General features: G+C 60.5%; 1 protein-coding gene across 1 annotated transcript; it reads left to right on the forward strand.

Moving 5' to 3' along the window:
* The first annotated feature begins 6602 nt into the window (after window positions 1–6602).
* Window positions 6603–60132, forward strand: FAM222A (family with sequence similarity 222 member A). Its single transcript, XM_079762856.1, has 3 exons — window positions 6603–7059; window positions 35045–35171; window positions 58367–60132. The coding sequence occupies exons 2-3, from the start codon at window positions 35090–35092 to the stop codon at window positions 59629–59631; spliced, it is 1347 nt and encodes a 448-aa protein (XP_079618982.1). The 5' UTR covers window positions 6603–7059; window positions 35045–35089; the 3' UTR covers window positions 59632–60132.
* Window positions 60133–63066: the final 2934 nt, after the last annotated feature.

The following is a 63066-nucleotide window of genomic DNA, read 5'->3' on the forward strand; positions in this document are numbered from 1 at the left end:
TTTGCACAACTGAACCGTTTCATGTGCAGAAGAGGGCCTGTTGCCATGAAAACCGGGCGGCACATGACAGCGGGGATGCAGCGGGATCTCTGTTTTATTGGCCTGCGCTGAGTGTATTTTAACCTTGATAAGTCAATAACTTTTTGTACAAAAGGAGATCTGCCAGGCGCGCTCCGGAGGGCTGCTGGCCTTTCCAGGCCAGAGGGAGGCAGGGCGGGCTGGGTTAATCCCCTGGAAACCTCCCTGCCACTCAGAGCCGGGAGGACCAGGCCCCGCTGGCCAGATGCAGAGGCGGCCTCGGGGGGCCGTGGGAACCCCCACCTCCAATCACTGTTTCCTGTTGGTTAAGGCTGACCGCTAAGTCAGAAACTTTCTGTGGCAAAGAGACCCCACCAGGGTTCCGATCGTAGGCACACACCCCCACTCCTCAGGAGCTCCGTGCCGCCTGGGACAAGGCCGTGACCCCAGCACGGGGCCCCCCTGGCTCCCTCATGGGCGGAGGCAGCGTGCAGGGCCTGCATGAGACGCGCCGGGGTGTGGCCTGGCCTGGCCCGTGGTGGGGCCCCACGGGATGGACGCTGTTCTTGTCCTGGTTGCTGTATTTCACAGGAATAACCATTGATTCCGTCTGTAGAGCCCATTAGGCCTTGGGAAAGGTTATACTGTTTTCTCACCACAGCCCTTGAGATAGGCAGGCAGAGGGTGGAGAGTCCCAACTTTCAGATGAGGAAGCTGGTGCCAGGGACGCTGGCTGACTCGTCTGGGGTCACATGCCAGGTGATGGCCCTGACGGAAGGAACGACGCCCTCTGGCTTCAGCCGGGACCTCTTCCTGACCCCCTTCACAGCAAGAGCCCCGTGTTGTTCCCCGGCAGCCAACCCGTGGCGGACGTCACGCCTGACAGCAGCACAGACTCTGTCCCTTCTGAGGCCCGGGGCGGCCTCAGAAGCCCCCGCGACACAGCTGGTGTGGGGATGAGGTTCGTGCGAAGCTGTACCCCCAAAGGGCTCTGGGGTCAAGTCCCAGCTCTGCCACCAACTTGCCACGTGTATTTGGACAAGTGCATCCCCCTCTCTGGACCGCCGGTCCCCAGTGGGGAAACAAGGGGGCATTTAATGGTTCCCAGGTTCTCGGAGGGCTCTCCCAGGAGGAAGGAACCCACCCCTTCCTGATTCCCGTCCCAACAACCAAGGCCCCTTGAACTCCTCCCAACTCTGCTAACAAGATTGACACACAACTGCTCTGTGTCAGTGGCGACGCCAGTGCGGGGACACAGCGGTGAAGGCGACGACAGAGCCCCCTCCTCCCGGCTGACAGTGCAGGCAGGGAGGCGGAAGTGCACGCCAACCCCCGTGCTCCAGGACTGCCGACAGGAATACATTCCGAGAAGGGAAAAGCAAAAGATGGCGCTCCAGGGAGGGTAAGTCCAGGGGGGCAGTCAGAGAGGGCTCCTCTGAGGAGGTGACGTTGGACCTGAGGCCTGCAGCGCGACACTGAGCAGCCGTGCGAAGAGCAGAGGAAGAGGCCGGGCCGGGGACAGCTGTGCAAAGACCTCGAGGAAGGAAACAGTTTGGCACCTTCAAGCAGCCAAAAGGCCAAAGCGGCCAGAGGAGTGTGAGGGCAGATGGGGCCCGGGAGCCTGGCGGGGGCCAGGCCCTGAGACTACCCCAGCCCCCCTTTTGGCCTCCTTGCCCCATCCCCCAGGCCTGCCCCAGAGAGAGGCGGCAGGTGCGGGGGGCAGGGCTGGGGGAATAACAAGGTTACACGTGCCGCTTCCTCTCCCTTTTCTCCGGGAGGAGCATAAAGAGCTCTTTCTTTTCTGCTTATTAATAGCTCTGATTAAATTATCTCTGAAAAATCTACGTGCTGTGCACCAATGGGGCTCGGCTCCCTTCAGGCCCTGGCCTAGATTACAGCAATGAGGGCAGGTGAGGCAGGCACTGGGGGGCTGGGAGAGGCTGGGCCAGGCCTGCTCCGCCACCAGAGTAGAGGCTCGGTGGCTGCCTCCCGCCCCAGCGCCAGCCCAGCCCCTGACCCACCTCCCTCACCGGACGCTAGGCCTTTGCAGTGGCCGTTTCTCTGCCAAGAGCGCTCTTCTCTCCCTTCTCCCCTCAGTCCCCTCCTCGTGTTTCACGGGGCAGCTGATCAGCCTTTCGCCATCACCAGCCCACCTGCTGGGTCAGGGCTGTTCCCCTCCCCGCTGCCCTGGATATAACTGCTAGTTGCCTTCTCTGTCCCCCATGAAGCCAGAGCCTGTGTCTGGGTCACTGTTGAATCCCCAGTGACTGGCACAGGACAGGCCCTTAGGAAATGATGAATGAGTGAATGAATGAATGAATGAATGAGCAGAATTAAAAGAGGAATGATCAGGCCTCGACGAGTGAAGGCATGACTAATCTTACATATGAGGGAGCAAAGTTCCAGGCTTCAGGCTCCTTGAGCAGTGCCTATGTGGCACTTAACCTTGTTTCATAGATGAGGGAAACTGAGGCATAGAGATGAGGCACATGGCTAGTAACCTAGAGTCAGGGTTCATTTCAGTACGTCTGATTCTCCCCCTCCTCCTCTCCCTGCTCTTCCTACCTACAATAAAACAAAGCAAAACTAAATGAACGGGCACATTCCTTCATTGATTCAGAGATTAATTCAACAAATCTTTATTTAGCACTGACTGTATGCCAGGCCTGTGCTAGGGGTAAAACAGGTTGAGTGCAGCCCCCTCCCTCGCAGAGACCCAAGTTTGGTGGGGAAGACTGGCAAATAGGTGGGCCATTATAACAGACTGGGTCCATCTTCAAAGGGGGAAGCACTCTGGCCTGGAGGGTGGCAGTCAGGGAAGACTTCCCAGAGGAGGTGGCACCCTAACTGAAATCTGAAGGCAGAGCAAGAATCAACTACCTGGAGGGAGGGTATTCTAGGTGGAGAGGGACAGCAGGGGCTTGGAGACACGTGGGAGGGTGTGCAGGTGTGTAGCGAGGCTGGTATGTAGGGAGCACACAAGGTCAGTGAGGGAGGAGGTGCCATCTGTCCCCTTGTCCCCGCAGGGCCTCTTGGACCCTTGGCCGGAGCCAGCGTTCAGGGGCTTGACTGCCTGGTGGTTCTGTGGACCATGGCAAATCCACCTTGACTGTCTCCAGTCCCATAATGCAGAGTTACTGCACACAGCCAAGAGCAAGGGAAGGCTGGATCGAGGCTGGAAGTTGCGGGGGGGGGGGGGGGGGGGAGGGCGGGGGCAACAGGGCCAGACCTCAGGGAGGTGAGCAGGTTGGCGGTGGTATGGGTGGTAGGCGCTGTGAGTGTGGGACATAATGAAGGTCCAAGACTGAGCATCTATTGGGGGGATGGAGGCTGGAAGTTGGGGGCGGGGGCAACAGGGCCAGACCTCAGGGAGGTGAGCAGGTTGGCGGTGGTATGGGTGGTAGGTGCTGTGAGTGTGGGACATAGTGAAGGTCCAAGACTGAGCATCTATTGGGGGGATCGAGGCTGCAAGTTGGGGGCGGGGGACGGCAGCATCAGGGCCAGACCTCAGGGAGGTGAGCATGTTGGCGGTGGTATGGGTGGTAGGTGCTGTGAGTGTGGGACATAGTGAAGGTCCAAAACTGAGCATCTATTGGGGGACAGGGGCGGCAGCGTTCACTGCCTGGAGGGGTGTGAGAGACACCTATAAGACACCCCTCCACCTACACAGCTACCTTTGAGCCTACTGTTGCCTGAAATCCCACCTTTAGCACATCCTGGAATCACAGGCTTCAGAGATGGGGTGCCTTTGAGATCTTCTAAACCCCTGCTGTGAACTGTAATCACTGGGGCCTTTGGAAACTGCTGGGCCAGGAGGGGGTGCCAGCTCCAGGGTCTGATTGGTGGGTTAGGTTGTGAGCCTCACCCTCCATTGTCCAGCAGAGGAAACTGAGGTCCAGAGAGGAGGAGAAACTTGCCCTTAAGGTCACAGCCAGTCAATTAGTGGCTGGCACTTCGTGCAATAAATCACGGTCGGGGGGGCTGGTGTTTGGGATCCGGTTCCGTCATTGTGTGACCTCGCACTAGTCACATGGCTTTCCTGGGCTCTAAGATGTGGGCAATCATCAAATAGACGTCACAGGGTTGCTGTGAGGGTGAAAGGAGATAGAAATGTGTGATATAAATAGCAATGAGCACTGCCTGGCCCATAGTTGATGTCAAGTCATGGTCACCACAACGGGAAAAATCCCAAACGTGGGGAGGGCTGTGGTGTGTGTGGCCCCTGCCTGCTTCTCCCCTCCCTGCCCTCTTCTCCCAGGGTTTTGTTGTCACGGTCCCTCGCCCTGCACCTGGCCTGGGTGCGCCACGCAGGCTCCCCACCTGTCCTCACCCCAGTCCACCCAGAACGTTGCCCAGGCAACAGGCCCCAGCGTGGAAGCAGCTGGCCCCGTATCACGTTCCCAGGTAAATCGCCACCCCCACCCCAGCTCCCAGGGGGTGGGGGGGTGGGGCTTCGCGGAGAGCTGAAGAGGAGAAGGCAGCCAGCATGTGAGCCGCGGGGAACTGTGCAGCAGCCTGAAACAGGGCCAGCTCCTGTCCTAGATGAGGCAGTAGGTGGCCTACTTGGGCTGGGCCTGAGCTCCCGGCAGGCGCCTCTCCGAGGTCCTGGGCAGGGGTGGTTGGGCTCCTGAAGTAGGCCAGGGCCGACTAGAATCAGCTCATCCTGCGCGGTCCGTTCCGCAGGGCCTCCAAAGCCCTGGCGTCTGGATAACCACAGCTGGCATTTATTGAGCACTTACTGTGTTCCGAGTCCTTTCCGCCCAGGAACTCACTTTGCCCTCCTAACAACCCTGTACAGTAGGAATGAGGATATAGCGACAAGAGACTGAGGCACGGAGTCATGAAAATAAATGTTAAAGGCCAACAGCTAGCAAAAGCCGGGCTGGAACTCACCCAGGTTCTGTGGGGTTCTAGGGGGTCGCATGGACTTAGTCTGAGGGCGGTGGGAGAGTTCTGGCTCCGGCTTTGCATTTCTGTAGGGATCCTGAGGGCTTTCCTGGAAAGCTGACTCCCCAACTTGCTGAGTGATGGACACATGGCAACTGAGGAAACTGTTCCTCCCAGGACTCACTTTTGCCAGCTGTCAAATGGGACTGTTAACTGTGTCATTCATGGGCTCTCAGAACAAATGAGAACCTATGACGCTGCTTAGAAAGTAAAAAGCAAGGTTCCGTATAGTTTGATGGATTCACAATTTGGAACCAAGGTAGTACTGTGCCTCATTTTCCCCATCTGTTAAGTGGGGCAGTGCCTACCTGCCCTGGATGTGGTGAGGATTCCAGGAGAGAGAGTTTAGAAAGAGCTCACTATGGCGCCTGGTTATATAGTTAGAGATCTAAAATGTGCTACCAAAACTCCATCACTAACGAAATATGCCTCGGGGCAAAGCACTCCAGACAAAATGTCCCGTCACATCTCTTACCTCAATTTCCTCTATAAGTGGGGAGTATAATAATAATACCTACCATATCCGTTTTCTTATTGGTGAAATGGGGGTGGTAACAATACTTAACTCACAGGGTTGTGTGTGAAGATTAGGTAAAGTACTTTGTTACATGTGTTAGCTTCTTTTATTGTTTTCATTATTTTTAACAGATAGCTACCCAATGTGTGCTCAATAATGATACTGGTTTTTCCGCCCTCCTCCTCCCACCTCCCACCCCCTCCCCCGTTCCCGACAAAGGGACTACAAGTACCAACATGCCCTGCACCCCCAGTTGGGGCCCCTCCGCTCGATGCCTGCGCGCTGCATACTGGGAGTTGCAGTCCTTTCGAGGCTGGCCCCGCCTCGCCCCAACTTTGGGGAGGAGGTTGGAGAGCCACCCTGCCGGCCTTTGAATTTTGCCGCGAAAAGCGCGCGTGGCGGCCCCTCGGCCACGCCCCCCGCAGGACGCGGAGCCGCGTCACCCTGGTAACCGCCTCTCGGCTGCCCCTGATTGGGCCTGACCGCGGAGGGCGGGCGGGGAGCGAGACGCCGCGGCTGCTGCGGGCGCTCGCGCCTGTCAGTCGGGCCAGAGCAGAGCAGCGGGCAGGGCAGCCGGGCCGGCGGCTCCGCGAAGAGGCTGCGCTCACCGGCCGGGGAAGGCGAAGAGCCGGGCCCGCCGCCTGCGGGGCCCAAACGCGCGGTCCTCGGACCTGAAGCGGGGCGAGACGCCGGCGCGCGCCAGGCGGCGCGAGGCTGAGGTCCCGGGAGCCCCGGTGCGCCGCCCCAGGCCACGGGCGCGTGAGAGCCTGGTGCGCGCCGCCCCAGCTGCACCTCGCGAGCTCGCAGTCTCGGTGCACCGTCCTTCGGGCCGTCCCCTCGTACTCCCTGCTCCACCCGGACCAGTTATTTCTAGGCGCCGGGGCCCCCTGGGCTGCATCCGAGCCTCCGCCGCCCGCTGCCGCCGCCTCGGCTGCCGCTGCTCTCCGGCTTCCCCTCCCCCCACACCGGGGCTCGGAGCAGGAGGAGGAGGGGCCGGTTCCTTCTCGCCGCCGCTCTTTGCAACCTGCGGAGGCTGGTGCATGCCCGGCGAGGCGCCCGGACCGCTGCAGGTGCGTGCAAGCCGAAGGAGAAGACTCCCCCAGCCCCGGGCGAATCTGGGGGCTACGAGCCGCGGGCGGGCGGTCGAGCCAGAGGAAGCAACAAAGACAGGCTGCAGCTGGGGCCGGCGAGGGGGCCGCGGCCGCCGGGCCCCAGGCGCGGGCTGAGAGGGCGCCCCGGGGAGCGGCGCGGGCTGAGCACCGCCCTGAGCGGGACCCGGAGGGGAGGCGCAGCGCCCCCCGCGGGACGCGGTGAGCACCAGCCCCGGCCAAGATGCGCCGCTTGAGCGCCCGCGCGGCCCGGGCCCCGGGCGGGCGCGACCCCCGCTGAGCGGAGACACCCTCCACCTCCGACTTCGGAAGGCGCGGGCCGGCGCGTGTTTCGGCCTCACCGACAGCGTCCCTTTCCGCCCGGACGGAGGTATCGCCCCCACGGGGGCTCTCTCGGGCCGTTGCTGTCACCTCTGCATGGCTGTCACCCCGCGAGCGGAGAGTCGCCGCTGAGACCTGGCGGATCCGGTGAGTTCCGCGAGGCGGGTTTGCGGGCTGGACTGGGGGCCGCCCGTGTTGGAAATAAAGGGACCCTGGACTGTTGGGGACCCCGAAGCAGCGGTGCCTCTTGACCTCCCCTTTCCTTCCCACACACAACTTGTCTGGACTCGCCAGCCGGCCTGAGTGGAGGTCGGGGACGCGTGAGGCGGACTCTGCTGGGCCCTGGGCCGGGTGTACGTTCGCCAGAGGTCACCCCGTCCCTAAAGCCAGCAGACAAAGTAGCAGGGGTAGCGCTCCTCCGTCTTCCGAAAATTCCCAGGGAACTCTAGCGCCTTGGAGTGTGTGAGGAGGGGGCACCAGGAGGGGACAGCTTGGGGTTCTCCCAGAACCTCTGAGAGCTTCAGGGGGGTATGTGGAGCCTCCCTTACATGCTGGTGGCTGTTCTTGAGGATTGCTCTGAGTGTAGACTGTAACCGGGTCCCCTTACGGCCCGTGTTCCTACAAAAACTCACAGGTACACGGGTGCCCAATGCATCGTGCTGTGACATCACCAACAGGCCCCTGACGTCACTGGGGTTGCAGTAGCCACATGACTTGGCTTGACCCAAGGCCGGCGGGGGCGGGGGCGTGGTGACCAGGGGCCAGGCTGGATGCCTTTGGCAGTGGAGGGTGAAGGCGGGCTCCCCACCCTGACTGCAGTCCTCTGACCTGGTGCGGAGGGGGCGGGGGGCAGCACCAGCTGGCTCTGGTGATGCTCCTCCCCCCAAGGACAGGTGTTCAGCTTCCGGCACACAGCCTGGCAGAGCCTGGGGGCTTAGGACTCCCAAACAGCAACTTTCTGCTTTCAAAAAGGACGTTCCAGAGACCACCCCTGAACCACACACCCAGCAGCAGGCTGGAGGTCCCGGCCCCCAGAGGGCTGTGGGCCGCTGCCCACCAAGGGCTGCTTCTGGTCAGGAAGCCGTGGGCGCCTCGTCCCCAGCCAGGGAAGGCGCGCCGCTTGCTGCTCCTCAAGGCCAGGGGCTCCCCTGCTGTTCACTGCCAAGATGAGGGCCTTGGCCAAGCTTCAACTCCTGACTGCCCACCCCTTCGGTGTTTAGATGATTTTGAAAGCTCCATGTGGTGCTCATTAAGTGAATGAGGGCAAATGAGGCCCAGGGGTGCCAAGGTCTGAGTAAACGTGTCTCTGCCCAGGGGCCAGCTACGATGGGGGTGAGGCCCCGGCCCTCCCCTCCCGCACCCCCAGCACAGCCCTTCCTGTGAAGGCACAGAGGGCCTCAGGCAGCCTCCTGCTGCTGCCTCTGACTCCTCTTCTCGTCCCTTTCTGCAGTCCCTGCCGGGGTCGGGTGTGGGGGAAGCTGCTGTGATCACATTCCTAGGAAAAGGGTAGACAACTGTCATTGCTTCAGTGCGGGGGGTGGGTGAGAGCAGAGGGGAGTGCAGGTGAGGTCATGACGAGAAGCCAGGCCCGTCTCTATGCAGCAAGCATTTATTTCTGCCTGCCCGGCGCTCTCGCTGGATGAACAGGTCAATAAATATCAGTGGAGCTGCTTTGGGGGCTCTGCAGAGAGATGCTTTTCCAGCTGCAGCGGTGAGTTAAACACGGGCTCCAAGGACAGGGGAGCAGGAGCAGACGGGGAGAAGAGGGAGAGCTGGGCAGAGGGCTGTTTGCGCTGCCTCTCGAAGCTTCCCAGTTTAGAAACAAACTCGGTGCGCCCGCCCGCGTGCCACAAACACAGGCAGTTGGAGGTCCTCCACGGAGTGTTTACACTTCCTCAGCCAAGGCGGAGGGGCCGGCTGTCAGGATTGGGCGATTCCTTCTGTTCGCTTCCCTGGGCTTGGCAATAGCACCGGCGACACGCAGGAGGGAGTGCCAGCTTAGCCAGCATCTTCCCGTGTGCCGGGCATTTTATGGGACTGCAGTGACTCATGTGCTGTGGTCCGTTACACAGATGAGGAAACCGAGCCGCAGAGAGAGGAAGTGATGAGCTACAGGTGCTCAGCCAGACACCCTCAGAGGTTCAGCTCTCAGTTGTGCTGACGTAAGAGTTCCCAGGTCTCACCCTCTCCCATGGGTGGAGGGGAGGCACCCCCACCTGTTGGGCAGGGTCCCTCCGAGACCCCGGGGTCACTGGCTGTCGGGGAAGTCCGGCCTCACCCAGGTGCCTGGCCCCCCCGAAGCCCAGGCTGGGACCCTGCCTCCCCGTTGCCTGTAGGACAGACTGAGAGAGGAGCTGCTTCTGCCCTGGCCTGTGGACAGCTGCTCCCCGCACCCGGCACTTCTCCTGCCGGCACTGAGGAAGGCAGGGAGGGCATGAAACTGCCTGCCCGGCAGGGATGGGAGAGCTGGCCCTCGGCTCCTGGCCATCCGCCCCGTGGGCTCCCGGGGTGGGGTGTGAGGCTGCCCCCAGGGACCCTCTGGGAGGCACCCAGCTGACAGGAAGGCAAAGATATATAGATGGGCAAGAGCATCTTTGGTAGCTACGGCTTCCTGGCCCAGCCTGAGGGTGGGGAAGGCCCTGTAGGAGGGAGCCATGTGACTCTCAGGACAAATAGGGGCCGCCAGGCAGAGGAGTGGGCCAAGTGTCTGGGCAGTGGGTGTGGCCGTGTCGCCAGCCTGTGATACGGGGGTGTGCTGACCGAGGTTGAGGGGTGGCCCTGGGGTGTCTGTGTCCCGGAGGCTTAACAGGGGAGAGGATCCAGTTGGGGCTCCCTTGTCAGACACCCTAGCACATCCTTCCGGTCCGGTGGGGAGGGCCTTCTCTGCTCTGGGCTCCTCTTTCTCAAGGTGAACTGTCCGCCCTCCACCCTCAGTAATCCTTCTCCCTTACCTAATCCCCTGTAAGCTTGCCCATCCCCTGTCCCTTCGGAGCCATTAGGTGAGGGTTTAGCACAGATGGTGGCATACAGTAAGCACTCCATAACTGCACGTTCTCCAAATGCGGCCACTGTTCGCCTCAACCTCAGAATGGGGCCTTTGAAAGGCGTTCCCAGTCCCACTTGGTGCCAAGGATCGAAGACCGTGGGCGGATCTGGGACTCCCGCCCTTCCAGTTGCCACTGCCTGGTCTCCTACCCACCTCCCCGGGCACCCCACAGACGTGGCTCCCCATCTGAGCTGCTGGGGCCTGGCCTGGGGCCCTCCCAGCCTCCCTCCTGCCCCCTCCACCTTCCACTCCCTCACCAACCGGAGGAAGCCGGCGGAGCAGCTCATATTCATGAATCGTAATTCAATCCGGCGGCGATTCCTCTGGGCTTGGGGCGGGGTGAGGAGGAGGAGGCGCGCACAAAAGGGCCGCTTTATCACCTCCCGGGCCGGGCCGCTCTCCGGCGGCGGCCGGAGCCGCCTTTATTGTGTTAACCCATTTGCGTGTCAAGAGCCATTGTGCGCTGTCCCCGCGCCGCCGCTGCCTCGGCCGGTGCGGGGCGGGCTGCGGGGGAGGGCGAGCGCCCGGTCACCTCCGCGGGCGCCGCCCACCGCCCTGATTGGTTGCTAAGTGATTTGCATCCAAGGTAATCACTTTTATCTCAGAAGGATGTCGACTGTAATTATAAGCCGCTGACATCTTTTGAAATCTGCCTAATGACTATTTTAGTCCGCGCTGGGCGGGGAGGGGGCTCTGGGGGCTGGGATGTCGGGGTGGGGGAGGAGGGAGGCAGGAAGGTGCTTGTGTTTCTCCGACCTGGACCGTTGGTTCCTTAGTTCAGAAATGTCTGAGTGCCTACTGCGCGCCTCGAACAAAAGACTGTGTGGAGAGGGGTGCTGCACTCCCGTTGGCGGCACCAGTGCCATTTCAGAGATGGGGAAATAGAGGCGCTGGGAGGTGGTGATCCACCTGCCCAGAAGCACACACCCAGTCAGTGGCTGGAAGCTGAGGCTGTCTGATCCCCAAATTCCTGTGTCGGCCAGGAGTGGGGCACAGACAGAAACAATAATGGGGTTCACTCCTGGGCAGAGGTCCCCTGCCTGGTGCCTCCCGGAGTTCAGACTGTAGCCCCAAGAAATGCTGGTGCTGCCCCAGCGAGGAAGCAGGGCTCAGAGACATTAGGCCGTCGCCCAGGATCACACAGCCAGAGAGGGGCAGAGGTGTGAGGCCTGCTGGTGGCCCGCAGTGGGGTTCCAGCACCCCTCATAGTTCCGTTCTGTAAACACCTGTCATCAGCCTGGGCTAGGACCCTGCTGGCCGCGCTCTGAAAGGAAACAGACTCCATGGGGAGTAAGGTGAGTCTGCAGCTAGCTCAGCCTGAGCAGGGCTGGGGGAGAGGCTGGGGGGAGGGGGCACAGCTGGTCACGGAGGGCTTCCTGACAGAGGGCCTTTGCTCTGGACCCTGAAGCCTGGCTGAGCTGCCCAGCAGGGAGTGGATGGGGATGTCACTGGCAGAGGGAGTTTGAGAACCAAGGGGTGATCAGGAAGAGCAGGGACGCTTACAGGCGGGCGGAGGTAAGCGAGGGTGTGCAGGGGCTGGAGTGGATTGAGGGGGAACGCGGCTCTGTCTTCGGACAAGTCACTGGGCCTCACTGGGCCTCAGTTTCCTGGCTGTGCCAGGCGCTCACACAGGCTTTCTCACAGGCTGTGGGGGGAATGGTTTGAGTGTGGGCACCACTCGGGTGAGCTTGACTGAGCCCTTCCGAGCTGGGTGGGCAGGGCTCAGGCCCCAGCCAGTCCTCCCGGCCCCACAGCAAATCAGCGTCCTGGCCACAGCAGCTGCTTGGGGCCCTGGGAGCCCCTGCCATTGTGCCGAGGGCACAGGGGACAAAGGCCTGAGAGGTCAGGGGGTAAGACCGAGGCTGGCTGTGAACAGGCGCCTGGGGATGGGGCTTAATGATGCAAAACTTAATGACCCAGAGTCTGTGGGGAGGGGCCTTCCTTGGAGGAGGAGGGGGGTCCAGCCACCAGCTGTCTGCTCCACAGATTTGCTGCCAAGGCTGGGTCAGCTGCCCCACAGGGTCCAGGTCCGAGCTTGGCACTGGGGAGGCAGAGGTAGCAGGGCCTCCCGGCCGAATTCAGTCCCCAGGCCTGCATTTGGGGCTTGGCCCTCCCCCTGGCATCTGAGTAACCTCAGCCTCATTATCTGTCAGATGAGCCCAGGGTCCACTTTGGAGGGCAGCTGTGAGGCTTGGCAGTAAGGGAGAGCAGTGGGCAGTAAACAGGAACTGCTGTTTTTGCTCTTTATTCATCCGATCATTCAGAGAGATTCAGTGCTTCGTGCCAGGCTCCCTGCCAGGTGCTGGGGATGCAAAGATGAATAAGCCCAGTTGCCTTGAAAGCTGGTAAGGCCTCCAGCACGGCATCACAGTACAGTGAGTCAGTCACCACAATACAGGAATTCACATCTGCAGGCACTGGGCCAGGAATTGGGGGGCAGCAGATATGGCCCTTTGGGGCCCCCGTCTCAGAGTATGCTAGGAAATCAGAGGTGAGAATTATTACTTCCAGCTGAGGTAGCCAGGGAGGGCTCCCTGGAGGTGGAGGCATTTTCAATTGCTGGCTTTGGGGCGTCCGTCTAAACACCTGTGCCTCTTATTGGAAATCACAGGGCACTGGTGACATCGGCTTTGTGCAAGGCTGACCTCTGGCTTTGGCATTTTGTTCTCTCGTGTAATCCGTACATGGTCTGGGGAAGGGCGTTTTCATTCCTGCTGCACAAATGAAGAACCGGAGGCTCAGTGAAATGACGCGACAGCTTGGGGCCGTGCGGCAGGCCAGCAGAATCGCCTTCCTTATCCACTCAAGCCTTTGCCTGTCCTCTGCCTGTGAGGGCACTGGGCTGGGTGGGCTGTCACTCAAGAATCCGTGGGCAGTGGCTGCGAGGACCCAGTTCTGGGCCAGCTGTTGCCTTTATAAGCTACACGACCTTGAGCAGGTCATCCCCCACGCCAGCCAGGCCTCAGCTGCGTCCTCTAAAATGTCAAGGATGGCAAGCCCGTGGCAGGCCTGGCTTGCTTTACAGTGCTGTGCCCTTGGCAGACATCGCCAATCAATTGCTGCCCACTCCCCCTGCTGAGTTCTTCCCCTGACCTTGGGTTCTTTCCAGGGCTCTGGGCAGGCAGCATGAATCAATCAGCAGGGTTCTTTCTAGGGCTCTGGGCAGGCAGCACAAACCTACGAGCTGAAGCCCGCTTGCCGGCCTGGCCTTGAAGAGCTCAGGTTCCCTCTGGCCCTTCTGTGGTTTAGAGGGCCAGGGTTCCAGAGCGAAGGGTACTGGAGGGTCTTCTCTGAGGATCTGGGTTGTTCTTCAGCCACAAGAGCTGTGCAGGTGTGAGAGTCTGTTACCTTTCTCCGTCTCCCAGAGCCCGTGTCCCCTGCATGCAGCCCAGCTCCGGCTCAGCGTGAGTGCTCTGGGCGGACTCCGGGTGCTTTCCGTCTGAATGATACTAACAGCGCTGCCTGAGCTCGTCCGGAGAGCACGGTCCTTCGTGCCCACCCTCTCATTCATCATTCTGCAGAACAACCGCCCCCGTCAGCCCCTCCAGGAAGAATGCTCACCCCGTTTTAGAGATGAGGACGCCGAGGTCAGAGTGGCCAAGAAGAGGAGCCACGCCCTGGCTGAGTGGCGGGGCTGGCATTCGCGCCCAGGTCTCCAGCTGCACAGCCTGGAGCAGGGCTGAGAATGGCAGACGGGGCAGCCTTTCTGGAGAAGGTTTCATTCAGGACTGGCTGACTTCTGGCAGGCAGAGCTGGGCCTTCTGGGAAAAGTAGAGGGACCTACTAGGTGGAGGGAACAGCATGAGAAGCAGCTCGGAGGGAGGCAAGAGTGTTTAGGCTGAGGGACCAGTTGTGGCTGGATGTGGAGAGAACGGCAGAGAGGGAGCCAGGGCTGGTCTTGGCGTTGGGACTGGGCCCTTCTGGAGTAGGGAACTGGCAGCTCTGTGAGCAGATGAACAACCCAGTCTGTCTAAGTGTGTTTATTCCCTGTCTCCATCAACCCGGGGCAAGGTCAGCTGGAAGCTTTAGCCTAGAACCGTGCCTGGTACACAGTAGGCGGGCATCCAAGAGATGTTTGTTGAGTGAAGAAATTAATGCTTGCTGGACTGACATGCGCCTGACCTCCCCGTGGGCCCAGCTGCAGGAAGAGGCCAGCGTCCCTCTTTCCAGGAAAAGTTGAACATCGGGGTGGGGGTGGGGGCTGGAGAAGGGAGCCAGGCAGGTGCCTGGGGCAGGGGCTTCCCTCCCAGCACTCCCGTCCCTGCTGCCGGTCCCCAAGACCCCTCCTAGACTCTCCGAGGAGTGCCCCCGCCTTGCTGCCGCGCCTGGCAGGCAGCCGGGACCCAGTGCTTTGGGGGATAAAAGATGAAGGTTCATGACCATTTTTTAACTCAATAAAGGGAGAGACAAGCTGCAGGCTGCAGGCTGGAGATATAATTAGTTCGTAGCAGTGGCGCTTTCTTGATTTAGCTTCTGAGAGAACAAGACAAGGATGTTATCCCCAATTAGCAGTAACATCCAGTCGGAGCCTCAATAGGTGAGATAACAAGCTATTTTTATGACTTTCTTTCCCAGCTGGGAGGGGCGGGGGAAGGGCGTATCGGGGCCTTATTTCTTCTCATCAGGGAACAATTATTAGCGAACGCAGGATTTCCCAAAGGCAAACGATGTGTGTGTGAACCCAAACAAGCAAGCGTCCTGGGCTGGCAGGCTGACCTTGTGCGTCGGGGACCAGTGGAAGGTGCGGGGGCCCCGGCCCCACTCCGAAGCCCTCTGAAAAGGCTCCCAAATGAGAGAGCCCCTGGCTCGGCCAAGGGGAAGCCCAGGCCCTGGCGATGCTCTCAGTAACCGCCTCCATCCCTGCCTGCTTCAAGGAGGCAGAGGGCCACTCCCCGGGGGAGGAAGGAGCCAGCCCCTGGCAGCTCTTCTTGGCACACCCTGGATTCTTTCTGTCACCTGGGCCAGAGGCTCTGGCCCCTCAGCCTGGAACCTGCCACTGGCACTCTGTCTCCCGGCCCGACCACCCTCCTGCATCCGGGTCCCAGACCCAGGCTCTGGCAGGAGCTGAGTGGTGATTAACTCCGCTCTGTCCACCCTCATTACCCCCCCAGCCAGGGCGCCCGGCACTGGCCAAGTCTCTGCTGGGCACGGAGGCCCTGCCAAGCCCCACCCCGGCTGCCTGGCCACACTCCGACTCCTGGCGAGGGCTAGGGGATGCCCAGAGAGGTAGCTGGCATGGCTGGCATGACACCCCGTCAGCCGGGCCCCAAGCCCAGAGCAGGTTCCTGGGCCTCTGCCCACCCTGGAGCAGCTGGCCCCGCCCTGCCTCAAGGTCCGTCTCCCCGTCAGCGCGGAGCCCCTCGCTCGCGGTTCAGACAACTGACAAATCCAGCCATGCAAAGTGGGAGTTTAATTGCAAACAGTTTTTATGGATCATGGGCCCATCTGTGCCACCATATGCAAAAGGGGAAAAAAAATCCGCATTAAAATTTTTTTTCTCCCTGCCCCACCCCCCAAAACTGATTCCAAAAGGAACGGTGGCCAAGGTTTTTCTGGCTGTAGCCAAGCACGGCGCTGGGACCTGTCCTGGGCCTTCCTGTAGGTGGGCCAGGCCGGCAAACTCAGGGCCCAGGTGGGCGGGGTGCGAGGCCCCAGGGAGCCTGGCCGCTGAGGAGGCGAGGGCCTCAGCAAACTGCCAGCAGTCCTGCACCCACTGGGCGCTCTCGGCCCCGGGCCTTGGCACAGGCTGCAGCTGTTCGAGTGCTTGCTGTCCTTGCCCAGCCCCCTCGCCGGTGTGTGGCCTCTAGAGCAGAACTCGGCATGGCGTGGGCACCACACAATGTTTTGTTGTTGTTGTTTTAATCCTCACCCGAGGATGTTTTCCCATTGATTTTTAGAGAGAGTGGAAGAGAGAGGGAAAGACAGAGAGAAACATCGATGCGAGAGAAACACATCAATTGGTTGCCTCCTGCACACGCCCCGACCAGGGCCTGGGCCAGGGAGGAGCCTGCAACCGAGGTACATGCCCTTGACCGGAATCGAACCCGGGACCTTTCAATCCCCAGGCCGACACTCTATCCACTGAGCCACACTGGCTAGGGCAACCTCACACAATGTTGATGGGAATTTGAGAACGAGTGTGTTGTGGGGCCACAGACGAGGCACTTTCTCCACCATTTCTCGCCCAGGAAGTGGGCCCAGGAGTGGTTTGAGATCGTCAGTGACGGCCTTGATTTCCCTGCCTGCTTCAGAGAGGCATGAGGAGGCCGGGTCAGTTCCCCCGGGGGCTGCCCAAGCTCACGGACTCCCTATTCCCAGTGGTCCCTGCTGCCATGGTGCCTGGCTCCAAAGATGAGCCTCACCCAAGGGCCCGCCCCCCTCAGGCCCTCAGAGAGGGCTCCCACCCGAGGCCTGAGGGGCTGGTCATCAGCGTTCTGAAAGGGTTCGCCTCTGAGGCAGCCTGCCAGGGTTCGATTGCCGGGCACCTCATCCCAGCAACTTCAGACTGATGTTGCTCCTTCTCTGTGCCTCAGTTTCTTCTTCTGTGAAATGGGGATAAGTTGATAGGATACTGCGTGTGAAGGTCTCATCTCTCTTCCCCATAGAGGGTCTTTGCTTTGTTCACTGATGTCTTCCCAGCATCCTAATCAGGACACTTGATGTTTACTGAGTGAGTGAATGAATGAGTGAATGAATGCTGCATGCATGAGTGAGGTATTTGGAGGACTCCAGGGAGGGAATGAGACATAGGCTCTAGGCTTGCCAGAAATGCAGGGTTTTTACACCCTTTCTATTGAAGTCTGTAACCCACTGGGCAGCCTGGGGGGATTATGAACTCCATTCTCCTGATGAGGAAAACTGAGGCTCTCAGAGATCAAGAGACTCTCCCAAGGTCGTGCAGCTGGAAAGCGGCCCGAGCTGGGACTGGAACCCTGATCCCTGTGACTCCAGCTGACCAAGTCCCTGCCCCTCTCCTTATGGGTGAGGAAGGGGAGGCCAAGGTCACACAGCAAGGAGATAGTCGCCAGCTTATGTGTCCTTCCTATCCCAATTAAAAGATAAGGAAACAGGCCCTCCAGCTCAGACCAGGCCAGCTGAGTCCGATGCTCTCCCCTCCTCCTCCCTCCTTCCCGCCCTCCGTCCCAGAGCTGTGCCTGGGATCACTGTGCCTGTGGGTTTCCCTGTCACCATATGAGCCAGCAGCTCAGTGTGTGCCAGCAGCCAGGCCCTATGCCGGGGGCCCCGTGCCCAAGGCCCCAAGGCCTGGCACTTGGCACAACCCTCCCACAACAGGTAGCAGGAGGAAGTGGGACCCCTGGGACCCAGGCATGCACAGGCTGGCCAGGCCCCTGGCAGGAGCCCAGGCCAGGCACCGGCAGCCCCGCTCCCCGCCTGCCAGTGATCACCAGCTCCCGTTGTAATCATTAAAACTATTAGAAGGAAACGTTCGCTTGAAGCAAATGTCAGGCGCCGAGCTGTGCTTTGTAAACGCTCACAATTAATGCCAATCAGGCCCGGAAAAAGCCGGCCTGGAATCCTGTCTGTTTCGTCTCGTTTGTCAGCTGGTGCCGCTTCATGTTGCACATTTTCATACAATTGCTATAAACATAAAGGGAACTCCACAGTGTTCCCGGCGCCCGGATGGTGCGCGCTGACTTAGTTACTTGGTATTCCGCTGTTCACTTGGCCGCCCTGAGCCCATGGGCGGGAGAGAGGGGGACTCTGTGGCAGGGTACAGTTCTCCGGGGGTCAGCCAGGGAGATGGTCAGCCTCCAGGGCTGAGTCTCCTACCTCCCCCCGCCCTCCCCTCGCCCCCGCCTCCCGGGCCACGTGGCCCCCAGAGCTGAGGATGTCTGTGAAACGAGCCATCTGCTAAAATGTTTGCAAAACCCTGAAGGAGAAAAGAGGGACTCAGAGTCCATCAGAACCGGCGTCAGATCCCTAGTCCATCTCCTGGGATGAGCCATCGGGTTTATTCCGCCTCCTGCACGCCAGGCACTGCGCTGCTTGCCAGCTGGGCCTCAGTTTCCCCGTCTGTGAGTAATAGCTGGGGCCGGGCTCTGGGCTGGGCATCGAGCCTTTTCTCACGTGGCTGTTGCATAGACTCTCCGAGGCCCGACAGGAGGCTGGGGCCTGGACTCCCACTGCTGGAGGCGGTAGAGCTGGGATTTGGACCTGAGTTGCTGGACGCCGGAGCCCATAACCAGTCTACCACCCTGCTCTGCCCTCCCTCCCAGGCGGGGTAGCCATAGGGTTTAAAGGAGGTGAGGGAGCTAAAAGTCGCAGCACACAGTAGGTGTTTCGTGAACAGTAGCTGTTGTCATCCCACTGCCAGCAGACAGGCCAGGGGCATGGGCGGCTCAGGCCCTGGCCCGAGGGGTAGCACCAACACACATGGACTTGGCTGGGTGGAGAGTGGAGGGTGGAGGGCTCTACAGGGGGTGCCTTCCCCCCTCCCTCCCCAAGGGGCTGTGCCCCCCAAGTCTCAGGGTGGGGCTAAGGAGGGAGAGGCTGAGAGCATGCCTCGCCAAATCCTCGGACACTCCTGCCCGCCACCCCTCCCCCAGGTGCCTCTCATCTGGCCCCAAGGTGCTGGGTGCTAACTGTATGCCAGGCCCCACATCACTAACTGAACCCTCAGCATCCCAGAACGTTGGGCCTGGTATTACTGTCTCCATTGCCCGGATGAGAAAACTGAGGTCCAAACTGACCTAAGGTTACACAGCGAGAAAGGGGGGAAGCTGGAGTCAGATTCATGTCCAAGTTCATCTACTCTGAAGCCTTTCTCATGCCTTCCCAGCCCCCTCCTCATCGTGGCCTGGATGTGGCCTTGCCACACACTATGAACCCTCCCAAGACCCTTTTGAGCTCTGGCTCCCTGCGGACGGGTCTTCTGAGGCCAGGCTGGCTCTGCAGGGACACAGCAGCCTTTGTGTGGGCTGGGCCAGGCGGGCAGCCCCGGGAGGGGAGAGGGCAGTGCAGCCAGGCGGCCAGGGACGAATGCTCAGAGCCAGGAATAGAGGCGCCTTTGTGTGGAGCTCCGTGGGGGAAGGGCTGCTGCCAGCTGCCACCCTGTGACCGGGGCGGTCTGAGCCCTCCGTAGAGGTCTGTGGCCACCCCCAGAGGTCTCCCCTGCCGCCTCCTTCCACCATTGTTTGCCTTCCTCTCATTTCCTGGGGCCTCTGGCTCCTATGGAGCCCCTGGCAGCCATTTATCATGTTTGCTGTGGGCATACTATGTGCCACCACTGGGCCAGATACTCCACCAACCCTGCAGGTAAAGGGCAGTAGTCACATGTGACAGATGAAGACACTGAGGCTCAGAGAAAACTGGAGTGAAATAGAATCCAGGCTTGGGGGATGTGGGGCCCCGGTAACGCTGAGCACAGTGCCTACTACGCGCAGCCAGCCTGCACAAACGTGACCTGGGTCTCCCGCATTCCTAGTACGTATGTCCTGGGAGAGGTGCGGGGCGAGCTGAAGCAGTGGCGGTGACAGGGATGTGGGGTAACTCTTAGGAGCATCAGCACGTGGCAGGGGTTGTATCTTCGGGTCCCTCCTCCAGCCCCATTTTACAGGTTCACAGACTGAGGCTCAGATAACTTACGTGACTGGTCGAGGACCCCAGGGTCCCGTGGAGCCACAGACGAGGAAAGGCAGCTTCCTGGGAGCCCCGCCTTTAGCCTTCTCCTGGCTCCCCCCAGGCCCACTGGGCAGCTGTCCATTGCAGACACGGACCACGCCCCTGTGTGACCCCAGCTCCGTGGGAGGCCCGGGACCTCCACAGGAAGCCCCCACAGGCTGCTGGGCTTCCCACGGCGTCCTCCCGCCTCCTGGGACCAGCTCGCTGTCACCAGGCCGTGCCCTCCTCGGGCCTTTGCTCAGGCGGGGCATCCCCCAGGAGCCCTAACTCCCCTGCCCCTCCTTCACGCCTGCGCGCACACCTTCTCTCCAGGTAGCTCCGACTTGCCCCTTCCCTAAGCACCCCGTCTCGTTAAGGCTTGGAGTCTTGTACCCCGCTCACTGCGTCCAGAGTCCCCATCCTTTCATCTCTCCCCCAGCTCTTTAGTATGGCACATAGTAGGCCTTCAATAAAGTCTGAGACAGAGATACAGCCCTGGCCTTCAGGGGCCTAGTCTCCACCTAGTGGGAGAATGAGGTACAAACAGACCATTGACAAGGCTGCCTGTCCCGGAGTGAGGTCACGGGGTCACGTGCAGGACAGCCGAGGAGCAGGAGGCTCCGACCATAGCTCTCCTGCTCTAAGGAACACTTCCAAGCCCGACTGTGCCCTGAACACTCGGCGTCTCAACCTCCCGAGGCAAGGCCGGAGGACAGGCGGGAGCAGAGGCTCAGGGAGGCCGGAGGACAGGCGGGAGCAGAGGCTCAGGGAGGCCGGAGGACAGGCGGGAGCAGAGGCTCAGGGAGGCCGGGGGACAGGCGGGACCAGAGGCTCAGGGAGGCCGGGGGACAGGCGGGACCAGAGGCTCAGGGAGGCCAGGGGACAGGCGGGAGCAGAGGCTCAGGGAGGCCGGAGGACAGGCGGGAGCAGAGGCTCAGGGAGGCCGGGGGACAGGCGGGACCAGAGGCTCAGGGAGGCCGAGGGACAGGCGGGACCAGAGGCTCAGGGAGGCCGGGGGACAGGCGGGACCAGAGGCTCAGGGAGGCCGGGGGACAGGCGGGACCAGAGGCTCAGAGGCTCAGGGAGGCCGGAGGACAGGCGGGACCAGAGGCTCAGGGAGGCCGGGGGACAGGTGGGACCAGAGGCTCAGGGAGGCCGGAGGACAGGCGGGACCAGAGGCTCAGAGGCTCAGGGAGGCCGGAGGACAGGCGGGACCAGAGGCTCAGGGAGGCCACAGGCGGGACCAGAGGCTCAGGGAGGCCACAGGCGGGACCAGAGGCTCAGGGAGGCCACAGGCGGGACCAGAGGCTCAGGGAGGCCAGAGGACAGGCCGGAGGACAGGCGAGAGCAGAGGCTCAGGGAGGCCGGAGGACAGGCGGGACCAGAGGCTCAGAGGCTCAGGGAGGCCGGGGGACAGGCGGGACCAGAGGCTCAGAGGCTCAGGGAGGCCGGGGGACAGGCGGGACCAGAGGCTCAGGGAGGCCGGAGGACAGGCGGGAGCAGAGGCTCAGGGAGGCCGGAGGACAGGCGGGAGCAGAGGCTCAGGGAGGCCGGGGGACAGGCGGGAGCAGAGGCTCAGGGAGGCCGGGGGACAGGCGGGACCAGAGGCTCAGGGAGGCCGGAGGACAGGCGGGAGCAGAGGCTCAGGGAGGCAGATGCTGGCTGAGCCACACAGCTGCTGAGGGCGGAGCCTCCGCCGGGGGCTCTGCCCATCTGACCCCACAGCAGCGCCCCTCTCCAAGGCAGAAACCTCAGGTGCCCACGGGGGACCAGGTGGCACGGTGGACAGCGCGGCTGCCACTTTGCTCGTGGGAATGTGGACTCAGTGGTTCCAGAGCGGCCAGTTTTAGTCTGTTTTCAAGAGAGACCAGACGGTGAGAATTTTAGGTGGAATTTTTGTTTTTCTTTTTTTCTTTTTAGTATTGGCAACCATGTCACAATTTTTTTATTTATGTTACTGCAGCAAACAGGGCAAACACAGGGGCGTGGGGTTCGCACCCTTCAGTGATGTGGTACTGTCCGGGTGGGGAGTATGATGGGAGTCCCAGGACATCTCACCTTCCCCATCTCCAGCTAGCAAGCGCCCCCAGAACCCAGAGGCAGCTCCATACACCCCTCAAGACACCCCCAGATGCCGCCTTCACCGCCAGAGGCAGGAGGCAGGGCCTGCGCCCCACAAGGGCACCACCCAAATAGCTATAATCAGCAGCCTCGCCAAGACTTCAAACTCACCCAATTATCCTGTGAGGGAAAAACACACAAAATGAAAACAAATTAACGTGTTTGCATAGAAGCTGCTGCAGCAACACACACAGCCGTGAGCACGCACATGCTGGCACGTGCCCCGGAAGGCTCAAGTCACTGCTGCCGCCCTCCCCGCGCCTGGCGCCCACCTGGCAGGGCTGGGCTAGGTATGCCAGTTGTGCCCACTGCCCTAGGCCAAAATGTGCCCGAGGCCTCGCCGCTGGATTACCCCAAACCTGATGGGGCCTTGTCTCAGTCCACCAGCTTTCAGGGGTTTGTTTGTTTGTTTAATTTAAGAAACACATAAAATTCATTATGTGCCAGAATTTAACCTCGTTGACCTGGATCCCTCTCGTCAGAGGGGAAACTGAAGCACAGAGAGGTTAACTGACCTGCCCAAGGCTGCACAGCTGGCGTGTGGAAGAGCTGGGGTTCCAGCCTGTGTCCATTCTTCTCCCACCTCCACCCGCCCTGCCTGCTCTCTCACTGAGGCCCCGGGTGGGTGCTCATGACCACCCCGCCCTGCCTGCTCTCTCACTGAGGCCCCGGGTGGGTGCTCATGATCACTGAGCCCAATGGCTTTGGGTTCAAATGCCTGATATATCAGTCCCTCCCTGGATGGCCGTGGGCAAGTGGCTGCTCCTCTGTGCCTCAGTTTCCCCTCCTGGGAGATAGGGGTAATAACAGTCCCTACCTCAGGGAGGTAGGAGAGTTCAGGGGCGAACCACTGCAATGTACTACATCTGGTGGCTACGCAGGGGTGCGGTCCCTCCAGTGTGGCTGCCCTCACCCCTCCACACACTGCTCAGTTGGCCCCAGAAGACCTGCTCACAGATTCCCTGACCCCGCGGGGTGCCTTTAGGCGCCGTGGCAGTTGCTACCCTTGGCCCCAGGAGCATGCAGCCACGGGGCTCAGAGTCTCCCTCTTCTGGAAAGCTGCTCCTCCCGGGAGTGACCCCTCTTCTCGGGCTTCTTCGAAGCTCCGTGTGACCCAGGGTCGGGTTGAAGGCAGCGTGTGCCTGGTCATCTCTGTTGTGTCTGAGCCTTCTCTGGGCCCACAGCGGGGCTCAGGCACGGTCTGGCGATGGAGCCGTCCCTCCGCCCCCTCTCGCCTGGGGTTTTGGGGCTTGCCCCTGGGGTTGTAGGATAAACTGAGCTAGGAGTTCGGTTTTAATTTTTTTAATATATATTTTATTGATTTTTTACAGAGAGGAAGGGAGAGGGACAGAGAGTCAGAAACATTGATGAGAGAGAAACATCGACCAGCCGCCTCCCGCACACCCCCCACCGGGGATGTGCCCGCAACCAAGGCACACGCCTTGACCGGAATCGAACCTGGGACCCTTGAGTCCGCAGGCCGACGCTCTATCCACTGAGCCAAACCGGTTTCGGCAGGAGTTCGGTTTTAGTCCTTGGAACTCGAGGGTCCTCCGGCCAGGGCTGCAGACACGCCCTAGTCCCTTCCTCCTCCTCTGAGCGGCCACTGACACATCCCTTCACGTCTCTAAATCGCTTGCTGTCATCTCTGGCCCATCAGCCTTGGGGCCTCTTCCCCCTCATCTTCACTGCACAGTTTACCACCTCAAGTTCGCATCATGGCCGGGGAAAGCTGGCGGGGGACATGGCCGGCACAGCGCATAGTGGATTTTAAGGAGCTCAGGGGGCAACAGAGTAGCCACGGCCACTGAGCGGTGATGACCCCGGTGTGTGCATCATCCGGCTTGGCCCTCGCCATGGCTGCGGAGGGAAGGTGTGGTTTCTAGCCCCATTTTTCAGATGGAGAAACTGAGGCCCCCAGGGACTCAGTGATGTAAGAGAGTCCTGCTGTTAAGTGGCAGAGCCTGGTTTGGAACACGGTAGTTCTGGTTTGTGCTCTAACCGTGGCCGCGGACAAACCCTTTCTGGATGCTGCCGCTCAGCGGCGGAGGCAGGCGGGCACGAGGGTCTGCAGAGGGAGGACCGGTAGTCGGACGCCGTGCTGGTGGTGGTGGCAGAGGCGAACTTCATTGGCCTCAGACGTCCCCTTTGGCATCAGCCGCTTGGTCTACAGTCGTGCGGATCCCTCAGGCCAGGGTGGCGCCTGGGGGAGCTGACCCAGTGCCCACCCCAGGGTCGGCCAGTCCTTTAGGACATGGGTGCTCCCTTGGAACCCCAGCCTCCCCTCGGCATGGCCTGCCCCAGGCTTGAGTCCCACAGACCGGGCTCCACACCCGGCCCCAGCACGTGGCCGCGGGCAAGCCCTGTCCTCCGGGAGCCTCCGCTGCCCGCACCTCTCCGGTGAGCTCCAGGCTGAGACGCGGTGTGCAGGACGCAGCGCTGCGGGATGCAGCCGCCCAGGCCTCCGGGGCCGGGGGGGGGGGGGCCTTCCTCCCCTGCAGAAGCGTCCCAGCCCCGGAGCTTCTAGACACGAGGGGTGGGGCAGGCTCCCCTTGCTCCCAGACCCTGCCCCACTGGCCTGTGATGGCCTCAGAGGAGGCTCTCGCCCACTTCCTGCCAGCCCTGACCCTCGGCCCGTTCACCACTGTGTTGACCAACACTCACGCGGTTCTCTGGGGTCCAGGTGTTCCGGATGTGTAGAGGGGTTTGTTGGGTTGAGGTGATAAACTGTGCAGTGAAATGGGGGGGAAGGGACCCCAAGGCAGGTGACCAGAGAGGAGAGGAGCCCATCAAGGAGTGGGGACTTACTGAGCACATACTGTGTGCTGGGCCTTGGAGTAGAAAGAGACCAGAGATGGGTCTTCGAGGCCCCACGGGCCGCCTCGCTGCTGCGTTCCCTGGGCAAGCTGCAGTCTGGACTCGGCCGCCTCCAGCAGGGCTGTGGGGAGGGTCGCAGTAAGATGACTTGCAGTAGGAGCTGGTTGAGAGCCTGGGAATTGCACACTCAGAGGTTCAATCCCCGCTCCACCCTTCGGGGTAGGGGCGGAGCCAGTTCCCGTGGCCTCCGGAGCTGTGAATGGCAGGGGGCGTGGCTCCCTCCTGCCCGCCCTCCTGAGGCTCAGAGAGCAAAAGCTAGGGCTGGGGGGGTACAAGAAGGAGGGAGAAGGTTCTTTTTTCCTCCCATTACAAAAGTAACAGTCCCCTCTTAGTTTTCGGAAATGACAAGTCTGATGCAGAAAAACTGAACCGTCACCCACTGCCCAGAGCTGGGTCTCATGACGGGGACATCCTTCCCAGGTGTCGGGCATCAGGGAGTGTCTGGTTTCGCCTTGCATACATGACCCTCCTGGTCACAGATTGCGCACATGCGTGTGTTGCTGCATTGCCTGGCCTGGCCCCGGGCCTGACCCCGAGGAAGGGCCTGCTCCATGCTAAGCCTGTCCTCGGCCCTGCGTCCATCGGCATGTTCTGGCCTGAGCTTCTGGGAGCCACCTGCCTGCCCAGGCGCCATTGTCTGGCAGGTGGGGGCTCCGCGCAGCCGTTGTTCTGCGCACATCTGATCCGTCTTTTCCACATCAGATCATTTGTAACCGTCACCAGGCAGTCGGCCCGTCGCCGATTCAATCTCGGCTTTGTGCTGTCACAGCCGTTTTTCTGCGCCAGGCTGATTTTGAAAAGAGGCCCATCTTCTGGGCCCGCTTTTATAAGTGGGGGAGGTGTGGGGATCTTTCTGTGTATGCATGTGCCTCTGTGTGTGTACGTCCCACACACACGTGTGTACACACACAGACACACGGGTCTCTGTGTCTCATTACCGAGAGTAGGATTTGGAATGAGGCAGGTTGACAGGGGCCCTGGGCTGCCACCTCTATCCCCATCCTCTGCCAGCTGCCCACCCTGAGCACCTACTGTGTGCCCCGTGTTCAAACATAGGAGAGTATGTGCAGGAGAGACAGATGCTAAGTCCTTCAGCAGTAAGATAATTTCACAGCGGCAATGACCGTGAGGGAACGACAGCAGTGATGGGACAGGGGCCAGGGTGACGAAGGCGGCCTCTCGGAGGAGGTGGTGTTGGAGCCGAGGTGTGAACGAGGAGATGGCGCTGACACAGTGTTAGTGCTGCCCAGTCTGAACTGAGATGACCTGTAAGTGGGAAATCCACTCCAGACTTCAAAGACTTGATATGAAAAAAAGAAAGTGAAAAATATCGCCGAAACCGGTTTGGCTCAGTGGATAGAGCGTCGGTCTGCGGACTCAAAGGTCCCAGGTTCGGTTCCGGTCAAGGGCATGTACATGGGTTGCGGGCACAGCCCCGGTAGGGGGTGTGCAGGAGGCAGCTGGTCGATGTTTCTCTCTCATCGATGTTTCTAGCTCTCTATCCCTCTCCCTTCCTCTCTGTGAAAAACCAATAAAATATATAAAGTGAAAAATATCGTATTAGTACTTTTTGACTATTGATTACATGTTGAAGTGATACTATCTTGGATATACTGGGTTAAGTAAAATAGGTTAAAAGTAATTTCTCTGTGTGTACTAGAAAATGTATTATATTTTCATTGGAGAGCACTGTTGTAGAATTTTTAGGTGGAAGTAATTTTTAAGCGCAGATGCAAAGGCCCTGGGCTAAGACCAGAGACCCTGGGTAAATGGGCCCGCTAGAGGGCAGGAGAAGAGCCGGGCTCTGAGCTGGGTGGCCAGGGGAGGGACAGTGCGGGGAGGGGTCGGGAGAGGGTCACGCAGGGTGTTGCTAGAAATGCCACAGAAGCCAGTGCGGGAGCTGAGTGGACAAGGCAGTCAGCTCCACGTGGAAAAGCTCAGCCTGGCCACTGCGGGGGGCGGGGCGTGTGTGCAGGGGCCATGGGAGCGGGGAGGGGACAGGGCACATGGTCGGAACAGGGGTCTCTCGTGGAAGAGTCTCTGACAGGACCTGCTGGAGGGCTGGCTAGACTGATCCGACCCCCACCCCCCAAAAAAGCTCCCTGCTTCCCTCGGCTCCTGGATTTCAGAGCCTCTGGGCCTTCTTGTCCCCCTGACCCCCCCACCCCCCACCCCCGTCTCCACTTCCCTGCCCCCCCGCCCTACACCAAGACCTTCTGAGCCTCTCCCTGCCGGAACCAGCACTTGTCCACAGGAAGTGGTTTGCCTCTCACCGTGAGGTTGGGGTCCTTGCCCCGTCCTCTCTGCCCGGTGGCTCTGCCTGGCCTCACTCAGAAGGGGTGTTGTCAATTGCTCACCAAGAGGTATCTTCTCCAGCAGCTGCTTCACGTTCTCCACACACAACAGTGTCTTTCATCTCCGCACACTTGCCTGTGCTCGGGACCCCTCCCCCGCCGTCTTCTCTTGGCTGTTTCCTTCCTACCTGCCTGTGGATAAGAATCCTAAACCTTAACAATGGCTACCACTGAGGGAGTAGCAACTGTGAACCTGGACTTCATTTGTACTAATGCGTGGTAAGGAGGAAACTGAGGCTCAGAGAGATGGAGGGATTTGCCCAGGGTCACGGGATTAAGGGATAAAGCTGGGGTTTAGTTAAGAGATGAAGTTCAGGCGCCTGGCTCCAAAGCCCGGGACACAACACTGGCTTCCTTACGAGGCAGCAGGGCTGTGCTTTCGTCTTGACACCCCTGGAGAAGGTCGGGTGGCCCCATTATGGCTTGTTACCCTGCCTTGTAATTGCCCCTGTGACCCCTCCCTTCCCCGTCAGATCTGTCACTGCCTCAGCCTCTAGCACAGGCCCCAGCACACAGTAGTTGCTTAATTTGTCATGTCCTCGCCAGAGGTTGGAGTGCTGCCCGGGGCAGCGACATCATGGTTAGTTCCCAAGGCGACTGACGTCACTACACTCCCAGGCTCGGCCCCGCCCCTTTCTCCTGGGCACGTGCGCTGGGAGCTGGCCGTGGTGCTGAAGGGCCTGAGCAAACAGCCACCCCAGATGGCAGCTCTGTGCTCCCCTGGACACTTCCCCAGCCCCGGCTTGCTCTGCCTCCCTGGGCCAGCCTCTCGCCTTTCCTTCCCTTCGCGAGCCGGTTTCCTAAGGGCCTACTACGCACGGGCACTGGTCAGAGCACCGTGAACCCACGGAGGAGGATCGGGGAGAGCCACGCGGGGAGCCCCATTCATTCGATTATTCATGAGACATTTATTAAGCACCCAGTATGTCTCAGAGAAGCCCTCAAGGGGCCTGGACTTCACTTGAAAGGAGAGTAGAATTTCAAGCGGAAGGGACTGTGAGGGCAAAGGCCAGCAGGTGGTGGTGAGAGGTGCGTCTGAGGGATGCCGCCTCCGGACTCTGCTGCCTGCTACCCAGAGTTCATGATTGTCGGTTCAAGTTTTGGTCTCCCCTGCAGCCCATAACGACCAGCATCTGTGGCTCCTGTGCCTCGCCCAGGGCTGGGCCAGATGAGGTGCTAGGAACAGTGAGTGAGGACCAGATGGAGGGGTGTCTCCTGGGCCAGAGGCTGGCGTTTCTGACCTGGGACCGGAGGGAGCCAGGCGTGCTCCGTGGCCAGATTTGCCTTTGAGAGACCTCCGGCTGCGGGGGTGGGTGCAGCTGTAATCTTGGCAGTAGATGCGGCCTCCAGTTGAAGAGGGCACTGTCCCCCCTCCACCCCAGCCTTCAAAAAGGAGAGTGAAAATCCCCTTCTGGTGCTGTGGCCCAAATGGCAGTGGGAAATAATCACTTTTCACAGGCCCCTTATCCACAGCCAAGCCCTGCGCCAGTTTAATCAGCAGAGCCAGGGTGCCTTGAAGATTCCGGGCTTGGGAGATCAGGAGAAGGGTTACAGAAAATTACCCTCGCCTCCTCCATGCTAATGTAATCTCTAACCAGATCTGCCTAGCTGCAGCTCAAATTGCTTTTTAGATTAACATTTAATTATTAACAGGGTCCCCTGGAAGGCCTTGGGCTGGGAGCAGGGTGGGGGCGGGCTTCTCCTCCGGCTGCCTTGCTGGGAGACAGAGTGGGGGTAGGGGTAGGGAGCACGTGGGGTCAGGAAGGGAGCTAGAAAGGCGACAGCAAGAAAGGAGGAGAAGGACAGGGAGGCAGGTGGAGTGAGAGATGGGGATGGAGACGGGAGAGGAAGAGACAGACCGTGCATCTTCCTGTTTGGGGGAGGGACTGGCTGTTCACTCAGTTTCCCTATGGCCTCCTGGGCAAGGGTCCCTCCACCTTTCTGTTCCAGCCAAGGGTCCATCGGCACACAAAGGAGGTTCTAGATGCAGTCCGTCCTAGAGGGATTCCGAATCCTGAGTGGGGACGGACAGGAGCTGGAGAAACCCAGCAGGTCACGTAAAGTGCTGGGTAGACTGCCCCTCGATGCCTTTTGAGGCTATCTGCTGGCCTGGCTCAGGGTAGTGGGGACTGTCTGAGGGCCACATAGCCAGAATCTGACCCCAGCTGTCCCAGGCTCCCAACCCAGTGCTTATTCACCGCCCTGGGCCTGGGCCTCGGGCCTCCTGCCACCCCTTCAGATCCTTCCCTGCACGTGGGCAGGCCTGTGCCCAGCCGGGGTGGAGGAGAACCAGGCTTCAGGGACAGCAGGGGCTGGAGGTGGGAACTGTGGAGTATCCTGTCCCCTTTCCACGAAGGTTGTGAGGCCCAGCCCACGTGGCTCAGTGGTTGAGCGTTGACCTGTGAACCAGAGGTCACAGTTCGATTCCCGGTCAGGGCACAAGCCCGGGTTGTGGGCTCGATCTCCAGTAGGGGGCATGCAGGAGGCAGCTGATCAATGATTCTCTCTCATCATTGATGTTTCTATCTCTTTCTCCCTCTCCCTTCCCCCCTGAGATCAATAAAAATATATTATAAAAAAAAAAAAAGGTTGTGAAGCCCTGGGAATCGCAGGCATCTCCTTTGCGTATTCTTAGGGAACGCAGAGCCCTGACAGTCTACCCAGCACTTTACGTGACCTGCTGGGTTTCTCCAGCTCCTGTCCGTCCCCACTCAGGATTCGGAATCCCTCTAGGACGGACTGCATCTAGAACCTCCTTTGTGTGCCGATGGCCCGAGGACCTAGTCCTGTGTCTTGCATGGAAGCCAGTGCCCTGGATTGTGTGTGAAAACCAAATGGCAACATGCCCGTATCCAAGCTGGAAGGCCCTCTTACCATCCGCTGGCCCACTCCGCAGTGAGACTCGGTGAGGGAGACAGAGACTCAGAGAGGGCCAGAGAGAGGGGTCCTCAAGGTCACAGCCATGCAGAACCCCGGAGTTGGCCGCTGCCGGGCAGGTGCCCAGCCTTCCTCTCTCAACGTCGAGTCTCACGGGATCTGGGAAGGGCCTGGCACGACCTTCCCCTCCCAGCCACAGCCGGTCTTAGGCCTTGAGTGGAGCCACTGAGTCCAGAGTGGACAGCACCGGGGGGGGGGGGTGCTGGGAGGAGAACAGTCCGTGACCTTCCTGGGTCAGCCTCACCTGCTGTGGAGCCCATAGACTCACATGCTGCCGCTCCGGGGCCGGCCCAGCCCGGCCAGGGGCCGACTGCTGATCTGTGGGGTGCACCCGGGCAGGGAAATGCTGGAGGCCGAGGGAGAGGCCGGAAGCCCGTTGGCTAGATTTGGGAGAGGGAAGCCCGTGCTGGTTGGATGTTCCCATTTGGCGGGACACCCGTAGGTTTTCCTTCTCCTAGCTTTCTGTCTCATCCCCACTCAAGATTCGACATCCCTCAAGGGGGTTGCATCTAGAACCCCTTTGGTGTGCATGGCACAGGGCTGGCCCCCAAAAGACGCTCAGGGAGTGTTTGCTGCCTGAAGGAGGGAATGAGGCGGGGCCGATGCTTCTTCATCTCAGTACGGCTCTGCCCAGGGCAAGCCCCACAGCTGTCTCTGTGAGTGTTTATGGGGTGAGTGGCCTCTTCCTCCCTCACCTCCTTCCTCTGTGATTCTAGCCCCCCCTAGAGCAGATGTGGGCATTGGGGAGCAGCTGGCCTTTGCTTCTGCTCCTTCCTGCCCAGCCGACTAGGATGTGGGGCTGTACGGGGGGGGGGGGGGGGGGGCCCTCTGGGGAGATTGGCACCTCATCTCTGCCACCTAACAGCTGTGGGACCTCGTGCAGATCACGTCCCCTCTCTGTGACCACCCCTATCTGTACAATGGGGCTGGAAACAGCCCCGCAGGGCGGCCAGGAGGACGTGAGGTGTGACAGGAGGCACCCGGCTGCGGCACCTGGGCGCTCAGGACCTGCTCACTGCTGTTCTTAGTCCTCCTGTGCGGATTGCTATTTCGAATTGCCCCCTCCCACTGGTGGAGCGGCGGGGGAGGGGTCCCTAAAGTCCCCTGCAGCCAGACAGGCAGGGGAGATGACAAAAGACAGACAGGCCAAAGGCCCCAATTCCCCATTCTTTTAATAAAAATAAAGACAGCCTTTCGACGCCCTGCTCCCAGGCATTGTTCTGCCGAGGATAGCAGCACAGACTCACTTCCTCCTTGGACCTGGGAAGTTCCTCCCCTTCTCCCCGCTCCCCTGTCACATTTCCTTTATCTAAATCCTCAGCTATGAAAGGGCACAGCGACAACTGGGGGCGTTATCTGGTGGAGGGGACCTGTTCCTAGGGGTGCCTCCGAGATAAGGAGTCTTATCAGCCCCCACGTCAGGGATGGTGCCAAAGCATTCTAATCATTGAGGCTTTCGACATTTTCCCCACCCTCCCCCGTTTTTATTATTAAAGTCACAAAAGACCTTGTGCTTATAAACAGCCGATTTGCAGATAGGGCTTCAGAATGAGCAGCACTCCCAGGAGGGTCCCTGGCTGATGCTAAGCAGAGCGGGGCAGGGTGGGCTCGGGAGGACCCTGAGTGTGCGAGGCGTCCGCCCAGGTCCGTTCCCGGCTTGCTGCGTGACCTTGTGCAGAGCCCCTGGCTTCGCTGGGCCTCAGGGCTTCCTCCGACAATGACCGATTCATGGGTTCAGCCATTCAGTCAACACCTGTTTATTAAACGGTTACCCTTTGCCAAGCCCTGGGAAGAAAGAAACAAGTAAGACTTGGTCCTTGCCCCTGAGAAACTCAGAATCCGGTGGAGAGAGACAGACATGAAAATTGGCCGTCACAGCTCGGTGTGTGACCGGCTGTGAGGGAGGATACCCGGCGAAAGGGAGGCAGACAGGGAGTTAAATGGGTCGGATAGAGGGACCAGCACAGGCGGTGGTCGGAGGTGTGAGCAGCCAGGCTAGAGGGAGGCTTAGGAGGGACAAGAGGCAGCTGTGGGGGCAGGAAGGCCAAGCCGTGAGGGTCAGCTCTATTCTGAGGCCAGAGAGAGGGGTGAGGCCGAGGAGGGATCTCCGTCTTGTATGTAGCTGATGGGTGGGATGGAAACACGTGGCGGGCCACTCGGGCATGGCTGGCCCCTGCCCAGCCACAGGGCACAGGAGGATGCGCAGGGAGGTAGGGAACTGGGGTGCAGAGAAATCCCGCCTCTCCGAGTGAAGACCGAGTCTCGGGCTGCAGCGCACTGCCTGCTGGGACTCCAGAAGTTAGGGGTGAATCCAGGCAGCTGCTCTGGAAAAGCTGAGCTGAGGCCTCCAGGGGGATCCTCTGTGGCCCCACGTTGGGGCAGGTGACCTTCCGGCTCCCAGAACTGCCTGGGCATCCGCCGTAAGAGCCCTCTGAAGACCAGAGCCTCGCGGCCCGCCCCTGCGCACCACTGTAGTCCCAGCCTGGGTTTCGGCTGCCAAGCATGCTGGGATGCGTGGCCCTGGGGACTGAGGTGGGGCCAGAAAGGGGCTGGGCTCCTTGTGTAAGAGGGCAGCCGTGCCCTGGGCACACAGTGGGCACCGGCTGCGGAGGCTCCAGCCAGCTTTCTTGGGCACACGGTCGCGGGCCTCCCTCTTCCCTGGCCCAGGCCAGTGGGGAGAGGGCGGCTCGCCCAGCCCCCCTGTGGGCGGCCCGCAGGCTGCTGCTGCTTTCTGGCCGGGTTTCCCTGTCTGTGGAGGGCGAGGCGTGGCCCTGCAGCCAGCTGGCCTTCCCCAGGGCTCCGTCCGCCCCCGGCCCCTGCGTCAGGGCGGCAAGACGAGGACCCTGCACTGGGCTGCAGTGGGGAGAGGCGGGCCGTGTGCGGGGTGGCCTCAGGCCTCTTACCCACCAGGGGTGCACGCGGCTGTGTCCGTGGACTGCATGTGTGTGCGTGAGAGGGTGCCGGAGGGCGCGGAGGCGTGTCACGTGGTTGGCTGAGGGCGGACAGCGGGGTGCGGTCTGCGGGATGGGGAGGTGCGTGCGGAGGCGTGTCCGGACGACCCGGTGTCTGAGCGGGGTGCCCACGTGTCAGGGTGTCCTGAGGGCCCATCGAGGCCTGCTCCCCCGCCCACTCACCTCCCCGGTCCCCAGGGAAGGGCTTTCATCTCTGCGACAAGCCCACTTCTTTCCCTTTTAAACTGATTCCTGCCTGATGGGGACGGCGTATTTACAATTACCAGAAACCGACGCGGGAGGTGGATGCTGCAGCTTTCATTGCGTGGCTGCGTGAAAGCTGGCGAGGCGGGGGGAGGGTGAGAGCCACCTCCCCTCCCCCATCAGCCCCTTCTCTCTCTCTCTCTCTCTCTCTCTCTCTCTCTCTCTCTCTCTCTCTCTCATTTTAGACAGTAATAGGAGAAAATTGGTTTTGAAACTGAATAAAAGTCCCTTTCAGGGTAAATCATTTCTTTCAGGGCACCTTTGCTGAGAGTAAAATAGAGCATAATGAAAGGTGGTTCCGTGATTGTCTCTCATTTACCGGAGGCCGGCCGGACGGCTGCGGTCTCGGGAAGTGCGGGATGGAATAATTGCGCGGTAACAAGGAGCTTGTTGTGAAATTAGTATCTTAAGAAAGCAGTGAAAGAGGCTTTTCCTCATGAATACTTCATTATTAGGAGAAAGCAGCAGAATGTGGGCTCCAGACACCTGTTTAGTATTAAGTAACTTCCTTTTCTTCCCCTTAAATACCACCCCCCGCCACACACACACACACACACACACACACACACACACACACTCTCTTTCTTTTCTTTCTCGAAGCCAGCATGAGGATTGAGCTGGCCCAGCTTGGCTGCCTGGGACTCGGGTCGTGTGTGTGTGTGTGTGTGTGTGTGTGTGTGTGGAGGGGGGGCGGGTAGATAGGAGCTGGTGGGGACAGGGTGCCAGAGCTGGTTGGACATCGGGGGCCCAGGGTTCAGCTCCCACTGGGAAGAGAGGAAGGGAGGGACCTGACAGGGAACCCCACCCTTCCCCTGGCTCCGCAGGGACGGGGTTCTCGGGAAGGTGGATTTTGTGGAGGAAAGATGCGTGTTTCCATGTGAACGCTGGGCGTCCGACTGGGTGAGCTGCCTCCTGTGGAGACCTGCCCAGCCTGCGGGCTGCCCGGGGGCCCTGCCCTTCCGTGTGGGGTAGGGAGCTGCTCGGGGCGCCTGGGCTCCGGGCTGGGTCTGAGACTGAGGCCAGGCTCAGCGTTGTCAGGGCTGGAGCCTCCCTCATCCTCCCAGGGCGCCGTCCTAGACATCTCCCCTCGGGAGCTGTGCGAGTGCCCAGACGAGGCAGGCCACCTTCAGTCAACCAGAGCACCCGCTACTCACTGCAGCTCCTGGGCACCCCTCCCTGCAGGTTCCAAAGATGGCAGATGGGGTCTTTGCCCCGGTGAGCTCCAGGCTGCAGGGGGGTGTGCACGTCCGCCCACAGGTGGTTGGAAGGGAGCTGGAAGGACAGCCTGCGGAGGGGAGGAGGGGAGGCGGGGAAGAGGGGAGGAGGGGAGGAGGGGAGGAGGGTGAGGCCCCCAGAGGCCTGAGGGCACCAGGGGAGCCCTGGAGGAGGGGGGCAGGTCCCTGGAGGAGGGGGGCAGGTCCCTGGAGGGGGGGCCGCACTCTGAGCAGGGCTGGGGCAGGTCCCTGGAGGAGGGGGCAGGTCCCTGGAGGAGGGGGGCAGGTCCCTGGAGGGGGGGGGGCAGGTCCCTGGAGGGGGGGGGCAGGTCCCTGGAGGGGGGGGCAGGTCCCTGGAGGAGGGGGGCAGGTCCCTGGAGGGGGGGGCAGGTCCCTGGAGGGGGGGGCAGGTCCCTGGAGGAGGGGGGCAGGTCCCTGGAGGAGGGGGGCAGGTCCCTGGAGGAGGGGGCAGGTCCCTGGAGGGGGGGCCGCACTCTGAGCAGGGCTGGGGCAGGGCTGCGCAGTCAGCTCCAGCCCCTCGCGGTGGAGATCCATCCTCCGGAGCCTGGCCCCTCCCTTCCCGTGAGCCCCAGGAGCCTCCTGCTGGGCCTCACTCCAGCTGTCTGGGGAGGAGCAGCGGGTCTGTGGGGCAGGGGAGGCTGCGGGCAGGGACTCCCAGCTGAGGGGGGGGGGGGAGGCTGCGGGCATGGAGCAGTGTGTGACGGCACCTCCCCTCCCTTCTCACAGGGACCCTGCCACAGAGCGCGCCGCACCGCGGGCCCCAGTTCAGCCATGCTGGCCTGTCTGCAGAGGACCCAGAACCCCCCGGGCCAGCACCTGGCCTGCCCGAGCAAGAGCCTGGAGCTGCGCAAGTGTGAGTGGGCACCCTCGCCCTGCACGCCCCCCTCCGCCCCTCCCCTTCTCTGCCCACTCTGAGTCCACAGGCCTTCCTGTGTTTGCACACGGCAGCTTTCCCGTCTCAGGCCTTTGCAGGGCAGTTGCTGGGCAGGGCATGCCGCCCACACCCCAGCATGTCCCCCCTCCCTGACCCTGTCTCGAACTCGCCGTGTCCCGCTAGGCCTTTGCCGGGCTGTGCTGCCCGCTGGAGTCCCGCCCTGGCTGTGGCACCCACTCCTTTGGTCTGGCCAACTCCCACGGGGTGTGGCCACTTCCTAGCAGCCTTCTCTGACCACCACCAGCGCCGTGGCCCCAACCCCAGCCCCTCCTGTGACGCTGCCGTGTGCCATGTCTGTGTCGCCACCGTCACATGCCTGCTTGGCAGAACGGGATCATGTGGAGCAAGTGGTCCTGAATGGGCCCAGCCCGCCGGACTCGCGGTGACCTGGGCATGCCCTTGCCCTCTCGGGCCTGGAGGGCGTGTCAGGTCGGGCTGGGCTGGGCATCTGTCCTCCGTGATCCCTGGGACAGGGATCTGGTTATTCTGGCCACCCCAGGGTTGGGTGTTTTGTTTTAATTTTGAAGTATTTGGAAACATTTAAAAACGGGGAAATTTGAATAAAAATATGGACTTCTGGTGTCTCTTGGGGGGGGGGGGGGGAGACAACAACAGAGGATCCAGTGGCAGAGGCCTGTGTTCCTGGACAGAGCTATTGGCTAGAACTGAGCTGTTGCCTCTTAAAGGGGACACATCTCCAGTTCACCACCGTCCCTGCCCCTCCCTGTCACCTCTCGGACAGCACAGGATCAGTTCCAGTTATCACTGTGCTGACACTGTTGCTCTCTTCGTGTTTAAGATGTGTTTATCTTTAGAGCATACATTCTTGGGGTCCAGTATTCAAAAGGGATGAAGGGGTGCACAGACCAAAACCTCCCTTCCCCCACACCGCCCCGCCACCTCCTGCCAGAGGCAGCCAGAGTTGTCAGCTTCTCGTGTGCCCCTCCGAGAGCTGTGCTGTGCACGCCCCAGCAGATGTGTGTGCACACGCACACGTCACACACTGACCGGCACCTCGCTTTCCCACTCAGTGACACAGCCTGTATGTCAGCATGTCAACAGCTTCCTCACCCCTTTGCACTGCAAGGGTGGTCCGTAATGACCTGACCCGTCGCTTCAGGAGAACGAGGCCCAGCCGTGGCCGCTTAAACCGTGCAGCGATAAAGAATGGCGTGAGCGCCACGAAGGTGTGCGCTGCAGGATAAATTTCCAGAAGTGGAAATGCTGGGTCACAGGCGTGTGCATTTGTAACTTTGCTGCCTGCCTTATCTATGTGCTTCTTTGGTCCGTTTTCCCAATTAGGTTGTTCCTGTTAGTGTTGCTGTAGACCTCTGTATGTCCTATGAATTGCAGGTGTTTTCCCCATTTGTCATTTGCCTTTGATTCCACCATGGAGGCATTTTCTTTGTGGAGTGAAATTTGTCATTGTTTCCTTTTTTCCGTAGCCTCTGGGTTTGGTGTCATACTTACAATGTCCTTCCTCATGCTGACATTGGAGAGTTTCTGTTTTTCAAGCAGCTCCCCCAGGGTTTCTTCTAGTTTTTTTTATGGTTTAATTTTTTAAATCTATGATGTCTGATTGTTTTGTAATTTCTCTGGTGGAAAGTTCGAGACGTGGATCCAAAGTTTATCCGCATCGGTGCAGTACTGCCTTAGTTATTGTAGCGCTAGCATACATTTTAAATGCTTTAACATCTCTGCTGGGATGTAATTCACCTACCACACAATCCCCCCATCTGCAGCGCACACAGTGAGGGTTTTTAGGATGTTACAGAATTTTGCAACCATCGCCACAGTCCATTTTAGAGCATCTTGTCACTTCAACGAGAAACCCCGTCTTGGCCACGAGCAGTCCCTCCCTGGCCCTCCGCCCTTGCTTCTCTATAGATCCCCTCTTCTGGGCTTTCACAAGGAGGGAATCTACCTTAGGTGGCCTTTGTGACTGGCTTCTTTCTTTAGCAACACGTGGCGAGGGTCAGCCATGTTGTAACTGGAGTGTACACACTTCACGCTTGCTGATGCGAGCTATTCCTCGTTCTTCACGCTCCTCCCACGCGGGATTTCCTGAGCTCTTCTCTTTACTTTTCTGTCTGAACCATGGAGTCCGTTTGTCTAGGTGAGAACAGAAACCCTGTTTGTGTTTTCCCTGGGACTGCATTAAGTTTGTAAATCAGTGTAGGGAGCAATGATGGTGTCTCTCCCTCCAGGAACATGGTCTGTACCTTTCTCTGTGTTCTGACTTCTTGTGCGTCCCTCGGGCATGTGCTAATATTTGCTTCCTCTAGATCCTACACATTTTTGTAGTTTATTTCTGGATAGGTAAACTTTTTTTTGTCAAGTCTTTTCTTTCATAAACAGAGGTTATTTATATAAAGGCTGTTGACTCCTGCCACCTTCCTGAAATTTTTTGCTTGTAATGGGTTTTCAATTTAGTCTCAGGTTTTCCAGTTATACTACTATATCATTTGCAAATGATAATTTTACTTCCTACTTTGGAAGTTTTATATCTTAATTTCTTTGTCTTGTATGATAGGGTTGGCTGCTATCCCTGGAACAATGGAAAATAAAAATGGTCATAACACGTTCTTGCTTAGTCCCATTTCTCATTAAAAAATGAGAAGCTTCTAAAATTTCTCCATTAGCACAATGCTGGATTGGGGCAGATATCATGTTAAATACGTGTCCATCTATTCTTGTTTTATTAAGAATGTTAAAAACCAAGAATGGAAGTTGAAGTTTACCAAATCTATGAAGAAGATCACATGGGTATTTCCTGTGATTGATTAATATGTATAATGATATAGATTTCTTCATATTGAGCCATCCTTGCATTCCTAGTTCAGTCCCACTTGCTTATGGTGCATATTTCTTTTTAATATACTACTCAGGCCTTGGACTAGCTCTCTTGCTTAGGAGTTTTGCCTCAATATCATCAGTGAGAGTGGTCTTTAGTTGGAGCAGTTTTTGTTGGGCTTTGCTGTCAGTGTTACGCTCGTTCGTAAAGAGAATGAAGGCTTTCCTCTTTCTCTAGCTTTGCAACAGTTCAACTAGAAATGGATGCTCTGTTCTTAAAAGATTGGCTGCTCTCCCACTAAACAGTCCTGGCTAGTGCGTTTATTTTGGGTGGGTGGATAGCTCTTTGATAATGTTCTCTGGTTCTTCTGTAATAATTTATGTTTTAATTGTTCTGCTTATTGAATGAGTTTGATAAATTATATTCCTCTAGAAAAGTATTCATTTCATCCAGGTTTTCAAATTTATTTGCATGAGGCTGAACAAAATAATTTACAATTCCTTTAAAACGATGAACTCACCCTTATTTCTGAAATTGTGTATTTTGTGCCCTTTTTTTTTTCTGATTAGGTTAGTTAGCTAATGAGGTTATTTGCCTCCTTGTCCCAAAGAGCCATATTTAGGATTTATTAGTAATCACCCCTTTCTGGTTTCCAATTCATTAATTTATGCCTTTATCTTTATTAAAATCTTCCTACTTTCCTTGTTTTTTAATTTATTTAGAAGCTTAAATCTTTATATTGATAAACAAGGAAAAATTAAGGCTTTGAATGCTCTGAACACTGCTTTAGCTATCTTCTATAGGTTCTAATGTGTAGTCTTTTCTCTAGATATTTTATCATTTGGGTTTGATTTCTTCTTTGACCTAAGGCTCAGTTGAGTTCCATTTTTCCACCCAGATAGTAGGTGCTTTTGTGTTTTGTTTTTTCTTGTTTTATTGCATTACTAGAGCCCGGTGCATGAAAATTCGTGCACTCAGGAGGGTCCCTCAGCCCAGCCTGCGCCCTCTCACAGTCCGGGACTCCTTGGGGGATGTCCACCTGCTGGCTTAGGCCCGCTCCCTGGGGGAGCGGGCCTAAGCTGGCAGTCAGACATCCCTCTGGCAACCTGGGAGCCCTAAGGGGATGTCCACCTGCCAGCTTAGACCCACTCCCCAGGGAGCAGGCCTAAGCCGCAGTCGGACATCCTTAGCGCTGCCGAGGAGGCAGGAGAGGCTCCCGCCTCCACCACTGCACTCACAGCCGGCTTGTGGCTGAGCAGAGCTCCCCCTGTGGGAGCACACTGACCACCAGGGGCAGCTCCTGCATTGAGCATCTGCCCCCTGGTGGTCAGTGCGCATCATAATGACCAGTCGTTCCTGGTTGTTCCACCATCAGGGTCAATTTGCATATTACCCTTTTATTATATAGGACTAGAGGCCTGGTGCACGAAATTCATGAACGGGGGGGGGGGGGGCGGGGTGTCCCTCAGCCCAGCCTGCACCCTCTCCAATCTGGGACCCCTTGAGGGCAGTCGGATATCCCTCTCACAATCCAGGACTGCTGGCTCCCAACTGCTCACCTGCCTGCCTTCCTGATTGCCCCTAACCACTTCTGCCTGCCAGCCTGATCACCCCCTAACCACTCCCCTGCTAGCCTGATTGATGCCTAACTGCTCCCCTGCTGGCCTATTTGCCCCTAACTGCCCTCCCCTGCAGGCCTGGTCACCCCTAACTGCCCTCCCCTGCAGGCCTGGTCACCCCTAACTGCCCTCCCCTGCAGGCCTGGGTCCCCCCCAACTGCCCTTCCCTGTAGGTCTGGTCCCTCCCAACTGCCCTCCCCTGCTGGCCATCTTGTGGTGGCCATCTTGTGTCCACATGGGGGCAGGATCTTTGACCACATGGGGGCAGCCATCTTGTGTGTTGGAGTGATGGTCAATCTGCATATTACTCTTTTATTAGATAGGATAGAGGCCTGGTGCATGGGTGGGGGCCAGCTGGTTTGCCCTGAAGGGTGTCCCGGATCAGGGTGGGGGTTCCCTTGGGGCGTGGGGTGGCCTGGACGAGGGGCCTGTGGTGGTTTGTAGGCCGGCCACGCCCCCCGGCGACCCAAGCGGAGGCTCTGGTATCTGGGATTTATGTATCTTCTACAATTGAAACTTCATAGCCTGGAGCGGAGCCAAGCCTTCTGCTTGCTCCGTGGCCGCAGCCATTTCTGTTGGGATTATTTACCTTCTATAATTGAAACTTTGTAGCCTTAAGCAGAGGCCTGGGCCGGCAAGGGCAGGTGGAAAGCTTGGCTTCCTCCATCGCCAGGGAAACCCAAGCCTCCCTCCTGCTCTCCATGGCCTCAGCCATCTTGGTTGGGTTTATTTGCATATTTGCTCCTGATTGGCTGGTGGGCATGGCTTGTGGGTATGGCGGAGGTATGGTCAATTTGCATATTACTCTTTTATTAGATAGGATTATTATATAGGACTAGAGGCCCGGTGCACGAAATTCGTGCACGGAGGGGGGTTGTCCCTCAGCCCAGCCTGTACCCTCTCCAATATGGGACCCCTCAAGGGATGTCCGACTGCCCGTTTAGGCCCGATCCTGGTGGGATCGGGCCTAAACGGGCAGTCGAACATCCCTCTCACAATCCAGGACTGCTGGCTCCCAACTGCTTGCCTGCCTGCCTTCCTGATTGCCCCTAACCACTCTGCTGCCAGCCTGTTTGCCCCCAACTTCCCTCCTCTGCCGGCCTGGTCACCCCTAACTGCCCTCTCCTGCAGGGTTGATCACCTCCAACTGCCCTCCCTTGCAGGCCTAGTCCTTCTCAACTGCCCTCCCTTGCAGGCTGGGTGCCTCCCAACTGCCCTCTCCTGCTGGCCATCTTGTGGTGGCCATCTTGTGTCCACATGGGGGCAGGATCTTTGACCACATGGGGGCAGCTATATTGTGTGTTGCAGTGATGATCAATCTGTATATTACTCTTTCATTAGATAGGATACCTCCAAAGCACAATGAGTAAGAATCTGAAGGTTTATGTGGCTTCTATTTGGTTTCTAGGACAAAGTTCTTTCCTTTACCCACCACTCACTTCTCTCCTTTTACTCTTGAATGTTAATTTCAACATAATTTTTGTAACACCTCTTGAAAAGGATCCCACCAAGTTTTTGATAGTCCACATGATAAAACTTACAGAATAATACAGCATGAGACTTTCATTCTCTCACTAACTTCTTCATATAACTGTAATTCCTCAGCCTCTAAAGAATGAAAAAGGAAAATAAAAGTGCCTTCTCTCATTCCAAGGCCTTTCTCAGTCAGGCAACCACAAAAAGAAAGAATGAGCCTACAATTCATGTCATGAAATCTCTATCAGGCATAATTCAAATCAAATCCCATCATGCAAAGTCTGGGATACTTAAAATGTATAAGAGAACAGTGGTGACCTGGGGGAGAACTTATGAAACCTTGTCTCCTGCTTTTGCTGACTATTCTTTTCCTTATGCTAGACTCCAAGTCCCTATCGGGGACTTGGTCAGGCGGCTGTGGGTGCTAACCCACGCCACCTGGATCCGTGATCCGGTACCTGGGCAGGCCTCTGCGGGTGCTAACCCATGACGCCTGCCATGGTCTGTGATCCATGATCGTGGACCTGGGCAGCCTGCTGCAGGCTTTAACCCACGCTGCCTGCCCTGCTCTGAGATCGGTGATCACGGACCTGGGCAGCCGGCTGTGGGCTTTAACCCACGCTGCCTGACCTGGTCCATGATCCCTGATAGGGGCTTTAAGTCAGCTGCCACTGGCAATGGCTGACTCGAAGCCCTTATCCAGGACCTGGTCAGGCGGCTGTGGGCGCTAACCCAAGCTGCCTGCCCTCGTCCGAGATCGGTGATGGCGGACCTGGGCAGGCAGCTACGGGCGCTAACCCTCGCTGCCTTCCCTGGTCCGTGATCCCTCATCATGGACCTGGGCAGGCGGCTGCAGGCCTTAACCCACGCTGCCTGCCCAGCTCTGAGATCAGTGATGGACCTGGGCAGGCAGCTGTCCTGGTCCGTGATCTGTGATCGTGGACCTGGGCAGCCGGCTGCCGGCCTTAACCCACGCCGCCTGCCCAGGTCCGCGATCGGGGATGGCGGACCTGGGCAGGCGGCTGCCGGCCTTAACCCACGCCGCCTGCCCAGGTCCGCGATCGGGGATGGCGAACCTGGGCAGGCGGCTGCCGGCGTGAACCCACGCCGCCTGCCCAGGTCCGCGATCGGGGATGGCGGACCTGGGCAGGCGGCTGCCGGCCTTAACCCACGCCGCCTGCCCAGGTCCGCGATCGGGGATGGCGGACCTGGGCAGGCGGCAGCGGGCGTGAACCCACGCCGCCTGCCCTGGTCCGCGATCGGGGATGGCGGACCTGGGCAGGCGGCAGTGGGCGTGAACCCACGCCGCCTGCCCTGGTCCGCGATCGGGGATGGCGGACCTGGGCAGGCGGCTGCCGGCCTTAACCCACGCCGCCTGCCCAGGTCCGCGATCGGGGATGGCGGACCTGGGCAGGCGGCTGCCGGCCTTAACCCACGCCGCCTGCCCAGGTCCGCGATCGGGGATGGCGGACCTGGGCAGGCGGCTGCCGGCCTTAACCCACGCCGCCTGCCCAGGTCCGCGATCGGGGATGGCGGACCTGGGCAGGCGGCAGCGGGCGTGAACCCACGCCGCCTGCCCTGGTCCGCGATCGGGGATGGCGGACCTGGGCAGGCGGCAGCGGGCGTGAACCCACGCCGCCTGCCCTGGTCCGCGATCGGGGATGGCGGACCTGGGCAGGCGGCAGCCGGCGTGAACCCACGCCGCCTGCCCAGGTCCGCGATCGGGGATGGCGGACCTGGGCAGGCGGCTGCCGGCCTTAACCCACGCCGCCTGCCCAGGTCCGCGATTGGGGATGGCGGACCTGGGCAGGCGGCTGCCGGCCTTAACCCACGCCGCCTGCCCTGGTCCACCATCATGGCTTGGATCTCACTGACATGGGTGCTGCCCTTTCCCCCCGCCATCTTTGCTGGTTTAACGTGTATATTTGCTCCTGGTTGGCCGGTGGGCGTGGCCGGTGGGCATGTGCCGGTGGGCGTGGCCGGTGGGCGTGGCCGGTGGGCGTGGCTTATGGGTGTAGCGAAGGTGCGGTCAATTTGCATATTACTGTTTTATTAGATAGGATGATCAAAGTTTTCTTTGCAATATACTCTATGGTCATTTTTTGTGAGTTTTGACACTTTATTTATGGGGAAAAGAAGATGTGGCTCTGTTTTCAGGATTCAGAGTCTGGTGTGTACCAATTATATCCACCCCATTACTTATGTTAGTTAGGTCTTCTATACCCTTAGTTACCTGTCACGGAGAGAGAAATGAATTAGATGCCCACTGCTAATGTGTTCCAGTCTATTTCTTCTTGTGGCACCTACAGCTTCGGCCTGATGAATGGCGATGCAGTGTTATTTAACACATGGATATTAATACCTTAAATCTTCATAGTGACTTGCATCTTTCTTTACTGTATTTAATACCTTGGGGGCAGGTTCAATTTCATCCGTTCAGATAGTCACCTCTGCTCTTTTAATTCACATTTTTCTTAAAACCTTGGCCGGTCCTTGTATCTCAGCCTTTCTGAATTACTTTGCTGAGGTGTGACTCATACACTATAGAGTTGGATTAAGCTTTGCGATTCCATCTGAATGCCTTTAACATTTTTTGAGAGCTTAGCCCATTTACATGTATTGGTATGACAGATACCTCATCGTAGTTCATTTTGTGCTTTGCTGTAATTGCTTTCAAAAGTCTTTCCCTAAGTGATCTGTGTTCCCGGCTTTATTCTGTGCACCCACTAATCATGAGGAAGGTTGGTGTGGTTTTGTTCTGTCGGTGTAACTTTAAATGATACCCTGACTTTCTATTTCTTTGGAACAGTATCTATTACTTTCCCTAAGATGAATAAAATGTTGAAATTAGTGTGCAGTTGATGCTTGAACAACACAGGTTTGAAGTACATTGGTCCACTTACATGTGGATTTTTTAAAATAAATACGTACAGTACCGTAAATGTATTTTCTCATCCTTATGATTTCCTTAGTAACATTTTCTTTTCTCTAGCTTGCTTTATTGTAAGAATACAGTATGGAATGCATATAACATACAAAATACATATTAATCAGCTGTGTATGTTATCGGTAAGGCTTCTGGTCAGCAGCCGGCTATTGATAGTTAGGTTTTGGGGGAGTCAAAAGTTTTATGTGGATTTTTTACTGTGTGTGGGGGATCGGCACCCCTAACTCCTGTGTTGTTCAAGGGTCAGCTGTGTTTTCTTTTTCCTTCTACATTTCACCCTCTGTTACCTGACGTCAGCTTTAAATGATGGCCTCTGACCCCAGCTGTTAACGAAGAGGCACCTGTGTGCTGACACCCCTGTCCCTCTGTCATGAGGGATGCCATTCCTCGTTCCTGGGGCTTGTGATGTTAGCATCTGGCTACAGCACCACAGCTGTTCAGTCTGCCTGCGGTGAGCAGGGTCCGTGCTCACCACCAGTTCCTCTGCCTTAGTCTCCATCATCCGGAAGCTGGCCTCGAGTCTGCGGCCTCAGGCCTCTTGCGCACAGCCTCCCGGAGTCCCCAGCAGTCGGGACGGCCCGTCTGTCGCCTTCCTACTCCGGTGAGTGAAAGTCACCGGTCACTCTGTTCCCTTGAGGATTTCTGCAGACCTTGTTCTGAGTGCTGCCATGGGGAAGCTGAGGCCTGGCTTCCCTCTTAAGTTTCATTGTGGTCTCTGCCTCCCTCATGCCATTCCTTCCCCGGCACGTGTCCCGGATGGGCCATGCACGTCTGATTTCCCGGAGCGCAGGCCCGCGCCCTTTCGGCAGACAGGTCCGAGGTTGCCCTGCCTCCCCTTCCTCCTTCGGGGACCCCAGTTCAGCAGGGCGGCTGTCTTCCTGCCCACCTTCCCTCCGCAGCCTCCTCCGATGAAGCCTTTCTAAGTCATTTCATTTGCTGCCTTTCCCTCCTCGCGCTCGCCGCCTTTTGCTTTCACAGTGAGACTTTCCTCTGCTCTTGCAGGTCTGCTCTGTGGTTTTGCTTCACAGAAACGGCTGTTCCTGCATTTCCCTCTTCACAATGAAATATTTGGCCGTAATCTCTCTCTCTTCTGATGGGAAGTGCTTTGCCAGCCACTACTTCACTTATCTGCCGCCTTTCCTCGCTTTTCTGGTATGTCCTCACCGGGGCCTGTGCTGGGCCGCTTGGATGAGCTGTCTCTGGAGGAGAGGGTTCCCCCAGCCCAGCGTCCCCCCAGCTGCCTCAGAGCAAGCAGGTCCCGCCTGTGCCGAGACTGTGTGGTCTCTTAGCGCGCTCCTTTGCTCTTCGGAACCCAGTGGGGCAGCTCTGCCAGCGGACGCACCCCAGTTTCACTGCTGCAAAGACGGGGTGGGGGTTCTGTACGCCAGGGGTGTCCCTCACATTTGGGGAGTGCGGGCTCTGAAATCTCCGGCCACACACCCTCCCTCGCTTCCTCCCTAGCCCCACGTATCTCCACTGGGCACCCTCCCCTCTGCGCTCTGTTTGTTGGTTCAGGGGTTAGCTCTCTCCTGGTTTTCTCAATGTCGGAATTGGTGCTTTCATCCCATGTCGCTGTCAGGGTGTCCCCAGGAAGAGAAGGGGGTGCCCTCTGGCGGAGTGCTTTCAGGAATAGGGGTTTAGAGAACTGGCTGTCTGCCTCATCAAACAGAACAATGACAGGTAACCTGGGGGGCCTTCAGCTTCGGGGAAATGTGTTTTCCACGCACGCACGCCCCCTTCACTCCTGTGGCCTCCAGGGGGCGCAGTCATTGCCGTTTATGAAGTTGTGGTGGTCCGTGGCACCCAGTTCAGAGCAGAGCACTTACTGTCAACATCGCTCTCCTCCCCAGCACACCAGTGTCCGCCGCTCCCCAGGCGCCCTGCAGCCCTGGCCGAGGCGCCATCCCCTGCCCCGAGGCTGCGGGTTCGATTCCTCGTCAGGGCGGGTATGTTTCTCTCACAGTGACGTCTGTCCGTTTCTCTAAAAGCCAATAGAAACATATCCTTGGGTGAGGATTTAAAGAAAAAAATGCCCTCCTGAAAAACATGCATGGTGAGGGGCAATAAGTACTTCTTACATAAACATTCTCACCTGTGCTCTCAGCTCCTGGCTGGTTTCCTCACCAATACTCGCCTATCTCCGGATTGCTCCCCGCCTGACAGGAAGGCGCCTCATCCTCCTAATGGCTGCGGCTGTACAAGCAGAGAGCGGGAGCAGCTGCCGCCGCCCCGTCGGTGGACACCGAGGCTGTTCCTGTCCCTCGCTGTGGGGAACAGTGTTGTAATGAACACCTCTGTGTGTGAGTCTGTGCAAAAAATTACCCCAGAACGGACTTGCTAGCTCACAGGATCTGTGCACTTTGACCTTTGATGCTACTGTCCCGCTGCCAGGGTTCCTGCCTTGCCCTCTGCTGGAGGCAGGACGGGCATGATGACCTGGCGCCTTCCTGCTCCGCGGCCTAACGAGGGAGGCCAGGGGGGCGCCTGCTTCCCCTGCATCTTTGCCCTTGTTGGCCAAGGCGCTGACTCAGCCGCAATGGGAGCGCACGGGAGAGGGAGGCGGGGAGGGAGGTCAGCCATTGAACCGGGCGCCTGCGCCAGGCAGGCCTGCACAGCTGGCAGGGAGGCCCCTGCCCTTTCCTCCCGGGCAGTCAGGCCCCAGGTTTCAGGACGGGGCCGGGTGGGTCAGCGTGTGGGGCCTGGGTTCCTAAGCTGTAAAGTCAAGGGTCAGGCCAGATGGACTAAGAGGCCTCCAGCTCTGACCATCTGTGAGGACAATGTCGAAGCCCAGGGAGGGGAGACCTGGCCCAGCCCGAGGCCCGCCTCCCTCCTCTTCCTGTAAAATGGGGTCAGAGCAGCCGAACTCCTCAGGGCTGCACAGGAACGGCCACCACAGAGCCCTGAACGTGACTAGCAAACCAGCAATGGCCGCAGCTCACCGCCAGGATCTGAGGTCAGGCCGGCGGAGGAGCGGCAGGGCCGGGCCGGCTCTGTGGCCAGGAGTGTGGGTCATGGCCTGTCCCAGGTGGTGGGAGAAAGTGACCTGGGAAAGAAGAAAGGAGAAGTGTCGGGGAGGGAGGTGTTCCCCCCACTCCCCCCCCCCCCCCCGCCTCAGCTCCCGGCGTCCCTGGGTTCCACACGGCACCTGCTCACCCCGGACAGCTGCTCAGGACCCACTAATAAATACTTGACTTTCTCATCGTGATGTTGATTCATAAACTTGGAGTCTTGTCATGAGCTGCTAAAAGTACGGGCTGTGCAGAGAGCTTCAGAGAGGCACATGGGGGCAGGGCCGTACTCGGGGACCTGCCATCCAAGCAGGGGGAGCTGAGGCCACGCCCCCAGGACACTCTGCCACACCTCGTGTGAGCCGTGCCGCCTCTCTGCGCTGCAGGCTGCGCCTCTGTGGGTGCGGGTAGGTGCCCGCTCTGCCCCCCCCCCCCCCCCCCCCGAAGAGCCTGCAGGGCACAGGCTTTGAGATCACAGTGGTCTGGGGGTCAGATTCTGGCTGCGCCCTGCCTGGGTCGTGGGCATGGTCTCAGGCAAGTGAGTAACTGGCCATCTCGGGGCCTGGTGCCGACTCAAACACTTTGCCCCCACCCCCAGGTGGTGGGAGACCCCTCCCCACACCCATACCCACAGGGGACAAGAGCTTCCCGACCCCTCTCCCCGAGCAGCTTCGAAGGGCTTGCTAACCCCAGCTCAGGGAGCGCCCTTCTCCCCACTGCCAGGCCTCGCCCGCCCTCCACGGCGACCCTGACCCTGTCCTTGACCCTGACAGGCTGCAGCCGCTGCCCCGTGAGCATTCCTGCAGGTGCAGCTGCTTCCACTCGCACTAATAAAATACGGAAGAAACAAAGCAATTTAAAATCCCAATAGCATTAAAAACAAACCTCTGGTCAGGCAGCAGATGCAATTATGCAGCCTGGGGTGGAGGGCAGGCCGGGCCCCTGCCGTGGGGACGCTGGGAGAGGACAGAGGTCGGAAACGCAGGGCAGGGCCGATGGCGTCAGCCCCCTCCCCATTAACAAATACAAACTAGGCAGGCAACTCCCTCATCTGCTACAGCGTCCAACCACCATCCGCCACAGGCCGCCCGTGGGGTGATGACATCCGAGGATGACAGAGACCCGTCACTGCCTCCATCCACACTGCAGAGTCCTGGCCGGCTCAGTAAGACAGGGAACATAAATACCAAGTCACAGGATCAGCAAGAAGTAAAACTAGCTGCATAGAAACCCCAAGAGAATAAGAATTCAGCAAGATCGCAAAGATAAGATCAACGTACGAGCTGAACTGTCTTCCTCGACAGCAGAAGTTGGCCAGCGTTTCCTGTAAAGAGCTTGGGTCTCACTGTAACCACAGCGTCAGAGCTGTCCCAGCCCCAGGGACAGGAAGGGGCATGGCTGTGTGCCAATAAAACTTTATTTACAAAAGCAGGCAGCAGGCCAGAGTTGCCCGCTCCTGCTCTCCACCTGTAACAAAGCCTTGAAACATAAATCTTACACAAAGATGCTAGCACAGTTTCTTGGAAGCGGCGTCCTGTGTATGGTAACACGTGCCATTCCCTTCCCCCGTAAAGTGGCCTGTCGTCGGGCTTTTTCCCCTTCGCGTCATGTTTTCAAGGCTCATCCGTGTTGAATGTACACATGTATGTTCATGCACGTATCGGCACGTCACTTCTGGTGATTGCCAGCTAGTCCCCCATTGTATGGATGTGCGGTGTTTCATTATCCATTTATCAGCTGGTGGGTATCTAGGTTGTTTCCACGTTTGGGGCAATTATGACGAATGCTGCTGTGAACACCCAGGTACACGTGTCTGTGTAGACGTATGCTTTCATTTCTCTTGCGCGTGCTCCTAGGAGTGGGATTGCCGGGTCACATGGGAGGTCTGTGCCAAACTGGTTTCCAAGGCAGCTGCCCCATGTGACATTCCACCAGCAATTCCGAGGGTTCCAGTTCCTCCACATCTTCACCAAAACGCACCTGTCTCTTTCATTCCAGCCGCCCGGGGGGTGAGCGGTGGCATCTCCCTGGTTTTCGTTTCCAATGGCGAAGGATAATACTTAGCACCTTCGTATAACTTTTTGAAGAAATGTCCTTTTGGACACTTAACAATACTTTTGGACCAGAGTTGACTGCAGGCAACTAAAACCTCAGAAAGCAAAGCTGCCGGTGCGGGGCTCGTGCGGGGCGAGCTGAGCCCTCGCGTGCTGCAGAGAAGCGACGGTGGATCTCCTCCTCAGGCGGGACGGCCTGGCAAACAGGGGGGCACACACGTAGGAAAAGACAGGTTGGACCGCATTGAACACTGGGCCCAGCAAAATGTACGTGAACACGTGAAGATGAGCCAGCGTTTGAGAGGGTGTCGGCAGTTCTTCATAACGGACCCGGACCCAGAACCGAGCGCGGCTGTGGCTGCGGAGAGAGGCAGGTGGGAGGGGCGGGGAGCCGGGGGGTGGGGCGGAGGAGAGCGGAGACACTCAGTGGGAGGGCGGGTAGGTGAGCCGACCAGCATGGCGTGGGTGAAGACAGGAGTGGGGATAAAGGAGGGAGAGATGAGGCAGCAGGGCCAAACGCAAAGAGCCGCCAGGAAGACGGGCGGGCAGCTCTGCAGCCGTGAGCAGGGACAGCCGCCGGGGCCTGGGCACAGGGAGAGAATGAGGAGTGGGCTCGCAGTCAGCTCCCAGGCAGGGAGCAGGTGAGAGAAACTGAGGCACGGGTGAGGGGCAGGGAAATGGGTCTCCAGGGACAGTGGCCACCCCAGAGCTCCAGCCTGGGGGTGTGGGGACCGTGTGTGCCGGGAGCAGCTGCTGCTGTTTATGTACAGGAAGCCCTGCGTGCCTGAGCGCGTGTGGGAGCTTCCTCACACGTGTGCACACAGAGTAAGAGGCTCTGCTGTGCCAGGGACAGCCGCTGCCCGGCACTGCCCCGTCGGCGCAGCCAGCCAGCCCTTCCCCTGCACCATTATGTGCCCAGCCTTCCGTTCCGACAGGCGTCCTCGCATTTCTCACCACTCTGCCCCTTAGGGGAACGGAGGCCAGGGGGCTGGGTCACTTCCCTGAGGCCCCCGCTGGTAACTGGGGTGCCTGGGTCCACACCTGACGCTGATATCAAAGACCTCGGGCTGCCCCTGGGCCAGTGGGCTGGGCAGATCCAGCGGTTGGCAGCCACCCTGCCCCTTGTCCTCCCCAGGAGGCTGGTGTCTGGGCCCGAAGAGGCAGTGCCGGGCAGCGGCTGTCACGGGCACAGCAGAGGAGCACCTGGCCCCGCCCCTCCTGGGCGGCCTCATTAGGGATTCTCCAGGCGCCACAGCTAATTAGTGTCCCGTTAACGGAGCGTGCAGGAGGCTGCCACCTCCAGGGGAATGCAGCCAGGCAGCTCCTCCCTGTGGGCGGGCCAGGCCCTGTGCCCAGGGGCACCCCTGGGTACCTCTCCCCCCTCAACACAGCTCACACCCACTGTGACTTCCTGAGCCTTAGAGGAGGAGGCAGGCCCTAGCTGGTTTGGCTCAGTGGATAAAGCAGTGATGGGCAACCTTTTGAGCTTGGTGTGTCAAACTTCGCCAAAAAACTGAGCATAACTCGGGTAGTGTGTCCCTTTGAGGAAAAAACTAACTCCAAGACTCTAGTCGCAAATGTTTCATCCTCAGGAGCAGCAAATGTTTCATCCTCGGCATGCGGCCGCGTGTCATCAGAAATGGCTATGCGTGTCAGTGCTGACACGCGTGTCATAGGTTCGCCATCACTGGTAGAGCATCAGCCTGTGGACTCAAGGATCCTGGGTTAGATTCCGTCATGGGCACATGCCCTGGTTGTGGGCTCGGTCCCCAGTAGGGGGCGTGCAGGAGGCAGCCAATCAATGATTCCTTCTCATCATTGATGTTTCTATCTCTTTCTCCCTCGCCCTTCCTCTCTGAAATCAATAAAAATACATTAAAAAAAAAAAGGCAGCAGGACAGATGGCATCTGCTGAACACCCGCTCTGTGCCGGCACACTGCACTTCTCCGCCATCCCTGCGGCAGGGCTACTGTTCACACCCCGTGTGTGGTCGCTGAGGAACAGCCTCTCCGGGGGGGTGCCCAGCGGGCAGGAAGGACCCGCATTGGGCAGCACAGTAACTGAGGGATGCGGTACATCCATGGCTGGTGCCTGGGTCCCCACAGAGAACCCTGTGTGGGGACCAGGAGTTCTGGGCTGGCGTCGGGGCCCTGCCCCACCCACCACCTCCGCCTGCCCCGATGAGCAGGGACCAAGGCCTCACAGTGCAGAGCCTCCACCCCTCCCCTTACAGATGGAGGCAGGGTCCCGTTCCCGGCTGCCAGGTCACCCACAGCATGGGGGGGGGGGGGTAATGCTGGGCGTAGCCGGCTGCAGCCGCGTCCCAGCTGCTCCCCTCTGGGCTCCACAGCAGAGCGCCCCCCCCCCGCCTCCCCCCTCAGCCTCCTGGAGGCAGGGAGCCAGGCCTGTGCTCCTGTCTCCCTGCGACAACATCCAATCTCACTCAAAGGGCTGCTTTTTATTGTCTTCACTTCCTCGTTAATGACCCCGCCTACTTAACACCCCTGTGAAAGGCCAGGACATTACCTTCACGGAGTGATGACTGGCCGCACCCTGCCAGCCTTTCAAATTTCCCTACAAGGCTTAGACAGGACGGGGCGGGGTGCCCAGTGCACAGGGTGGGCGCCTGGGTTTCTGCACACGGAGCCCTGTGGCCTCCTGGAGGCCTTGGAACAGGGCATCCACGGGATCCCGCACCGTCCTTCACGCATCCATCCTCTCCCATCTGCACATCATCTCACAAGTCAGCGTCCCACCTCAGTCCCTCCCCTGCATGCGCCTTCTGGCTCGTTCCCTGCCCAATCTGTCCTCCAGGGGGCAGCAAAATCGTGGGAATTTGCATTCGCAACCCCTGCTTGATACCCTGTTCCTTGAATGTCCAACCTCCTCCTGTAACCCAGGGCCCACCTCCCAAGGATGCCACAGAGACTGCAGAAGGGCAAGCAGAGGGAGGCTGTGGGCAGGAGAGGAGGCCCAGGGAGGGAGGCTGTGGGCAGGAGAGGAGGCACAGGGAGGGAGGCTGTGGGCAGGAGAGGAGGCCCAGGGAGGGAGGCTGTGGGCAGGAGTGGAGGAGGCCCAGGGAGGGAGGCTGTGGGCAGGAGAGGAGGCACAGGGAGGGAGGCTGTGGGCAGGGGAGGAGGCACAGGGAGGGAGGCTGTGGGCAGGAGAGGAGGCACAGGGAGGGAGGCTGTGGGCAGGGGAGGAGGCACAGGGAGGGAGGCTGTGGGCAGGAGAGGAGGCACAGGGAGGGAGGCTGTGGGCAGGGGAGGAGGCACAGGGAGGGAGGCTGTGGGCAGGAGAGGAGGCACAGGGAGGGAGGCTGTGGGCAGGGGAGGAGGCACAGGGAAGGAGGCTGTGGGCAGGAGAGGAGGAGGCACAGAGAGGGAGGCTGTGGGCAGGGGAGGAGGAGGCACAGAGAGGGAGGCTGTGGGCAGGGGAGGAGGCACAGGGAGGGAGGCTGTGGGCAGGGGAGGAGGCACAGGGAAGGAGGCTGTGGGCAGGAGAGGAGGCCCAGGGAGGGAGGCTGTGGGCAGGAGAGGAGGAGGCACAGAGAGGGAGGCTGTGGGCAGGGGAGGAGGCCCAGGGAGGGTGCAGAGGGAGGGCCGAGCCAGGTGGCTGGGGCGTGAATGCACCCTGAGCAGCTCCGAGTTCACTCAGACCAGCTTCTTGGAAGGTTGCAGAGAGAGGCCCCGGGGGCGTGAGGTGCGGGTACAGAGGATTGCCTGCCCCGGACAGCGCTGCCCGGGAAACCCGGCGGGTGTGGGTGGAGGAGGCTTTGGAAGGCAGCTCTCCACGGCCGCCTCCAGCGGGGCTCCCAGGACTCACTCTCCTGGGTGTCGCGACGCAGTGAGCGGGGCTCCCAGGTGGAGGGTAACCTGGCCACAGCCTCGCAGTCCATTCAGCACGGCCTCCCTGAGCACCTACGACCCGTTGGGGACACGGCAGCGAGCAAGCAGCTCAGGCAGCCCAGGCCGGGGATGGACCGCCCACGCCGTCAGATTCGGTGCCTGAGGTGACGAAGCCCAGGCCGTGGAACGCGGGGGTCCCCTCGCCATGGGGCCCTCCCCTGCCCCGCAGTCACCCCACGAGCACCGCCACTTCTCTCCACTGCTTGGGAGCCGCCGCGGACAGCTGGCGCTGCGGCACCTTCACGGGAGGCCTTTTCCTGTGCCGTTGCGTTTGCCAAAACAAGGCCGCACAGGGACTAACACAGGTGGCCGGGCCACCTCCGGGCCCCACCTCCGGGCCCCACCTCCGGGCCCCCAGCCCTGGCCCACCTCCACCTCCGGGCCCCCAGCCCTGGCCCCACCTCCGGGCCCCCAGCCCTGGCCCCACCTCCGGGCCCCCAGCCCTGGCCCCACCTCCGGGCCCCCAGCCCTGGCCCCACCTCCGGGCCCCCAGCCCTGACCCACCTCCACCTCCGGGCCCCCAGCCCTGGCCCCACCTCCGGGCCCCCAGCCCCACCTCCGGGCCCCCAGCCCTGGCCCCACCTCCGGGCCCCCAGCCCTGGCTCCACCTCCGGGCCCCCAGCCCTGGCTCCACCTCCGGGCCCCCAGCCCTGGCCCCACCTCCGGGCCCCCAGCCCTGGCCCACCTCCGGGCCCCCAGCCCTGGCCCCACCTCCGGGCCCCCAGCCCTGGCCCCACCTCCGGGCCCCCAGCCCTGACCCACCTCCACCTCCGGGCCCCCAGCCCTGGCCCCACCTCCGGGCCCCCAGCCCCACCTCCGGGCCCCCAGCCCTGGCCCCACCTCCGGGCCCCCAGCCCCACCTCCGGGCCCCCAGCCCTGGCCCACCTCCGGGCCCCCAGCCCTGGCCCACCTCCGGGCCCCCAGCCCTGGCCGCGATGCTCCGGTGGGAAAGGCTATGTGAGCCGCCGGGGCCTCAGGGACACGGTGCGCAGCGGGGCCGCCGCAGCCAGGCCAGGTGTGAGGCAGGCGACTCCGGTGACCCGTGGGTCCACTCCCAGGACACCGAAGAGGACTGCGCAGGCCCAGCCACGCACGTGTCCGGGCAGGACGGGCTCAGGCTGCCAGCTGGCATCTCTAGGAGCAGAGCAGAAGCCAGGCAGACAGCTGCCTGCCCGCATGGCCTCTGAGGGGTCGCCTGTCTCTCTGAGCCTCAAGGCTGATTAAAATCGTCCTCCTCTTTAGCTCAGTGGATAGGACATCGGTCTGCAGACTGAAGGGTCGTGAGTTCAATTCCGGTCAAGGGCATGTACCTCGGTCACAGGCTCCTCCGGGTCAGGCACCTGCGGGAGGCCACCAATGGATGTGTCTCTCACATCGATGTTTCTGTCTCTCCCGCTCCCTTCCCCTCTGACATCAAGGGGAAATACCCTCGGGTGAGGATTAACAACAGCCACCAACGTCCTTCCTCCTCGCTCTGTGCAAGGAGAGGGAGGGCGTCGGGAGTCTGCTGCTCCCGGGGGCCGGCCTTGGGTGCGGAGGGAGAGGTGGGGACCCGGGAGGGGAGGACTCGGGAAGCAGACCAGGTCCAAATCCCAGCTCCGCCCCGTGCCGCTGTGTGGCCCTGGGAGTCTCCGAGCTCCCATTCCCTCCTCCGTGAAACGAGGGCCTGTGTTCGTTATCTGTGGCTGTGCAGCAAGTTGCTCCAAAACTTCGTGGCTTAAAGCATCAGCGATGGGTAGTAGCTCCCATGTTTCTGTGCACCAGGAATCCAGGAGTGGCTTAGCTGGAGTTCTCCTCGTCTCCCGCAAGGCTGCCTCAGAGGTCGGCCGGCGCCGCGGTCATCCGAAAGCTTGACCGGGGCCGGAGGGCCCCTTCCAAGAAGGCTCCCAGGCTGGTGCAGGAGGCCTCAGGGCCTCCCCAGGCGGGCCTCCCCACGGGCTGCTCCAGCGGCCTCCCCCAGAGTGAGTGGTCCAAGAGAGAATGAGCCAGGAGGAGGCCGAGTGCCTTTTATGCCCCCCCACCCCCCAGACCCCACACGCCTTCCCCTGCAGGGTGTACAGCTCGGCCGCATTTGGAGTGGGAAGGGACCACAAAGGACAGGAAGGTCTAGGAGACCGCCTTCCCAGCGCCACCACCTGTCTGCTTCCTCACCTGTGGAATGGGGACACTCCCACCTCAGAGCTGCCAGGTGCCCCAGACAAGAGGGGCCGAGAGGAGCTGTGGGCTCGGGCCCAGCTTGTGCCACGCACTCCCCAAGGGCAGCCTCCGCTCTGCCCCCACCATCGGCTCCAGGGAAAGCCAGAGGGCCCCGCCCGCCGAGGAGCCTGCGGACCTGCAGGGGCCAGATGGGCCCTCCTTCAATGAGGGGACTGTAACGGGCATGGCGTCCCGCCCCCTCTGCGTACGGTTTTAAACACCTAATTTATTCCATCCATTAGATAGATTTTGTAGATTTAATCATTTTCACAGTTGGTGGCTCATTGGATACTCAAGATAAACTCCAAATGAAAGTATAATGGTGAGGACAAATGAGTTTTCACACCACAATGGCAGAAACTTGCTTGGGAAGAGAGTTTAAGAGGCACAAAAATACATACAGATATAATTTTTTCCCCGGCAGCTGCTTTTGCTGACTATAGTAGGTTACCACAGTTAATTTCACCAGTTTTGTTCATCTGTAAAATTGCATAAAAGTGACATTTTTGTGCTCATTATAGCAACTGCTGATTTATGGCTGGAAAACGAAGAGCTGGCCCCTTTTCTGCGGGCCTCTCTGAGCGGTGCTAAGTGCCCATGAAATTGCTTGTATAATGTAGTTTAAATCCAATCCCAGAGAAAGATTCCCCCGTTGGCCAAAATGACATTTCCATTCTCCACACCGAGTTTATTTTAGGCCACTTAGGTGGGGGCTGCCCCAGGCAGGGTCAGGACGGGGGCCCCTGGCCGTTCCACCTGTCCGGCCCAGGTCAGGCCCGAGGGACGAGCACACTGCTCCAGCCTCCTCTGGCGCTGCCCGCCTCTCCCCTTCCTACTGCCCTCCCCTCCCCTCTCCTCTCCCCTCCCGTCCCTGCTGCCTGGCCCTCCCCTCCCCTCCCCTCCCTGCTGCCCAGCCCAGTAGGCCCCATCCTTGCACCGAGGGAGGGGCAGAGCGGATGGCCTTCCTAACGTGCTGCCTGCCCTGCGCTCCCTGCTTATCCTTCCCCGGCTGCCCAGGCCCAGGGGCAGGCCTCTCCCCGCACTGCTGACCCTCGGGCCCTGACAGTTCTCTGTGGGGGGCTGTGCTGTGCACCCTGGATGTTCAGCAGCCCCTCTGCCCACTAGATACCAGTAGCACCCCCTCAAGTTGTGACATCGAATGCAGCTCTAGACCTCACCAGCGTGCCCTGGGGGAGGAACGCTGTGAGAGCCGCTGCCCTCGGTGAGGAGCGCCCTCTCCGTGCGGTTCCACCCGAGCACGGCCTGCCCAGGCCCCTGGGCCTCTCTGCACGCTGCTCCGGGCTGCTGCCCTCCGGATTACTTACAGTTCCCACCGCATCTTCCACCCTCGGCACCCCTTTCACCACAGCCTTCACTGGGGCGCCCTTTCTTCCAAAAAGCCATCTCTGGCCCTAACCGGTGTGGCTCAGTGGATAGAGCGTCGGCCTGCGGACTGAAGGGTCCCAGGTTCGATTCCGGTCAAGGGCATGTACCTTGGTTGCGGGCACATCCCCAGTAGGGAGTGTGCAGGAGGCAGCTGATCGATGTTTCTCTCTCATCGATGTTTCTAACTCTCTATCCCTCTCCCTTCCTCTCTGTAAAAAATCAATAAAATATATATTTTTTTAAAAAGCTACCTCTGGAGCCCAGCTGGGTTGGCTCCCCAGCGTCCCAGCTGCCTGCCCTTCCCACCACAGCATGCATTTGCCCACGTTGGCTGTGGGCCCCGGAGGGGGCCGTGGGTGAGGCTCTGGGAGACGGGACATCTGCCTGCGCACAGCCCCGCCCCTTCCTCCCCGGAAGGCCCCGCCCAGGCACGGGAAGGAATGACCGCGGACTAGGAGAGCGCCCGCTTCTGCTATCACTCCACTGCCGGCGACTTGTTAACCCTCACAGCCACTCTGGGGGCAGTGTTAGCACCCCATTTTACAGATGTGGAAACTGAGGTGCCGGGAGGTGAAGGCCCCTCCTGAGTCCCCTGGAGGCACTGGTGGTCCTGGGGGCGCCCACAGCACAGGGAAGGCAGTTTGCCTCTGAAACCTTGTAGGGTCTTCCTCACCCAAGGGCCCAGACAGGTCCCGATCTCCCAGCACCTACTGTGCGCCTCACCAGCTGCTGGGCCCGTTGCTACAATCGGGGTCACCCTGCAGACCTGGCACGATCTTTACCCCCATTCCACAGGTGGGGAAACTGAGGCTCAGCTTTGCAAGCGACTTACACAGGGCCACACAGCCCTACAGCCAGGCCAGCCAGCTCCAAACCCGGGCAGGGCCTTTCCGTCCACCTGGTGCAGGCCCCCTGCCTCAGACAGGGCCCTGGGCAGCACTGAGGAATGTCCTGGGACCGGGGAGAGGCTCTGGATGGGAGAAGGGGTCAGCCCACCACGACCTGCCTCCCCGTGGCGGGGCCAGTTGTGCCCACAAAGCGCAGTTCACAAAAAAGGCGGCGGCTTCGCAGACGACGGGCCGACTCGGGATGGGGCTGGGCAGCCAGGGCGCAGTGCCCCGAACCCCCCATGGGCCGGGTGAGGAGAGGGAGGGCAGGCGTGCGCACCCACAGGCACCGTAGCAAAGACAGACAGCACCGAGCGCCTCGGCGTGGAGCTGGGCACTCTGGGGCGCTGCCGGTGGCATGTGCCTGGCACAGGCTCTTGGGCAAACTGTCGGGGCCTTTACTCCTAAAGCTGAGCCTTTGCCTCCCCGTGTCCCAGCGGTTCTGCTCACGGGCATGTTCCCAAAAGAACTCGCTGAACACACACGCCGGGCCAGAGGGCCATTGAATCAGCCCCAACCTGCCGACGCAATGCGAGTGCCGCCCGCGCCTCCTCACCGGGACGCACCAGGCGCTGGTCCTCGCAGTGAGCAGACAGGAGGGCCGCTGACCTGGCGGGCTGGCGACTGGGCGGGGCCGGGCACTCCGGACACTGGCCACGCCCTACCCCTGGCCCCAGGAGCGTGTCTGACTCCTTTCCTTACCGTCCTTGGAGCTTAACAACGCAGAGGAAGGCGGAGCCAGGGCGTGAAGGGAGGGAGGCCCAAGGGGGCGGCTCCAGGCCTCCGTGTCACCTGCTCAGTGCTCACCTGTGCTTCCCTCTCCCCCCTGTCCCCCCAGGCGAGACGGTGGCCAGCTCCATGCATTCCTCCCGCTACCCGAGCCCGGCCGAGCTCGACGCCTACGCTGAGAAGGTGGCCAACAGCCCGCTGTCCATCAAGATCTTCCCCACCACCATCCGGGTGCCGCAGCACAAGCATCTGGGCCGCACCGTCAACGGCTACGACACGTGCGGCCAGCGCTACAGCCCCTACCCGCAGCACGCCGGCTACCAGGGCCTGCTGGCCGTCGTCAAGGCCGCCGTCTCCTCCAGCGCGGCCGCGCCCGCCGGGCCGGTCAAAGGCGTGCTCAAGAGCGCCGAGGGCAAGCGGACCAAGCTGTCGCCAGCCGTCGTGCAGGTGGGCATCGCGCCCTACCCGGCGCCCAGCACTCTGGGGCCCTTGGCCTACCCCAAGCCTCCCGAGGCGCCCGCCCCGCCACCCGGCCTGCCCACGGCCGCCGCCACGGCCGCCTCCGTCATCCCCCTGCCTGGCCGCGGCCTGGCCCTGCCGCCTTCCAACCTGCCCTCCATCCACAGCATCCTCTACCAGCTCAACCAGCAGTGCCAGGCCCCGGGCGCGGCCCCCGCTGCCTGCCAGGGCGTGGCTGTGCCCCAGCCCAGCCCGGCCAAGCACGGCCCGGTGCCCAGCTTCCCCAGCCTGGCCTACTCGGCCGCCGGCCTGCCCGACTGCCGCAGAGGCGCCGAGCTGGGCCCGGGAAGCACGGCCTTGACGTTGGCTGGAGCCGCCAAGCCGGCCGGGTACGTGGACGGCAGCCTGGACTACCTGCTGTGGCCGCAGAAGCCACCCCCGCCGCCGCCCCAGCCTCTGCGGGCCTACAGCGGCGGCGGCACGGTGGCCAGCAAGTCCCCGGAGGCTTGTGGGGGGCGGGCGTACGAGCGGGCCAGTGGGTCCCCCCTCACCTGCAGCGTGGGGCTGCCGGCGGGCCTCACCGTGGGCCAGTACTTTGCGGCGCCCTGGAACAGCGTGCTGGTGACGCCCACCAGCGACTGCTACAACCCGGCGGCGGCGGTGGCGGAGCTGGGGCCCGGGGGCGCCCGGGAGCTGGCGGGGCCGCCCGCGGAGGCCCTCTCGGGCCTGCCCAGCAGGAGCGCGTGCGGCACGGCGGCCCTGAGCAGCAGCCTGCAGTCGCTGGAGTATCTCATCAACGACCTGCGGCCGCCCTGCATCAAGGAGCAGATGCTGGGCAAGGGCTACGAGACCGTGGCGGTGCCCCGGCTGCTCGACCACCAGCACGCCCACATCCGCCTGCCCGTCTACAGATAAGGCCCGCCCGGGCCGCACGGACGGATGGACGGGGCACCGACGGGGAGGCGGGCGGAGGACGGTGGTCGGCGCGCAGGGGCCACTGGTGCCACCGGGAAGCCGGGCGGGCCGCTGCCGGGTCCGTGGAGGTCTGGCCGGTGACCTGGCTCACCGAGGCCCCTCCCCCCACATCAGCGGCCCCCCAACACGGGGAGGGCCTCCCTGGGTCCACGCTGGCAGAGGGACGGGGGAGCCACCACCTTCCCCGCAGTGTTCCTCTGGCTCTCCGGGGAGGAGCTCAGGCCAGGGCGGGAGGCAGGAAGAAATGTGGGGCTTGGTTCAGGGGGGCTCAGTAGCCCCCAGGGGTCAGACAGCTCCCCCCACAAGCCCCAGGCTCCTGGGAGAGCGGCAGAGGGAGTCGGCGGTCCCGCAGGGCCCCCCACCAGCCAGCCCAGGTGAATGCCACTCATGGGGGCTCCAGGGACCACCGGCCCCCCTGCCCCTCCTCTAGGCTCTCCTCCCCTCCCCCATTCCTTCCCAACACAGAGAAACCGCCCCCCATCCCCCTTCCCCACACCCGGGCTCCCCCCCCCTTCCCTTCTCTCCAGCACGTCCCCCGGGGCTGCTGGGCACAGCTTGGGCCGCGCACCGCACCGGGCACCTCGTCTGAGGAGACGCCTGTCACACCGGACGTGTGTTCATGAGGCGACCTCCCGAAGCTTGAGGCAGGGGTGCCCCCCCATTCGCACAAGGGTCTGCCCTGCCCTCCTCGGGGCTCTCCTGGAGCCAGGGAGGGAGCTGCTGGCTTTAACGGGGAGGCCCGGGGCAGATCCCTTCCTGCCAGGGCCCGCCCCACTCCATCGGGGTGAGGGAGGCAGCGGGGCCCCTCTGGCGCCCCGGACGCGGTACTGTATCTCTCCAAGGCCTGTTCGAGCACTAAGTGCATTTACAAATCTCTGAGAATGTTTTTTATACTGAAATTGACCATTATATTCTACTGTGAGCAGTGCCGTCTGCACTGTATTGTTTTAAAAACGAAGAGGAAGAAAAAAAAGGAAACGTCTGCTGTGGATTGTTCGGGCTTGTGTTGCGCTTTCTCCTCCCCTTGGGAGTGGAGCATGCCCTCCCCCCCCCCCCCCCACCCCGCAGGCCAGGACCCTGCCCCGGCGCCGCCCTGTGCTGTCCCTGCCACCCAGGCCCCCGGCTCCCAGGTGGACGTGGTCGTTGGCCTTGTCCGCGTCAGCCACGTGGTCAGGCCGAGGTCCCTCCGCAGAGCGGCCGAGACAGAACCCCCCGGGCCGCGGCTCCTTCCCGGAACCGTGCGGAGGGGTCTGGTCCCCGCTGTGTCACTAAGTCCCTTCCCAGCTCTTCTCTGTGTCCTACATGGTCCCAGCTTCCATGGGGACACGTGTGGCAGGGGCCAGGCCAGAGTGGCTGGGCCGTGGCACCTCCCTGGGCAGCCCAGCGCACCCACCCCATGCCCTGGTGCCTGGCGACCACCCCCACCCGAGGGCTCAGCATTTTTCAGCACTTCCTGTGCTGGGCATTTTCATACGCACGAGTCTCACTGGGGCCCCCCACCCCTTGCAAGGTGGCGGGTATCCCAGGCTCAGAGATGGGAAGTGACCTGCCTGAGGTCACACAGCAAGTCTGCAGAAGGGCATTCGGACCCACAGCAAGGACTCTTCCTCACGTCCATCCCTGCCTCGGCCAGAGGCCTGCAGCCCGACATCTGGGCAGAGGGGAACCGGGGAGTCCCCAGACGCGGGCCTCCCCTCCCATACAGGGAGCTCTGCTGGGTGCCTGGCATGGGAGGCCCTGGCAGAGGTGGGGGCAGAGGAAATGCCCCAGATGTGCCCCTGCGGGGAGGGACGGCCACCTCCCCAAGCCCAGGCCCCTGAGCCTGGCAGCACAGGGAGGGGAAATGGAGGCTCCAAGAGGAAGGGGCCACGTTCAGGGGGGACCCAGGGCCTGAGCTGGGTCATGCCACCCATGCCCTGGGAACGGGTCCGCAGAGTGCCAGGCTGGGCAGGGCCGGGGTGGCGGCCGCAGGAGGGATAAAGGGATGAAACTGCGGCTGACAGGGTGCTTTCTGACCTCACAACACCCCTCCCAGGTGTGAACTAAAACCACCCCCGTTAGGACACAGAGAAGGGGGGCACTGCCAAGGGACGGGAAGGAGGAGCCAGGCTCTGCCGTCAACCCCGCACCCCCACTAGGCTGCCTCCACCTTGGCACGGCCGAAGCCCGCTGGGGCATCGCAGGCTGGGGCGGCCGGAGGGGGCGAGCCCCCGGCCTCTGCAGCGAGGCAGGTTCCCATCCTATAGCCCTGAGCCGGCCGTCCCAGCCAGACCAGACTGGATCCCAGGAGAAAAGCACGGCGTGGGGCCCTCAGCCAGGTTTAGGGCTGGGTGTTGGCCGGTGGCTCCGCTGGTCTCAGGGTGGCCCGGGCCCACCGCCAGGCCCCCCCCCCCCCCACTGGGTATTGGGAGGAGAAGGAAGGACGGAACCGCCTCCAGGCAGGTCCCTCACGACGGCAGGTGGGCCGAGGACCCGCTTCCGATCCTGGGAAACCTCGTCCTCTGCCGGCAAGCAGGGCGGTGGGGGCCCAGGCCCAGCTGGGGTTCTGGCCGGTCCTGGCACAGGCGCCTGGGTGCTTGGCGGCGGGGTTCCTTCTCCCTGGGAGCCCAGCCGGCTGATCGCAAACGCCCTCCAGCATCGCCCCCCGCCCCCCTTCACGCAGTCAGTCACCTCTGATTACCACACGGAGGCGCAGCCGGGTGAGCGCGGTCCCCGCGGCTGCCAGCGGCCCGGCTCCTGCGGGCAGACGGGCACCACTAAGCGGCTCAGGTGTCCTCCCTTAGCGCCCTGATTCTGCAACTTCATGCACAACGCTGTCAGGAAACCAATGTCACAGGCCAACTGGTACAAACGTCACGTTCCTACCACCTCACGGGCGTTCAGATGGCACGTCCCTGAACCAGACGACCCCACGGAGGGCGCGGGCACGGAGCGCTGGGCGGGAGGGCAGTCCCTGCTCACAGCCACGGCGGGGGCCGGAGGGCAGTCCCTGCTCACAGCCACGGGGCGGAGGGCAGAGGGCGGAGGGCAGTCCCTGCTCACAGCCCCGGGGCGGAGGGCAGAGGGCGGAGGGCAGTCCCTGCTCACAGCCCCGGGCGGAGGGCAGAGGCCGGAAGGCAGTCCCTGCTCACAGCCCCGGGCCGGAGGGCAGAGGCCGGAGGGCAGTCCCTGCTCACAGCCCCGGGCCGGAGGGCAGAGGCGGCTGGGAAAGCGCAGGCCCCGGGCTCAGGCTGAGCTCCGGCTGCCCGGCTGCGGCCGGAACATAAAGCCAAGGTGGCCCATGTGGCTCCAGAACCTGGGCCCGGGCTGCGGGGACTTGGTGCTGAAGGAGCAGAGGGGGACCTGCACCCCGTCAGCCCCCCAGCCCCGGCCGCC

Source organism: Cnephaeus nilssonii, assembly GCF_951640355.1.
Source record: "Cnephaeus nilssonii genome assembly, chromosome: 22".
Classification (NCBI taxonomy): Eukaryota; Metazoa; Chordata; class Mammalia; order Chiroptera; family Vespertilionidae; genus Cnephaeus; species Cnephaeus nilssonii.

Coding starts and splice junctions, on each gene's coding strand:
- FAM222A (XM_079762856.1), top strand. CDS start 35,090: ATGCTGGCCTGTCTGCAGAGGACCCAGAACCCCCCGGGCCAGCACCTG. Junction 35,172..58,366: donor GAGCCTGGAGCTGCGCAAGT/GTGAGTGGGCAC, acceptor CTGTCCCCCCAG/GCGAGACGGTGGCCAGCTCC.